The sequence below is a fragment of the Antrostomus carolinensis genome, unplaced genomic scaffold (genome assembly GCF_000700745.2).
Source record: "Antrostomus carolinensis isolate BGI_N321 unplaced genomic scaffold, ASM70074v2 scaffold12394, whole genome shotgun sequence".
NCBI classification, from domain to species: Eukaryota; Metazoa; Chordata; class Aves; order Caprimulgiformes; family Caprimulgidae; genus Antrostomus; species Antrostomus carolinensis.
Genome location: NW_010311477.1, coordinates 1 through 54,390, shown reverse-complemented (window position 1 = coordinate 54,390; position 54,390 = coordinate 1). Strand labels below are relative to the sequence as shown.

The 54,390-nt window shown below is 43.1% G+C and overlaps 2 protein-coding genes across 2 annotated transcripts; one reads left to right on the top strand and one right to left on the bottom strand.

Moving 5' to 3' along the window:
* The first annotated feature begins 13,636 nt into the window (after positions 1-13,636).
* On the top strand, positions 13,637-27,886 carry OSTN (osteocrin). Its single transcript, XM_010166754.1, has 5 exons — positions 13,637-13,642; positions 20,636-20,734; positions 23,554-23,771; positions 27,395-27,491; positions 27,776-27,886. Exons 2-4 carry the CDS (start codon positions 20,636-20,638, stop codon positions 27,477-27,479), a joined length of 402 nt encoding a protein of 133 aa, XP_010165056.1. The 5' UTR covers positions 13,637-13,642; the 3' UTR covers positions 27,480-27,491; positions 27,776-27,886.
* A 4,833-nt stretch (positions 27,887-32,719) lies between these two features.
* Positions 32,720-41,872, bottom strand: UTS2B (urotensin 2B). Its single transcript, XM_010166752.1, has 5 exons — positions 41,677-41,872; positions 39,355-39,456; positions 36,305-36,342; positions 34,918-35,011; positions 32,720-33,173 (listed from the first exon to the last, which is right to left on the bottom strand). Exons 1-5 carry the CDS (start codon positions 41,798-41,800, stop codon positions 33,148-33,150), a joined length of 384 nt encoding a protein of 127 aa, XP_010165054.1. The 5' UTR covers positions 41,801-41,872; the 3' UTR covers positions 32,720-33,147.
* Positions 41,873-54,390: the final 12,518 nt, after the last annotated feature.

Sequence of the window (54,390 nt, the reverse complement as noted above, 5' to 3'; positions counted from 1 at the left end):
GAACATGCCTCCAAAGATGTTTTCTAGGTATATCAGTGGTTAAGCTTTCATCCAGTGAAAGTCAGCATGAGCCAACAAAGTCAGCAGTTTTGGGCCAGTGACAGGGAGATAAGTGTCACGGGCTAAAGCTGCAGTGCGAAAGGGTTTTGCATGGGAGTGAAGGGATGTGTTCGTGACAGACACCAGGTTAGCTTAACCATCTGGACAACATCTCCCACATCTGTGGGTGTTTTATATTCCATTATTTTTGTTGAGCCATTTGCCTCCCTCATCTGGAATATCTCCATTGATTTTAGTGAATTTCTAAGGATTTTCATCAGCACGTTTAGTTCATTGCTCTTAATACTGACATTAGATTGACCTTGCAAAGACTTTGGTAAATGGGCCAAATGCAAAGATGGGGTAGGGAAGAATATCGTCCACTGGAAATTCTGGGGACAGATTTTACAATCCTGACTATCAGTGCAAATCAGACATAATTAGTGTGGCCAGAAAAAGTGTCTAAACAAAACTGGTATAAAGGGGATGTGCAAAATGAATATGAGTCCCATTTCACTGGGGCCGAGGGGAAGTATGGAATGACATGAAAGGAGAAGTATAATGCAGAGTACATGAGTGGGGATAGAGCTGTGTGAAGAACATGGAAAAAAAAAACAAAAACCAAAAAACCCTAACCCCTGCACAGATTTACGTTGTCTGTGGATCTAGCTGCTGGTATTTTGGCAAATTTGTTGTTGCTACTACAGCCATCTGTGGCGTGCTAAAGGGGTGAAGCTTGTGATTTCTAAAAAAGCAATTAGGGAAATTTCTTAGTTCCCAGCTCTTTGGAGGGCAGTACCTAAAGCACGTCTTGTCATTCATTGCAGGAAGGGAAGGAGCAAATGACCTGCACCTTGTCTGCTGGGAGCTCCCATGGGTGTAGGGCTTGCTCTGGTCACATGCTCTGTGCCTACCTGGGTGACAACGTTCAGTGCGTTACAGTGGCTTTTCCCAGTTATGTGTATCTAACCTGCTACTCCGATTTAATGTCCATCTTTCTCCTGTGCTGAGGACTGACTGCACATTGCAGACAAGAAGCTTCCCCCCTCTCCACCTCCCGTAGGTGTGAGCTCTGCTGCTCAGGAGGAAGGGGAAGGGAACGTGTTAATGGCTCAGTAACGAGAAGGGTGATTTTTCCTGGCAGTGCTTTTAGGTTTGCTTCCAGAATGTGTACAGTTATCATTTATGCTCCTTTAAATTCTTTCCTTTTCTCAGAAGAGGTCAGTGCATAGAAAGAGAATTTGGATTATCAGGCTGCTGGCGCTGGCCTGCATTTTCCACTGTGTGCTTGGAATACAGTTTGGTCTGGTGCCTTTCTTGATTTGTTTACCTTTTCCCTTCCTCTCTCCCTCCCCCCCCCCCCCCCCCCAGTAAGTTGTTGGACTTCTTTTTTCATTATAAATATTTTACATTTTTTAAGTGAGCTATTAAATCACTTCTGTGATTTCTCTGAAAACCTTAAAATTGCACATTTGATCTCCTGAAGTATGAAGAGCCCAGTGAAATGACCAAGACATATCAGTCCTCAGAACACTCAGAAGACGCTAAATTTGGGTCTTTGCTACAGGAACAACAGCTTTGAAAATGTCTGATCTAATCCTTAATCCAGAGGTGTCACAGCTGTTGGTGTAAACTGGTCTATTTGCAGGTGGGGAAGTGCTCAGCATATCATGCCATGTCTCACTGTAGCAATATAGGACAGGCAGCACCTCCCTGCTTTGCTGTCATCTCTAGTGTGCTGCAAAATCAGGACCTGACTGTAGGAGGCAACGAGCAGTCATTTCTGTTCAGACTTTCTGTACCCTTCAAAACAGAAAGTGGCTGAACAGAACTGGACAGGGACAGAAAAGCTCTGGATCAATGTGGATTTTAGAGCTTCACACAAAGATGCTTTTCAACCTCTTTGAGTTTAAACACCTGTGGTTTTGACTGCCCCTGATTTAGGTATGCGAGCGAAGTACTGCAATCTCAAGTTGGGCATTGTGGATTCAAGTTTATCCCCAGGCTACTGGGGTTAGAACCTCAGCAGTTGTTGAGTTCCTGGGAAACGAGAACTTGTAGCCTAATCTTTTTGAACCATTGTTAATGTTGTGGAAAAGGCCACCTTGGTCAATGTGATATTAGGCTGTTGAGTTTTGATCATACAAGGTTGTCTGTCGAAAAGCGTGTGATACATTTCTGCTGGCAGTTCCTAGCACACAGGAGAAAAGAAGTTGTTCCCCGCACCCCTACATTGAACCCAGGGCTTGAGACAGAGGAGGCAGTGTATAGACTTGCATATGAAATGGCCAAGGATGCCTATGATCAGGTGATAAAAAGTTGTGGTTCCTAGGAACCAGTCCTGTTTCAGAGCAAGCAATGGGAATAATACTGCTTCTACTGCTGTTTTGCTCTAAAAGGAATATTAATGTAAAAATAGAGTAATTTAGAAATAACTATCTTCCCCCAGCTAGCTGTCATGGCAGTGAAAGCCCTGTAATAGAGCCAGTCCCCAAGCCAAGGTTATTTCTGAACCACTTATAATTCGTGGAAACCAATTTGCAAAATTTTGGATGGTTTGGGAATAAGAAAAGTCACTTTACAAATCATTGTCTGCTTGCAGGAAAGGCAATTGTCATGGACCCAGAGCATAAAAACATGATATGGGGTTTTTCAGTGTATCAAGTCATGTGACAAATTAGAGGGATACCAAATAATATAATTTCAGCACAGTCAAACAGCTTGCGCTGTGCTTGCATAGTGATTATCCTCTCAGTTTACACAGATCTTTGCACTCCTGTGGTGCTTTAATAACATCACTTTAAAACCCTGACATTTGGGTAACATGAGGAGCGGTGAATACTCGCAGCACCTACAGTCATCAGTCACTGTCAGCCCCAGGCTGAGGTTTCTCTGCTTTCTAACCATGTGGCTGCATGCTGAGCTTAAACTCCTCTTTCTGACACTGGGTACTTCCGATAGCCCCAAAAAACAACCTGGAGAGTCTCTGGTGGGTGTACTCAGCTGCCTGAAGCTTCAAGAGCCTGTGTAGACAACAGGCAAAGGTGGAGGTTTAAGTTCAGTGTCAATTGCTATTCATTAACCTTGGCTGCTCCCTGAGAGCGATGCTGGTGGCATTGCGTTATTTACATGGCAGGGGATGCTTGAGACAGAGGGCGGGGGGGGAAATCACTGAATAATAAAAGACAGCCTTTGGTCTGAGGAACTTACAGGACCAGGTGGGAAAACGTGATGGAAGAAGGGCAAGATTGAGGTGCTTTAGGCAGTGGTTGTGTGTGATAAATGCCTTGGAGAAGAGAGGTCTGATTTTTCTCTCTATTTGGTCTATGCAGCTGGGCTTTGGTTTCATTCATACTTGTGTAAATCACAGGTAGCTCCACTGACTTCAGTGCAATGACAGCACGCTCTGCTCTCAGGGCTATTGAGAGCAGTTATTCCACTTATAACCTGGCTGAACAGAAGCCAGTCCTGTATCTGGGATAGGAACACCAGGACTGGCTGGCAGCTGGCTGGTTTTTCCAGTTTGCTCTCTTTTTGATTCAGGGAGAACCAAATTAATCTTCCATTGAAATGGGCAATCCCTGCTCCTGACAGCATTGGAGGTCTCTGAGCATTTTGTAGGAGCAGGACTTACACCAGTGGTACCAATATGTGCCCAGTAATGTCTGTGTAACCATTCCCATACCGCTCAGCAGCCTGGCATCCCCCAGCCCTATGGAACAATGGCATGGCACCGCTGAGGGCAGAGTTTCTCCCTTGTTGGGAGAGCAGAGCTGAGGTATCTGTAGCAGTCTGCAGGGTCAGTTCCTTTTTTAGTGGCAGGCTTAGCAGCCCACCTCTTTTTTTGTGTTCAAAATGCTCCTTGTGTTATTTACCACACACTGTTATTATTTGTGACTTTAATGCAGTATGTCCAAAAAAAGTCAACCACTCCTTCTAGGTTTACCTTAAGCACATCTAATGTGCAAGGCACCAAAAACCTCACAGTGCCATTTTTCCCCAAAGACAACTAGGCTTTGCTATGGCAAGTCTGGGCTGTGCGGAGAATAGATGCTTCAGACCCATGAAGGATCCTCTCGTAACACAATGTCCTAGCTTGTATGACATGATGCAGTTCAGTAACCCAGTTCCAGTTCCTCTCTCTCTGGTCAGTGGAGTTGTGTGCTTGGTGGCAATATGCTTGATGTGCTGCAAGATAGAGCTCAGACTGCTTAGTCAGTATTATCTGCTCTGTTTCATTCCACTGGTTGGTTGGTTTTAAATATATTTTGGATGCCTAATAATTCCAATAAGAAATTTCTAAAAGAACATCAGAAAAGTCATCCACAGTATTTAAATCACTATGTTAATGTGACTGAGCTCATGCGGCTAAGAGATTGCAAATCATTTTCAGATGCTGTCAGCATTTTTTATTTTGAGCTTGTCTATGTCCTCCTGTGACCATTGCTTGGAGAGCCATGTACACACTCGAAGGATTTGCTTCGAGGGGAGGGCTCAAATATCAAAGTGGAAAAAAAGCATTCAAACTTAAAAGCTGACCATAAAGCCCAGCACATTATTTTCAGAAGCTGAACATTATTGTTACTCTGCTGACAAACTTCTTTTGAGGGCAGCAGCACGGTCCAGCACCATTTTAGATTTGTCTTGAAGCCGCATGTAACCAAAATAAATATATGGTTACATAAGAAACTACATTACGTTCTTGCTCCTGGGTTCCAAGTCTAATTGTAAAGTAAGCACAAATCCAGTGTGTCTGCCCTTACAGAGGTAGAGGGCCAGCCTCCTCCCACATGCGATCCAGTTGATTCACACCTGGGATAAATGGGCCAACCAAGTAAAAGGAAGGTACATTTTTTTTGTCTCTTCTTCTGAGGTCCTCATGTGAGATGTGGAGGCCCTCTGCAGAGGTGGACACCAGGGGACAGGTAGGGAGAGGCACTGAACAGGCTCTGGAAAGCAACTGTGTCTCAAAGAGAGCAATATGTGGGTTCTGGACATAGCCCTGCATGGTGCAAGTAACTGAAACATTGCTTACACATACCTATAATGATTTATACAGCTTCATTAATGTGCCAGCAGCAATGCCTATAGTTATAGTGACCTAATGCTGCGCGTGATACAAGCCTGTTTTCTGCTGTGTATGACTAGGGGAAGAGTTATGTAGAGAAGCTGTGACAAACCTGCACTTTTAGAGCTAAACTCTGAAATTTGGCAGGGAATAATTGTACTTCTTTGCCCCTGAAGGTGTTTTGAAAATATATGAATCATTAGTTATTTCAAAAGTGCTTGGACACTGTAACTTCAAGGAAGGATCTGGTCATGTGGCTGGCATGATGCAGGGATGGATGAAGAAACACACGGTAAGAATAAGCAGGCAGTGTTAGGACCTGAAGCTGGCAGTCTCCCAGCTTTAATCAAGCACAAATTGTTCAGTTCCATGCAGAAGGGACTGGATAATGTTCACTGCCCTGTGCACCCTGTGGGAGCAAAATCAAGGATTCCTCCTGGCTTCTTGGCCAGGGCTAGGATACAGCAGCCACAAAGGGAAAAGAAGCTGGTAAATAAGATCAAAGGGTATTTTCAATGTTGTCATGTTCTGAAGAGGACTTTATAGCCCCTGGCTGTAGGATGTTGTACAGTGCCCAGTATTCTGTCTTGGTTTCTAGACCTGTAGTGTAGCAGAATAATGTGTGTGTAAGTCTGTGTGTAAGCCCCTAAAGAAAGGACACTGCAGCAAAGAAGGTAAATTAAATGGGCAGTAGGACAGTGACTGCTATAAAAGCCCACGTGGAAGTGAATGTTGTCAATATGAGAAGCCACACGTTGACAGATGGTTATAAGATAGTCACCTATGAAGGACAAATTAAAATGACACCTACCTCAGACAAACACAGTTTGAAATCTCCTCACAAAGGCAGCCAATAGCACCAACACCGTGGACAGTAAGGCCCAGAGACCTGAATCCAAAGTCACCTAGTCAAGGCAGAAGTGAGGCTGAGATGCACCAATGCAGGCTGAGTGCCTACAAAGTAGCTTTTAGAAAAGACCCTCAGGTCCTCAGGCAGTGGAGTTGACCATGAGCCAGCAGTGCCCTTGCAGCAAAGGAGGGCAACAGCATCCCAGGCTGTGTTAGGGTGCACACACATCTGGAGTGCTGGGCTCCCCAGTGCAAGAGAGGTGTGGAAGGGCCACAAAGGTGATTAAGGGTGTGGAGCATCCAGCATATATGAAGAGAGGGTGTGACAGCTGGGATTGTATAGCAGGGGCAATCTCATCGATGTGTATAAATACCTGGTGGGGGAGTAAAGATGACAGAGCCAGACTGTTTACAGTGGTGCCCAGTAAAAGTACAAAAGGCAATGGGCACAAACCAAACACAGGAAATTCCATTTAAACATCGGAAATATTTTTTCCTTTTTTTTTTTTTTTTTTTTTTTTGAACTGTGGCAGTGGCTGAACAATGAACAGGCTTGACTGGGTATAGCCCTGACAAAGTTGCTTTAGTTGATCTTGCTTTGAGCAGGGGTGTTGAACTATACAATCTCCAGAAGTCCCTTCCAACCTCCACCATGCTGTGATTCTATAACAGGACACAGTTCTCCTGTATCCCAGGGTAATATTTGCAATTAAATGGTTACTGGGATCCTGGACACCTGCTCTTTTTTGGTTAACTGTGGTCAACAGAAATATATGTTCAGATATGGAGCTGCACATGTGCAGACAGTTTGTGTGTATGTGTGGATACCTGGAGAATCCCTCCTTACACAGGCAAGCTAGCGCATCTGGCTAGCCTGCCAGAAGAAATTGTGAAAAATTGCTGAATTCCACCTAGACAGAATTTCCAGCTGGAAAAAAGAGGACATGTCTGGGGAAACCTGGCCATGAGCTATTCCGGCCTCCAGGATCTTGTGCTAAGTCTCTGCACCGAACAGTTTCTCTTAAATAAATACTTACCTATTCAAACGAGGTCTTTGCACACTAGACATAGTATATTCATCACTTGGTTATATGGTGGGTTACTTGTTATTCATCACTCTTTATAAGTTTCCCTTTAAAACTTCTTAGCTATTCCAGTCAAGGGAAAGAAATGAGAATACATAGTTGTGTTTATATGTAAAGGCTTGATCTTTTGTCACACCAACACATTCAGCTGTGTGGGCACAATTAATTTTTATGGTTGTGCCACTGGTTTAGTTTATGCACATTGCCTGAGAAAAACAAACTGTAACAAAAGAGAGTTTAGACTGGGGGATCATTTTTACTGCTTTTTATTATAGCTGTGTCACATAGCTATCTATCTATCTACGTGTTTCACCCCTCTCCACAGTACCATGACTGCAAAATATATGAATGCATAATACTGCAAGTTGGGTGATCTCCCAGGCAAGAGAGGGTAGGAATAATCGAGAAGCTGGAAACCTCCTCAGTAATTTCTTCCTGTAATGGTGCATGGATCTACTGTAATCAGCAAATCCCTTCCCTCTGCTGCATACAGAGCTGCTGGGTCTGTCAGGTAGCTCGTTTGCAGCAAACTCCACTCAGCAATACCGGGTATGTGGCCCCTCTAGAGGGCGGTGATGGACTGATGAATGCCTGTGCTGTGATCGAAGGTGATGGCGGGTTTATCCTGGATTAATCCAGCTGTGATGCTGCAGCTGTTTAGCTGTCCTGCAGAAAGGTGCAGAGCCTGACAAGGAAAGGTCCAGTTGAAGTGACAGAGAAAACGTGGCCAAGTAATGTAGCAGAATTTGGCCCGAGCATTAGGATGAATTTACAAACTGTCATAAGATCTTCAGTTCTTAGAAATACCAGAGACCTTCATTTCTAGAAGGAGCATTCATTTATGCTGTATCTTGCAGGAATCAATCCATAAGTACATTTAAACTAGAGAAAAACAGGGAAGGAAATCAAATCAGTCAGTATCAATTGCTGTAAGCTCCTAGGTTTACACTATCAGCTTGCTCTGGTTGGCTTCCAGCACAGAGTGGTCCTACTGTGCAAGCCACCATCCCAGGGATGGGCTTACCAGGAGTGAGGGTACAGTACCTGCCTTATTGACATCATTTGGTCCAGGAATTTCTTCCAGGGAGAAACAACTGCCCAGCTCCACATTTCACATGACTTCACCTTCCCCTGCCTGCAGGTCAGGTAAGAAACTAGTGACATTTCCTGCAGCATCCTGTGATGATGGGACTGGTCCACGTGTGGGCCTGTCCAGCTCCCACACCACTGGTTTCTGTCTGAAGAATATCACTCACCTTTCCCTTTTTCCCCAGACCATTGCAATCATTTTGCTGCTTAACTGCTTTCTTTAAACCTTTCTCCTGCTGCCAATGAACCAAACTCTACTTTACTTCTCAGCTTTGCACAGAAAATGGTGATCAGTTGTGTGAAAACAAGTGTGAGATCAGGTAAGAGTTTCAGGACAGATTTATTTATTTTTATTTTAAATGAACATGTCTTTGAATGTAAGCTGCTGCTGTGCATTCAGTACTGTGCTACATTGCCACATTCCATAATTAGCTCTGGAGCTGAGGTATGTATGAACACTTTGCCACTCAGTGTTTTTGGTACCATGCCACAAGGATTCATGGGTCAAAAAGTTTATTTTGGTGGCAGGTGATATCAGCACACATGTTTTTGACAAGGGAGGCAATGTGAAAACATCAGCACTGCTCTTTCTCGTCCCTCTTTCTTAGCTCAGAAAGGTGAGGGTGGTTCTCAGGTTGTCATCTTTATATTTAGCATTGACTCCAAGTAGTGTAGCTAGAGGGGATGGAAACACAGCCTACTCACTTTCATTTCTGTGTTGCCAGTTGAATTAGAACCAGGCTGATATTGGCCCAGAATAACTATTTGCTTTGTACTTTGAGACCTCTTTGTATGGTTTTGTTGCCTCTCATCCATTAGGCTGTGGACCACTGTGTCCAAGGTACAAAAAGCCCTGTCACTCTCCTTGGCCATCTTCACTCTTCATGGCCATCTTGGGCTGGGAGTCAGTGGCACGGGCACAAAGGTAAACTGTCTTTTTTATTTCCAAACACATCCTTCTGCACCACTGTTACAGAAAAAAACTTGCATTTCAATAAACTGCCCGTTTGGGATTTTTGCTTTTTTTGAGTGCTTTTTATGGATTCGTAGATGTCATAACCCAGCTCCTAACACAAGCACTTAATTCTAGCACAAAGGACTTTTTAAAAGTACATATGGAGAAACTGCTAGTAGGAAGCCTAACATTCCTGAGAATGTTACTGTCTTCAGTTTTATATGCTACCTTCATTTTGTGGGTTTTGCTTCTCAAAATCTATCTAGATTCAAGGAGTCATCTTAAATGGAAGTGACACAGCTAAAGCTACTTTGATAGCTTACAGATTTAAAAATAGATGTCTTGACATAATTTTTCCTTCCAAGGTAGAATGTACCTTTAACTGGAAAACATGCATACACATTGTTAATGCAAGGTCTCTTTTCCATAGTTCTGTCTTGCAGTGAGTCATCTGCTCTCTGTCTCTTTAAATCTGACTGAAATAGATGAGAATCAGCTTGATTTCTAAAATTCCCTCTTATATATTGACTGAAAATCTGTGGTGGTTATTTTAAAATGTTTCTTCTTCTCTAGACAAGATATGAATGTAAGCGCAACAAAAGTAATATTGGATGTTCTTCCTGGGCCAGTGATGTAGCTATAAAATGCTGGTGTTTGGTTAATCTGATTAAATACTAATTCACTTTCAGACTGGTCAGAATAGAGCCAATTTTATCAGAAGAGTTTATTATCTAAAGGAATAAAAATAGATCGAAGGCACCATAATTTGGAATATCTCAGTTGTTTATCTCAGAGCCATGTGAATCAGTACCGCTAAGCACCTGACTTGTGATCAGCTCTTCATTTAAAAAAGAGAAAAAAAAGTTTCATTTGAAAAGAAAATAGTTCTTGGATTATTTCTTAGAATTTTGGGGCAAGTCTTCAAAAACTGGAAAAAAGTTTCCACTTTTTCTAACTTCAATGTTGTCCTTGTTTCCTAGATTAAACCCAGAACTAGATTATTTCTAACTACAAACTCACTGTTTAGTGAAACTGCGAATAATCCTAGCAATCAGATTGTATCAAGTCACATGCTTTTACTCCATGCCAGCTCAATCAAAAACTCTTGAGGACAGGTCTGCTGCTTTGGTCATAGTGCTTTCTGGACCCTGCACTATTCATGTTGATTTATAAATTACAAATGTGTGACCTTGTGTGAGGAATCAGTGGTCGATGGAAAGGGTGACATAATCTGAAGAGGCTGGAAGTTAGTGTTCCCATGAGGGAACTTAATGATGGAAAGAGGAGACCAGTGACTTAGACCACAGTGATCTAACAGTACTGCTGCATGTTTTAGTGGGAGAAGAAAAAGATTAAAAGTATGATACAGCAAAACTAGCAAGCACGTGTCAGTGTATTCATGTGTCATTCCTAAGATTCTAAAGATGATGTCTGACAAACCCAAATGTAGTTTCCACAGGCAAGGCTGATGAAGAACAGGATTTCTCAACACGTAACACAAGTGAACCTTTACTAACTCCTGCTCTCTGAGTAAGAACTTGTCTGTTATAGGAATTAAGGAAAACATTGAGCTAGCTCAATTGATTTGTAACTGAGTGTTGAAAGAATTACAGATAATACTTGGCAAGAGCATGAGGGCAGAGGGAGGCAAGTTTGTCTTTCTCTTGGATGGTAACAAAAAGAGCTTCATGTCTTGTGTCCTTACCTCTTCCAATTTTTTTTTTTGTCTTCATAGTTGATAAAATCACATGACATATGCTTATTCATTTATAGTTAAGACAATGAAGATTCTTTCCAAACTCTTGTTGCCCTAACTTAATTATACTGTAAGTATAATTAAACCACAGCAGTGTTGAGTACGTCTGTTCTTTGGGCACTCTGCCAGATAAGTAACCACCGTTTACCTTTTTCATTATCTGGGAAGTTTCCTTATCAGCCTTCTCTACATGGTGTCAAAAAGGTATCTGTAGCTTGTTGCTAAATCTAAGTAAATTCAGAGCAGGAAATGAAATGTTACCACTGTTCTTATCTCTCTCCACATTCAACCCTCCCGCACCCCCCCCCCTTTTTTTTTTCCAGAAAAAAACACTATTTGCTGGTAACGTATGTCCTATTCCAAGGTCAGTATCAGCCCATGAAGATGGCTAATTACTCAGATCCGACTCTTTCACACCTCCCAGTCAGAGATGATGAGAGTTGTGTGTATCAGCATCCATTTCTGAAATCTTTCAGATTTCATGCTTTTGTAGGAAAAGCATGGTGATAAATTGATTTTGAAACAGGAAAAAATGCAAATTACTTCCCTAAAAGCGAGAGCCACAACCTCCCAGTAGGTCCAGGTGGTACAAAAGAGGCTGGAGCTTGGTTATAGACTCACCCATCAGTGAAGACAGATTTTAGTACCAGGTCTTAGAGATCCTCTTGGAGTCAATGGAGATGACAATATGGATGCATTTCTCCTCCTGGTTTTACCCCAGCCCACCACCCCACTCAGTCTTGTGAGGTGCTAAACCTCAGCCAGCTGAGTCTCAGCCATCGTCCAGGCTTCACCCCCTGTTAAGAAATCCTGAAATGCCTGTGTTACCAGCATTCAGTTGTCTGGCGTCAGCTTACTCACAGTGGCACAGCCCATGTCTCCTTCCAGGCTCATCAACACCAAACATGGTGACAGAGTGGAGCCCTACAGAGATCCTGCTTAAAGAGCTTGAGATAGGGCCTATAAAAACTCATAAGAGGAATAAATGCCTGTGAGTGCTGCCTTGTGTCTTTCCAACAGAAAAAAAGAGAAAGAAACTGAGTGCCTAGGACTTCAGTAGCTGGTCAGCAACACCTCATGGCTCTATGTAGTGAAGGTACCAAATAAATCTAATAATATCTTGTGTTTAGATCATGGTTATCTTTCTTCCTGAGATCCTGCTCACATGTTTATGCACATCAGTCAAGTCCAGCTCTGTCCTTGGACTTCCAGTAACAAGATACCATCTAAATGCAGGTAACACTCTAAAACAGAGCATAGTCCAGTTCTCTTCCAGTAGCAGCATTTTTAGCTGTGTTTCAGCAGTCTGGCATTGTTTCACTCTGCCCTTCTGATTCTGCTGCTGCTCTGGTACCCACAGAGCCCGTTTGGACCTCTGGAGCTGCCATCACTCTTCCACTATGCACTGCAGAGGAAAACAGTCCCAACCTGTCTGCTCCAGCCTGATGTCAGCGTGGGTGCTCATGTGGGTAATTCATATTTTTGCAGCACTACACTAGGCCATGCTCTCATACCTGCCTATACTGAAAGATGCTGTAGAAATATTTGCTTTGCCTCTCCTTTTTTTTCTAGGGCTGTAGATTTGTGTTGTGCTCATGATCAAAACCAGCCTCTCATTTTCCATTTACTTTTTTTCCCCCTTATACCTCAGTCAGGGAGTGCGGCAAAAACATGCTTTGCAATGAACTGTCCTGATTTGGCACTTTATGTCAGCTTCTCAAAGTTCTGTGGCCATCTTCATCTGGGAAATGAGCTGTGTTGCAATAAGATTAAACTCTAGTCTTTTTCTCTAATCACCCTTATCAAGATAGATGATGAAATCAAAGCTTTTGTTCCCTGATTGGCAAATTTTTTTCCACCTATTGCAAAGCTACATTTGAAGTTTCCTTTTACTCTCTGTTGCTTGTAGGAAGGGCTTTTGGAAAGTCAGAGTAAAAACTATTCTGAAAGTGCCATGCCTGTCTGTTTAGAAAACAAAGTCACTATGAATTAACTGTTAAGGAGTCTGCACAGGTTGGAATTTTAGACACAATAATGGGTCTACAATTGCTATGTGAATCATTTAAGAAATGAGATAAAGAAAAAGGAGCAAAATCCCAATATAGACACATTCTAATGTACAGGCAAACAGAAAGAAATAGGTCCTCTGGTACTGCATAGTGAAGATATTTTCACAGATCACCCTTTACAATCGTTTCAATAACTGAAATAAAGTGAAAGACTTAAGTTCTTGTGACTTTACAAAACACACTCATTTTCTAATTATCTTACAATAGCGTTGGTCTACTAAAAATGCTGTAATTAATTTCTTCCTTAAGTAAATACAGTCCTTCTAAAGTTACTCCTGTTGCCCCCTAGAAACAGAGTTTTAAAAATAATTCAGGACATCAGGTTTCTCTACTGCAGTTTGCAGAAGCGAGAGGTTAGAGGAATGGTGGTGCTGCTGAAAATCTTTCCACTCCCACGGCTGGCTGCGTGATACTCTGAAAGAAAGAAAAAACACAACCAACAACAAAAACCCTAGACCTTTAATTATAACCTAATAATCTTGATCAGAACAATAAATATAACACATGTGAGGCAAGTATGTGTGTGAGAGTGCAAGACAGAGAAAGGTTTAGGGCAAGGATCAGTGGAAAATCTTTAGAAATGATGTAAGAGAAAGCAAAGGCAGGGATTGGAGTTTGTAGCCTACAGCAGAGACTATAAAAACTCTGAAAGAAAGCTGAACATTAGGAATAAGTTAGGGGGAAGAACATAGCAGGACCATTAAGGTTGGAATTGCTTATATCCACTGCAAGGTAAGATGAGTGAGGACAGAGATGGGTTGGGGATGTTTTGTGTCTTCTGCTCTTTTCACAGAAGCTTTCTTCCCTTTTGTGCTTTCTTCCTTTTAATTTTTTTCAAATTTTTTGTATTAACAGACATGCACAAGGTATACACATGCCCATCTCTGATGGGAAAAGCACAGCTTCTTTTTCCAGTTTGAGATTAAAATAAGATGTTTATCACTTAGTTGTTCTGGCACTAAAACAGAACTAATAACATTCAGTGGAAACTTATTTCCTTCAGTTAATCAGACAATATTTAAACAAGATGTGTCAGTGTATTTTACAACAGTGACTAGTTACTTTCATGTTTTTACAGTGCTTTGCAGTAAACTGCTGTCTGCTTATATTGTTATGGATTTTCCTCTGTATATGTTATTGTCAAATGCATATTACTTCTTAAAATAAGCTGAGGAGCTATGACAGAATGGTTCCTTTGCATTACTAAATACTATATGTGGTAAGACAAGTTTGCTGCATGTAATATATTGTAAAACACAAGATAAACCATTTAGGGAAATTATTTTTCTTTAATTTTATGGATCCACAGAAAGGTTTTATTATATCCCATATTAGATAAATGTTGATCCAGATTCTGCCGTGTTCCTGCAATAACAAGAATAACCCTGCAAAAACATTCCTACACTAACAGGGTAATTATCATTATCCAGTGATCTGATTACTTCAGCTTTGTACCACTGGGAATGAAGGCAGATTAATTCAGTGATGGTCATTGTAATTTCTCCATTCTTTTTGCCTCCCAGACTGAAGCCATATGAGTAAATACATGTGAATAACCTTTGGTTTAGATGTCCAGAGGCTACAGCAAAGTTCAGAATCCACTAATTTTTGAAGCACAAGCATACAGTGCCTTTAGCTTTCCTTACTTGGCTTTTCAGTTTGGAATGACCATCCTCTCACAGGAAGTACAGAGCTGAAAGCTGAGGAGCTGCAGGGACGTTTTGTGCCCCTGCCCACTGGTTCCCTCAGGAAGCCTGGGGCAAATCATTACATTTATCTCTCTCTGTTCACCTGTATTCAAAATGCAGCTCAACCTACTTTTCTTCAAAAATACTTCAAATATCATGAGGAACAATAGGCAAAGAAAAAAACCCAATGCCAAACCAAGCAAACTTGGGGTGTAAATGCTGGGAAGACTGTAAAAATACATCTGTTTGGACCAGGTGTTCTTCAGGATTCCTAAAAACCTGCCACGCTGATTTCAGCAGATTAGGGTTTCATTTTCACTCTTTGAATGAATGACAACTGTACCTCCCTGGGCTTCTTACATGGCAAATTAAAAACTTGAACCATACAACAGTTGTAAGAACTCTCTTGATTGACCCTGAAAAAACATTGCAAGTGATTGCAGCTTTCCTTTTCACCCAGAGGAACAGGTTACTCTCTAATTTCCATTTGCAATACATCTTCACCAAGCAATTGACTTTACTTCTTTAGTTCATATCCTTGATCTGAACATTTAAAAGTGTTTATCCAGTAAATCAGCATCAGTGTTCGATGCTCTTGTTAAGAAATTCCAATGCCAATCTTGTCTCTTAAGAGCTTATCCTGAAGGATATTTTTACTGAGCTTTGAATGGCCTATGTCTTTGTATTGATAACATATTCTGATAATATATTCTTTATATCAGCTCTGAAGAGCTTTCACTTATCACTCCAGTGTTGTTAGGACAGGAGATGATTTTTCTGCATGTAGGAAAACACAATATATTTCTTGTTGTTTTGGGGTTTTTTTTAATTGATAGAAAGGTTTCTTATTTTTACTTCAAATGCTGAAGATGACACTCTAACAATGAACAGTTTTTAGTTCTCATGATAAAGATGAAGGAAGAAAGCTAAATGCAAAGTTGTTAGAAATGTTAACAAAAGTTGATATATTCAATCAGTACATACACAAATAGTGTAGAGTTGAGAGTTTGGCAATGAAGAATAGTCTAACAATGTTTTGTTTTCCATTGTACATACCAAAAATACTGTAGCTTGCTCAATTATCTCACTTAGGAAAGGTGGAAGTAGGTTCTTTCCATTAAGAGATATTTCCTTACACTTTATAGTATGCCTTCTTATTTAATAGTCTCTAGGCTTCTAGATGGGTTTTATGACTTCTGTTTGTGTCTCCTGCTTCATGTCTCCTACTTTTATGGTATTGAAGTGAGTTTGGGGTTTGAAGTTTCTAAAATCTTTTGCTAAAAATTGATTTATTACATGTCAGTTTTGCAAATGTCCAGCTTGTCTCCATCTTGCCTATTCTAAGGAACAGTGTCCTCATTTGTTCTGTGTGGCCATTTGGTTTCATGCTCTTTATTCAAACGAAGAGACATCTTTCACAAGTATTTGTCCACCTGTGTCAGTTAATTTTTTCCTGATTCATGCTTGTGTCTGTTAAGCAAATGTACCCCAGCAGGGCTGTGTTCATTTGGACAGTTTCCATACACTGCATGGGAACAAGGGTGCCACATTTTCAGCCTTTCTTCACGTGAACCATGTGATTCCTGTGCTGCTCCCACAAATGCTGCACCTTCCATGGGCAGGATTGGTGCCGAGTCTAGTCAAACCCTGAAGGGACTAAGCCATCATTTAATTTGCTTTATCTGAGTACAGATAGTAGGAACAGTTGTATACTTGAGCATCTTCTGACCATATGTGTGTCTATCAAAAGCACAACTATCAATAGCTGAGTCAGCATTTATAATAGTTACTTTGGTGAAATACAGGCAAAGATGCTGTCATGATGATATGAAAAGACATTGGGACCAAACACTGGAAATCATATTGTTACACTGAATGCAATCACTGAAGTTAAGACTTTGAAAAGCAATGACTAATCTGAACTGCCTTCTTGAAAAACCTTTAAGGGACTTCATTTTCAGAAAGTGAAACATCCTTGGCCTTGAAACTGTCAGATGAAATGTTTCACTTGGGACACAAAAATAACTAGATATTTTCTCAAAATCACTAGTCTTAAGTTTATTGTTGGTATTGTTTAAAAATCTACACCTACTCCAGGAAACACATTATGAATAACATAAAGTGCCTTACACTGCTTACATTTCATTTTGCCACAAAGTCCCATGCTTCAATGTCTTGTTTCAGTATCTTTTGAGAAAGCAGCATGTAAGAAGTGCTCCAAATATCATCTGTGGGATAAGAGCAAAACCACCACTCTAACCTATTTTTGGACTCTTCTTTTTTCTTCCAAAGGTGGGATTTGTTTTGATTTTTCTCCCCTTTCTTTGATATTTACACGACTGAAAAATTACACAAGATATACATGGTCCCTTAGGAGTTTCTGACATCACTAGGACTGCTGGTATGGGCATATTTTTGGCTTTGTGGCAATGAATACGCTCAGAGTATTCATCCTACAACTTTTAAAATAGGGAAATTTGTTTCAGCAAGAGCCGACTTATTATCAGAGCTTCACACAAGCTATTTATAAGTTCTTCTTTTGGCAAGATACTAATCTATTGTAAATTTTTTTGGCCAAGATAGATTCCCATCAGGTGTCCAATCCAAGGCTAGTGAGGTAAATTTTATGAGTCAATGGTGCATTTGATTAAGATAGGTAGCAGCAGTTAATTTTCTATTTTGTGGCACAGGAGCAGCAACAAAATACATCAGTAACTGGCTTGCAGGCACAGTCTTGATTTCCCTTTTGCTGCTTGGAATCTGCATGGCATGAGAGATCCTCATGGCTAAGAGGTGGTGGAGGCTCACCAGTACCACTCTAGTGCTCATATAGCAGACGGACTGGAGTCCCAGTGGGCACTGCCTGGAGCTTCCCGGTGCCTACAGGACAGTCATGCCTTGACTCTGTGTCAGGTCAGCCTGGGAGCATACAGCACAAGAACCCCAGGGGTTTCTGGGCTCAGCCACAATGTCCTCATTGCAAGAGCAAGGTCCTTGTTCACAGCTGAGCTTGGGCATGTCCCATGTTGGTGTTACAAGAAGAAGCAGAGCGTAGTCATCAATATATAGCGGCAGCTGAAGTGAAAGATTACAGTGCAAGTCATGATGTCTTGCCTCAGTTCTCTTGCTAACAGGCCAGCAAGAAAAATAAAGCTCTTGTGATTTATACTTGCAGAGTAATCTCCACAGTAATGTGAAATATGATAGTTCAAATGGGTAAGAACAATGACAGCTGTTACCATTTTTGACAGGCAATGGGTTTGGAGCTTGGTGATGAATTGCATGCTGTCTGGGGTTTGTTCAGCCCACTTATCTTCAGGATGTCATTTTGTTTTTTGTTTTATTTTTTTTTCTTTAAAAGAAAAATATCTTTTAAGTCCTTTGGTTTGATGTTGGAGACTTAACAGTTTCTGTTTGGTAAAGAATTTTGCTTTCTTGTGATCTTTTCTTGGAAAACGGCTCTGCACAGATTCCTAAGAAAAAGTTTTGAATGTTTATCCTGCTTTGATAAGGTAGAATAATGTTCTCTCTTTTATCTTTAATTTTATTTTAATTGGACATGCAACAAAGATACCTAATTTTAGTTTTGACACATTTCAAGCCAAAATATAACTAAAACATATAAATAAGCCTGAATTTCAGACTTGCAATTACATTTAGTGAAGGGCAAACCATATTTTAAGTTAGATAATATCAGACCAGAGCCTGAGATACAAAAGACCTGGAATTATACCTCAATCCCTTGACCTATCTCTGTGAAACTGGTGGTGAAGAGTTTTTCAAAAGAAAGCTGGAAATTCAAGGTTTTTCAGAAGAAGGATGTTTTTCAGAGCTTTGGTTGTTCTCCTTCAGTAACAAGTACTGTTAAGCCTCACTGTAGGTCTCTCTTGGAGTGGACCAAGGTAAAACATGGATGAGGTGAAGCAATAAATGGTGTATTGCTTGGTAGGAGGGCTCTGCTTACCCAGTTGCAAAAGGTGAGATCAACAGGTGAGAAAGCAGCAACTGCTTTCAACAACTAAGAACCTATAACCTGGCTGAAGGTGGAAAGCTAAGTCCCAAACAAGCAGAAGATAGTGGGATTTTAATTATGTTTACATATTCCTCATTAGACCCGTAGTTTTGCAAATGCTTTTCTAAAGCGAAACTTCTCCACTAGACCAAACCTGCTTCTTTCTCCCGCTTTGGTCACAACACTGCCTGAAAATCAGCACAACAGGATCTTGCTGGACTTAAGTTTTGCTCCCATTTAAACCAGTAACATTGCTTCTTAGCTACTCCTTTCCATGGGAACTAGAGCCAAGCTTTAAGTCCCTACAATTTCCTCCGCTTCCGTTGAGTTCTGACCAGTTAATCAAATGTCTTTTGTGTTGCAGGTGCCTTAATGTTTATTTTGATTAGCGTACCACTTGCTATTTTTAGCCCTTTGGTCTTTGGGTTGAATGAATACCAACACATATCTTAAACCATAATAAACATGTGTTTTTAACCTTGCCATTTATTTTTATATCTCTGTATCCAAATAATCAGGATGTGGTTACCTGTGAAGGTAGTAGACTACTACTTCAAATTTCAAGGCACACCCACATACAAAAATATACATTGTAGAGAGTTACAGCTTTAAAAACACCCAGGCAGACCCTTGTCTGACTTTCATGGCTGTTGCCGTCGGACTTAGAGACAGTGGTACCACCTGGCTTACTGCTGTGACTTTGTCCTTTGATTCCACTGAACTTAGTCTGCTTCACCCCTACAGAGTAACCAGCAGCTTCTTCCTCATTGCTGATCCCTTATGGTCAATATTAAAAAAAAAATATACATGTAATGGGTTAACCAAATAACAGAAACACAAGTAAAATGCATTGAAAAAGCCAAACAAGAAACAGAGTTTCAAGAAACAACACTACAAATGTTATATCTTGTCTTTTTAAAACTGGACTCCAAACACTTTTGTGGCTTTTCTTCTTTGTAGTGTGGGCAAAAAATATAAAGCCAGATGTTTTTTACCATGTGTTTTCTGCCTGATCTAATGGGAAATTTTCTGCACAAAGGATAAAACAACTATCATACATTATAGAAATGTATTTATACATCCTTTCTATTTCTGCTTTTGCCAAGCAGAGCAAAGAACGGCACAGTCAGGCTTGAATTATACACTGGGGCAGGACCTGGAGACCTGTAAGCAGCAAATTAGTAGATACCTTTGGCACTAGAGGCCCCAGCCTAGTTCTTATTAACATCAGCTGAAATATTCACATCTGGGTGAGTTGGAGGCACATTGGGTTTTAAGAGCTAGATCCAAATGAGGGCTTAAACAATGTAGCCTAAACCCGTGGCCAAAGAAACCCCTGCAGCGAGCATCTTCCTGATCCCAGGTCTCCAAAAACTTGACTCTCCCTGCATTAGTTAAAGGCTCTGTATGTATCTGCAGTTCTGCAGCTGTGACAGAACACCAGCAGTCTGAGCGATGGATTCCCGTGTAAGCTTTTCCCAGGTGTGGGACCTGCATAACTTCACTGCAGGATCCCAAGAAGATCCTGGAAGCTGTGGTTACCATTAACTCCTGTTAGGGACTGGTGAAAGGCAGCCTTGCTTTCAAAATGCTGCCGGGGAGGTATGTGATTTCTGTAACAGCTTTAGGCACCTATCCAGCATGTGGGCAGGTCAGAGTCAACCTGTATGGCTGTGAGCCAAAGTCTCCCTTCTTACAAGTGAGTGTCTACTTCATCTGGTTTTAGCACAATTTGCATTCATTGCACCTGCCACTGCAAGGACTGGGACATCTTGCAGAAAGGAATTGCAAGATTTGCAGGACTGTAAAGGAGCAAAAAGAGAGCTGATTCTGCACCTAAAGGTGGAGAGCATTCAGCTGGTGTTATCTGGTCACTGGGTTTTATGCAGTGACTCTATGAGATATAGCATATTAACAGACATGAGAACAGAATCTCCCTTTGCTTTCATTTCCTAAAGACCTTTGGAGTGAGGTTTCTCTGGGAATGCAGCTCTGAAACCATTCACAGATTGTTCTCCTTTACAGATGCTGCAGTTCCAGCTTGTTGTGGTGCATTTGGCTCTTGTGATCTCCCTTCTGCAGTGGCACTCTAGCTCAGTGCTCCTCACGGAGGCAGCTCCAGAGGTAGGTAAATATTTCTGGTGGTTGTCACATAACCCTGCTCTTCCTTGGGTTGTTCTTGGCCACAGGTTGTGGGAGACACCACAGTCTCCAAACAGTGTTGGAAGGTGAACAGTCGGTATTGACTCTGTAAGGGCAAAGCAGGAGTGGGACAGCTTCCCCAAAGAAAGGAGTAATGCAGATTGCATGGTTCTGGGAGGACAGACAGAATGAAGTCTCACTTAGATTCACACAACCTCTCCTGAAACACCATGAGATTTCTATGAGTTAAAAAGCTGTCCAGTGACTTCCTGAAGAGGGGAAGGAGGTGATGGGAGTGGGGAAGCAAACTCCTCTAACAGTGAAGGGAAGGTTTCTTTCTTCTTCTTAAGGCAAATAATAGCATGAGAAGTCTGAAGCTTTCAGAAGCCATAAGGAGATCTCCAAGGGAAGACCACCTGCACAAAATTTACAAATTAAATGAGACAGAAGAGACTCAGAGAGGGAAGGAGCAAAGTAACTTGCCTAAGCTTGTGAAGGAAAACAGCACATGAAATGGAAGGACTGTCTTATATTTTATCCAGTACGATATGCAGGGGTTGCACCTGAAAACACTTCTACTGCATTCTCTTTTTGATGTCATCTTGATATAAAACAGATTTGGCAGGAAAGGTATTTATGTAATGGTTTCATGCCATAAGAAAATCAAGGATCTAAAAGTTTAATCAAAGTAGCACTGTTTGGCTGTAGGGTCTTTACATAGGTTTTTAAGATCAGCTTAGAAGTTAGATACATGCTGAAGAATGCTGATGGATCCCTCTGCCTTGTTCTCTGTCTTCAAATGAATATGTGCTGATTAAACAAAATAATATTTGTTATAGAAAATAGGGCTTGAGGGAACCACTCTCCACATCAGTGCTGCAGCAGCTCCTGTTCTTATGCCACAGAGACCTGGTATTCTGTTTCTATCAATGATAGAGTTTTGTGAAAAGAATATAAGAAAAGAACATCTTCAGAGAGTTCCTGATCCAGAGACTTGCACTGGATCAGGTCATGTTTTAGCTGCTGATAGGTCTGAATTTGTCTTGGAAACAGTTTAAAAACTTGGTACCCATGGTGTCCTTTGGCAATGCATTTCACTTCATCTGTGTGCTATGTTTAAAAAGTAGCTCCTTACAGTTATTTTAAATCCACCATCTGGTGACTTCACTGGGTGGACTAAGAAGCTCTCTTTCTTGAGGAAAAAATTACTAGTCTTTATGTACTTCTTTGCTGTTTGTAAGTTTATAAACCCTCCACTGTACCCCCTGTACCCCACACTTATCTCTGCTTCTCTGTGAAATTGTACTTTGTTCAGTGGCTCACCATAGGAAAACTGTTGTCTACTTCTGATTATCATTTTAGATGTCTCTCTACTTTTTACAATTCTATTATATCCTTTTTAAGACAAAGTGGGACTACACAAAGTACTCGAGAGCTGAAGCTATTTTTTACCTTCTAGTTTCAAGTGTTGTTGTAATTTATCCCAACTAATCAGAAGGAGAGTTGAGTCTTTTTTAAAGGCATAATTTTGTTGCAAACCTCTACTGAAATTCTAAAACCCTGAATGGGAACAGAAAGGATTGTTCAGAGCCCTTGACCCTCATAGAAAAGTAAAGTTGGAGGACAATATTAGATGCTTTACAAAAGTGTTAACAGTGATGCATCATTTGTGTGATCATTGTGGTCATGTGCTCCTTCTTATACAAAGATCAGGGTTTTATACACTCCATCACTGGTTCTGCCACCCACCAGTAGTGGGAAATGACAACATCACAACAATGGTGTGGCCACAGTAGGTACAAGTATATGACATCATCCATGTGATGGCTTCCTTTATGTTTGTACTAAACTCACTGGGAATGAATAAGATCGTAGTGTGCTTCTAAAGATAGAGGAAAACCTGCTTCAAGACATATAATAAAAGTTTTGGTTTGAAAATTTTATCTAATTCTGTGAAGATCAAGCAGAGCAAGAAGGAAACACTTCATCTGAAGAGAAAATTATTTGAGCTTGACACCTGCTTTTGTAGACTAGCTGATGCCCTATATTTTTCTGTTATTTACAAAGCAAATATTTCACTTTTATTTGTTTCATTTGCCTCTTGATAGACAACAATATTCTCAGCTATTCCATATAGGGAAGTAGAGTTTGGTTTTGAAAAGCTGTTAAGCCTAATGTCGTAACTAAGGTTCAAAATTCTATGTCAAGTCAACATACTGTTCTTTCTTTTCCTCCTCCCCACATAGTGTTCCTGCATACATTCTTTAAACATCACTGCTGAGCAAGTTTATCTTGGGATATTTTTTGCATAAAAATTAATTAATTTGTCAGATTTGTAGGGGAAGTTTTGTATAAGTTTTCATTACTATTATTAACATTCATTTAAAAAATGAAAATCGGTTTTCTGAAAAATATCAAGATGGATATTGGAGTCTGGTAATGGTGATTGCATTTTTAAAAAGGATTACATTACTCAGCTCATGCTATAAGTGCTACTAATCACAGTGCTGAGATAGGAATAGTGGGCTGGCCTACAAAAACAGGCTTTGTGAAGTAATAAATTTTGATAATTCTCGCAATAATAATGAAGGCGAGTTCAATTCTGTCAAAAAAATATCCCAGCCTTTTATGGCAAACTTCTGTGGGTGGAAAATAGCCACGTTTCACAGAAGGAACTTTGTTTTAAAGCATCAGCCCAGGGTTAGTATCCTAGTGATTATGTATTTATAGGACTGCTGCTGTGACACTGGTTCAATGGTTTTTCTAGAACTGCAAGCAAACATCCCCCCTTTCTTTTGCAGCCTCTGAAGCCTTCTGCTGCTCTGGGCATGAGAGTACAACCCATTGCCAATGAAGAGAAGTCAGCCACTGACCTGTCAGCCAAACTGTTCCTTCTTGATGAGCTGGTGTCTCTGGAGAATGAGGTGACCGAGACCAAGAAGAAAAGAAGCTTCCCAGGATTTGGCTCCCCGATTGACAGGATTTCTTCAACCTCTGTGGATGCTAAAGGCAAACAGAGGTAAATTCTTAGGTGCTTCTACCAGTGATAAAGCTGGAAGAAGGCTGTTGGCAGGTGTCTTAAATACAGATGGGTTAGCTCTACCACCAGAGGGTTTACTGTTGTTGTGAGGTGCCTCTGATCAGGGTACCAGAATCTCTACAGAAACCATTCTGGTTGCGTGGTGTGCAATCCTTCAGCTGTGATGAATAATACGTGCACTAGTTCATTTATCCCACAGTGCTGTACAGCTAACAAAGAACATTCAAGCGTATGCATTTTTTATCACATTTCTTTCCACTGATGTGAACTAACATTCAGTTTAAAACTGCCTTTTTGATCATGATATTATTTCAAGCAAAAAATATGCCTGAAGTTCAAAAGCAGAGCGGAAGGGCTAGGTGTTCCTTAGACTGGGGTGAAGAGAAGTTGTGGTGTGCACATCTTGAATAGCAAGATGAAGAATGCATCATGAAAATGGGCAGACAGTTAATTGAACAGGCTTCAGGACCTCAATCAACTTATGATAAGCCAGGGTTTAATCAATACAGGAGTACAGCAATACCTTCAGAGAGCACGTTTGAAGATAAGCCTATAACAGGGCTAAGCAATGATGCTTGATATGGCTGGGGAGAGCCAGTGAGTTTGGGGTAAATCTCAAGGGGCTGTTCGCTATATCTGAAAGAGCTTAACTGTCTTGTTCCTTTCTGGTAACTGTCTTCATTTGGATGGAATCCCCAATGCCACAAAGTATTTAATAACATGCTTAAAGCTTAATCTGGAAGTGGAAAGTATTCACAAGAGCCAGTCAACATTATGAGTATTTTTTTCAAACAGAGTTTTGCAATATTTTCTTGTTGTTTTTCCATTTATCCACCCAGTCTGCTACTAGGACTTTTTGACTAGAGCCAAAAGTGATAAATACAAAATTCTTAAAACCTTGAGTAGAACTATTCTGTTCTGTATATCTCTTTGAGAGATCAGAATCAGCTCATTCTTTGTTTGCTTTTAGCATGTTTTCCCTTTCCAGGGGAAGAAATATAAGGTAAGTTTTGAAGCTGTAGTGCCTTTTTTTTGCAAAAGTACATGGTATTCCTGATTTGTCTCATGCTTTTTGGGTGGACTTCTTGTTTCATTCTACATGAAGTACAAGGAAAAAAAAAAAAAAAAAAAAAACACGAAAAAGGGAAATTGTGGTGAAAATTGTCCAAGTTTTCTAACGGCTTGTGTCTGAATAATGAGCTCCTGCAAATAAGTGACACTGCAAAAAATTCCTCCTTTCCCAGCATCATCGGCACAGTTTGCAGTTTTGCATTGAGATTATCACTTTGGGGGAGCTGATTAGCTTTTGAGTTTGGGATTAACTCATTTATTAGAACCATCTGAGCTGCCTTGATCACTACAATGATAGGTAGATACTACCATTAGCATGAACCACAGAGCAGACGAGCGCTACAAAGCAGTAGTAAGGCTGTGCCTTTAGGTGGAAACAGGAGAGGCTGCTGCACTTGGAGAAGTAAAACAGAGGACTGAGCACCCCGTCACTGTTGTGTACACAGCAGATACCAGCCCATTGCTGTTCCAGCTGAGGTGGTTACCTTTAGAGATCAGATAATAACTCTGGAAGTGTGAAAGCTGTTAAATAGATTCCTCCCCTTGAATTAACACAGTATGTGTAGTGCCTGGCAACACAACAGAAACTTTTGGAAATTAACAGATTATTGTGGCACCCACCAGTTACAGGAGGGCCCAGATCCTAATCTTGGCCATTAATATCAATGTAAAAAGCTTTGAAAGCACGGGAAAAGGATGCAAGACATGAGTCTTCAGAGGATCTAGAAAAATCCATAGACAGAGAGAGAGAGACTCCGGGAATCTTAGAAAATGCGGTTTTGTCCCCAGTAAATACTGAAATAGGCACAGTCTGGTTTGGGAGATGGAAGCGGTGGGGAAGGCTGAGGAGGGAGCGGTGACTGTCCTGCTGTGGCTCGGGATGGCCACAAGAGGGGAAGCTCCGCTGCACTGCCTGCTCAGCCCTTCCCGTCCAGGGGAAAGGCTCGTGTAACCCCATGAGTTCACAATTTTCTTCTCTGCTTAACTACAAAGGATGGCGATGTTACAACTAATGACGCAGAACCACCCCACCCTCCTCCAATCCAATCTGGGAAATTAATTCCCTTTTTTATGGAGCCCAGCTCAGTATGACTCCAGCAGCCATAGTCTCCCACCTGCCCCCTCCCCAGCATGTGCAAACACCTGGGGGGAAAACGGTGCTGCCTTAGGGGCTGAGCCCTTTGCTTTCTTCCCTTTGCCTTCCCTATGGCTTCGTGCAACAGTGCTGGGTACATGGGTGTTTGAGGAAGGGACAGTGGGGGCTGCACAAACAGCTCCCCTTCATCTGCGATGTTCTGTAGCTGCTCTGGTGTGACCCATGTAAGTGCTCCCTACATATGGGGTATATTGTCTATTCCTGTTTCTTCACCTCATCTGAAAAGCAGCTAGAAAAAAGGCAGCATGAAATGGGCTGCTGGTGCTGAATGATGCCTCTGGGTTTCAGCCCATGCCCGAGTAGTGTCAGGAAAGGAATCTGCTCAGAGGAGACCATGGACTAGACAGCTAGTCCTGGGCAGGGTGTGGAGAGCCCCCAAAGCCACAGGTGGAGTGAGCATGGGAGGGCTAGCAATTAAAGTTGGACTCAAGTGCACCATAGCATGTCCTCCGGGTAGTTACTTTGCATTTGCAAACTTAAAAGGACAAAATTTCTTGCTTCTTTCCTTGAAAAGGACTGATAGAGTAAAGAAGTAATTTTCCAGGTTTCTCTTGGACCTGCATTTTGGGGCCAAGCATTTCCAAGGGCAGAAGTTGAGGTTATTCTCAGCTGCAGAAAATCTTACCATTTTCACCATTCATTAAAATAAAACTTCTTCTGGTGGAAAAAATGCTCACAAATGCGGAATTAAGATGGGAAAACTTCTTTTTTTTCTATTTAAAAAATCATAATAAAATATTCCTTTGTAGAACTTTTTTGACAATTTCCTCATGCCCTCATTCATTAAATCATCAGGAAAAAACAAAAGCAAGAAAACCTGTCATCTTCAATCTCGTCAAAATGTTGCTTCTGTACACTTTTGAGAACAGAGCATTGCAGGAGATCCCACAGGAAAATCATGCTAAGGCTCCTTCCTCTGTCTTTGTCCCCTCTGTTACTGTGCAACATTTTCTACCTCCTTGCTTACCTTAGCCCCAGTTGGCCTTGGAGATTTCAAAGATCCAGGCTAATGGGTCACCTGAAGTAAATGATGCTATGCATGAAACAATTCCTCTTTAGACATGCAGTGTATCTCCTTTCTGTTATGAATAGCACTTAACCTGAGAATTATCTGCTTGCTGCCAAATAAAAACAGGGATAGTGGATCAACAGTCAGACAGTCTGTGAAACAGGTGCAACTCCTGCCTATTCTTTTGTAAGCATCTTATTTTTAAATACTCACATTTCTGGCTGCTTCTGCACAGCTGTTCAGCCTCGACAATAAAGTCATTAGTGGGATGAATGGAGAAATCATGGATGTAGTAACATTTTTAATATTCCTATGAAGTCTTTCCCCAATTCTTTCCTTCCTCCTTTGCTTTTTTGCCCTGTGCAGGAAAGTGGTTGAGCTGCCTAAGAGACGTTTTGGAGTTCCTCTCGACCGGATTGGAGTGAGCCATCTCGGCAACACCAAGGGTTAGCAGTTTCTGCAAGTAAGCCAAAGTATTCTGGGTGTGGGCAGGCTCAGAGAACCCTCTCTGTTCTCAGGTACATGGAGGCTTGGAAAGGGTGACTTGGCGAATTATTACTTCTTATAACATGGATTGTGAACGTCAACTTAGCTTGACTGTCCTAAATTAGAACTTAGTGCCCCCCTACAAAAAAACAAGTATTTCTTACATTTTCCATTTCCTGTAGATCACCTTAGAGTGTGTTTGTCCAAGCCTTGCGTTTCTGACATGGGAAAATGTAATGTTTACTGCTTTTCTGCCTACAGGTGCTTCTATTCTGAATGATTGATGCTGTATTGAAAACAGTACAGAAATACAGAAGATGCATCACGGCACATCTTGTCATTGACTAATGATTCAACACTCAAGGAATTGACCTCCTGCAAAATCTGTTTCACATTGTATTTTACAAATGTTGCATTTACAAATAATAACAAAATCAATTCATCAGGTCAGAATGCTCTCACAGTTGTCAAGCACAGTGACGCTGATAGGAGGGAACAGAAAATATGCATATAGTTTAATTGCATGGCATTTATTTCTTAAACTTGCAGAAGTTCATTATCCTAGCAAGGAATGTTAGATTTTTTGGATTTAAAATAAAACTTCCAGAGATGCCAACAGCAGTCCGTGAAAAGCAGACAGTTTGCTTGGGACATTTCTTTCAAGAGGGTGTTTGTTCGCTACATGAAGGGAGGATTTAACAGTTATGGGACACAACTAGAATTTATTTGAACTGCTGTTTGGGAGAAGATGTCTACTGACCTCACTAGGAGTTTGAGTAAGAACTCTGACAATACCTTAGCATTTGCCCTGATGTTTTTAGTAGTCTTTCCCTTATCTCTGCACCATATTTAGACATGTTTTCATTGTATGGCAGATCCTAAAATGTGGGGAGACTTCTAGTTTCGTCCTCTGAGCTGATGAATACATTTCACTCCTCCCTATGCATAACATAGGATAGCATCCAAATATGAAGTCATCTGCTTCCTAGTCCATCTGCATCATATGCCTTATTTTAGACTCTTGATGAGTGCATGGGGCATAATCAGACATCCAGCTCTAAAAGTTCAAGAATTTCTCATTCTTGTAAAATGTAAACATGTCTTCTCCACTTCATTTCAGAGTAAAACATGTTATCTTAAATTCTGTTTCATGCTTTTCACTTCTTTCCAGATTATAAAATATAGCTGAAAAGAGCTGTTTGCTGACATCTCAGTGCTCACTTTCCTAGCTGGTGTTTTCTAAACCTCAAGCTCCTTCTTGGACTTTGGCCCATGTCAGCTAAATTTCCTGGATTGCTATTGTTGGGTGTAAATCATCCATTGCAAAAGGAGATCTGTTGAAAAAGGGATTATGCAGCACTAGGAAAAAAATGCTTCTTCCCAAATACCCTGTGTTAGGCAGAAATTTGCAGTAAGGCTAGAGATAGAAATTAAGTGTTAATTTTCTGATTTTATGTGAGGCACAAAGCACCTGGTCATTTGCTAGCAAAATGTGACAAAATACAGTCACCTTTTCAGTCAACTACAGAAAAAGCTTTGGGAAGTCAATGAGTCTTTTGGAGGACTGGGATTCTGGGGCAATTGTCCCAGTTCAGGCCATGGTGGGAGATGAGGCTCCACTCAGAAGGGCAGACAGCATCCGATTCATGTGTGAGTGAGGGCAGTGCTCAGCTGTAGCAGAGGCCTTTCCCGCTTCCCTTCTTGCTGACAGCCCTGCCCTGAGACCAGGGCTGGCTCAGCCACAGAAAGTTTGCAAGAAACTTTGCTTTTTTTTTGACATCTCCAATATAGGCCAATACTGCTGAGAGCAGCTGCACAAATCACAGAATCACACAGAATGTCAGGGATTGGAAGGGCCCTCGAAAGATCATCCAGTCCAATCCCCCTGCCAGAGCAGGAACCTAAATGAGATCACACAGGAAGGCATCCAGGCAGGTCTTGAATGTCTCCAGAGAAGGAGACACCACAACGTCCCTGGGCAGCCTGTTCCGGTGCTCTGTCACCCTCACTGTAAAGAAGTTTCTTCTGAAGTTTAAGCAGAACCTCCTGTGTTCCAGCTCACACCCATTGCCCCTTGTCCTACCATTGGGCATCAATCCTGTCAAGAGGTGGCTCCATCTTTCCCATCAAGCAGAGCACTCTCTACTGGAGTTACATGATCCTTCTTCCTTTGATGGGTGAGTTGTCAGTGGTTGTGTATGAGGTGAAGCACTGCAGATGCTTTCCAAACCAAGATCTTGAAAAACAAGGTGGGGGGGTGGGGGGGTGGGGAAAGGCTGTAAATCATATGTAGTCATCTTGGGTTTTTGCTCCCTGGTTTTCCCTTGGTCCTGCTGCTAATTTTCTGCCTTTAAGCTTCCAGGTGAAGGCTCTGGGAGCTGGATTGAGTGGATGCATGTAGACTGGCTGACTCAAGACAAGAGTTTGTGTCCATGCTAGAAGCAAATTTGCGAACGCAGACAAGCCCAGACCCTGTCCTCTGCAAGGCACTGCCATCACCTATCCCGTGCATGCCCTGTGGTTTGGTAAACAATTACCTTATTGCACTGAGCTCATCCAGACAGTCTGCAGATAACCTGCTTATAAGGCAGCCATATGTATGGGGCATGGGCAGATAATGAAAGTGATGACCTGGCCGCTCATACAGGTGTCTACTAAAAGCAGCGTGGACACAGTCATTGTGTGACATATTTTTGGAGACTGAGATCAGAGGAATCCAATGCTAAGACAGCAGCTTTGCAAAGACACTGCTGGATCATAAAAGTATTGTAACAATTAGCAGGTATTAGCCTGGGCTTCTAAACAAAGAGGTGTATTAAAGCCTATAAGTTGTGTGCAGAAATGCCCTCCGTCTGAAGGGGAATGTGAAACCAAAGCAGGACAGAGTTGTCTGTGGTGGTGTTGCTTGGAACTGGGAGCTGGAAGCCTCAGTCCTGCTCTTGGGTCCCACCTCACTGTGTGGAATACTTGGGAGAAAGCAACAGCTTTTCTATTCCTCTGCCCCACCCACCACAGAGCACCCTGAGACCTCCTGTGGCTCTAAAATCGCTCTTTAAAACCCATAAATTGGATTGGTGCTGTTTAAAATATGATGGTGTCTGAAAGGCTGAACACCACAATTTGTTTTCATAGACTATTAGATAGCTTCAGTCACTGTGCATAGCGTCGAGGTCAACAAATGTGAAATGAGGATATACTGCATCATCTGTTGCACACTAGATTTGCCCTGTGCTGCCTGTTTGCAAATCCATTCAGATGCCTGTGAGGATTTTCTGCTAATAAATCAACATAGTCTACTAGAATGTTTAAGGGAAATCCCTTTAATTATTGCCTGTGGGTCATCAACTTTAGCAAGAGTGACTGCCCAAGCATGAGTAAGGTGAGCAGCCTTGATGTGGAGGTGGCACCTGAGGAAGATAAGAGTTTCTGTTCTGTGTATTTAGTGGAAAGGACAGGACTGCCACAGTGACATGTTGAGGGTGAGCTTAGGGTGAACATCATTGCCTTTGCTCTGAATTGGTAAATGAATTGCATTCAACACTTATTCATCACTCCAGCAGAAGCAGCTAACACAGCAGCATGTAGTGCCCGTGAGGAAATAGTGAGGTAGTTTGGGTATCACAAGCACCTAAACAACTGCACTGATAGAATATAGCACACCACGTGGCCTAAAAACCACTGCTAAGCAGCATGGTGCATTGCATTCCAGGGAATTCCTGTGCCTAGGATGACAGCAAGCTTTTAAATAGCCACAGGCCCTGTATGCCTTTTCCTGACTCGGTGACGAGTTGTCACACCGGGTCGGGCAGGCACGGCTACATCTAGCAGGTAACAGATGGAGCCTGCTGCTCCAGCCTGTTGTCGCACCGGGATTTCCTGCAGCCTGAAAGCATCTGAGCTGGACACCAGCTTGGGGCACTCAGTGCTGCTCTTGTAATACACCTTCCTTTCAGCTAGAGCACCAAACTCTGAAAGAGAGACCCATCTCTTGGCAATAGGCTATAATGTTTCCTGGATTTGATGCTATTGTGAGGGGTATGTGAAATTATGCTCCCACATACATTTTCACTTGTACAAAAACAGAAAATGGGAAATGTGTTCTGAATCACTACCAAGGAAATAACAAAGAATTAACGTTAACAGCAAAGTGTATTTTGCATGTCATTAGACCTAACTGATATAATGAAGCTGGTTTTATTCCATAGATGTCAGCTTTGGCCTGTAATAGGATGAATAGATCTCCTGTTAATGAAGTACTACAAGGTACTGCTGTGGTAAGTGTGCACATCTTACCAGAGCCCAGAGCAATGAATGTAGCATGGTAATTACAGCTTTGGGACAGGTAAAGTTTTGAGGAATACGCAGTATGCAAGCTACAGTTACATAGCATGGCTCAATGGGGCTGGAGAGACTGTTCAATTCTAGTCAAAATCAGTCCACATGTTCACAGTGGCTACCACATCTGCTCTCATTTACACCAGTGGAAACCCCAAAGTTAACATCAGTGGCCTTAAGATTTATTCTGAATTTATACCTTTGGGAACATAGTCCATTGTTTTTGCAAATAAATGTAGATATCATTACCTAAATATATGTAGGAACCACTGATGGATTGTGATCTCTTTCTTTTGGACAGGTGCAGACATAATTCTGCAGTAGAAAAAGCAGTTAGCATCTGCACTGAGCAGCCAAAAATCTATTTTCAAAACATCTCTTTGGAGTGACTAGGTAGAAATCAGTGGGCCTGGTCCAGTCCTGTGATGACAGCAGCCCACATATATCCATGAGGAAGACCCAACTCTCATTCCCAGTTTTGATCAAAAGGAAGGGCCTCTTCCCCAGGCACATAAAACCAGACCTGTGTTGCTATAGCTAGGTGTTTAATGGGAGCCTTTTTTCCTTTGTAAACTTTGCATGAACCATTAAAGTAACAAGTGCCTACATCAAGGGAAATGTGCTGCCCCTTGGGCCTCTGCAACAGGTGAGAAAGAAAACAGCACATGCTTCTGTGCAACAGAAAATCTTTATTGGAATTACATCCAAAGGATCAAGACTTCCATGCCTGTCCTCCCCCAAACCTACGCTGTATGTACACTGATGGGACATGACGAGGAACAGCTCTGGCTCAGCAAGCCAAGGCAGGCAGCCCTGAGCCCTTCACATTACACCCCATCTGCCTTCTTGTCCCAACAGTGGGTGTTAGGCCATCATAGACCTGCTCATAGGAGGCAAAGGGAAACCCAGACACCACCATGAACAACATCTGCAGATGCGGGCAGAAGCTCAAGCTCAGGGGAACTGGCTTAGTGTTTGGTGCCTTGGGAGACCTGGTGAGAAGGGGAAGAGTGTACAGTGGCAGCAGAACAAATGGCACATACAGGACAGCAAGGGAAGTTGGGAAGCATCTTCCAAGTAGAAGATCATGGTAGGTTAAACCTGGAAGGAACTGGAGAGTGATAGTGGGCTACCAGCTCCTGACATGGTTCCTGTTAGACCTGGCTGTGGTGCAGTCATGGAGGATGGCACCCAAGTTAGCAGCACGATGCGAGAACAGAACAAATTCTTAACACATTAATACCCAGCAAGGCAGTTTGGGGAAGGGCTCAACTTCATCCTCCAGTCCTGGCAAGCCTTCAGATGCAGTATTTCCAAAAGCAGGCTGGGAAGGAATACAAGAGGAGGATGTTAGGATCCAAGGGATTTTTTCCAACTTCCCACTCTAGCCCCCCTCTGGGTTTCAGAGGCCCCATGTCTTGAGAGAGCTGAGGTGTGAAGCCAGCATTTTTGTTTCTGGACACATCTCAATAACCAGCTTTGACTTCATATAAAACTTTTAGAAGATGTTTCTTTTAGCTGCTTGAAGTGTAAAGAAAACATCTAAAAGTTGTTTCCATGTTGCTTTTTTTATGGGTTTGGTTTTTACTTTTGCTCTACTCAGTAATATCAGGAATCAGCTTTTTCTTTCCTGTCTAGTGTCCAGCAGCTTTGCTGCCTCAGAGATGGCCCAAGGTTTATCATCAGTGGCTGGCTGGAAGAGCAGGATACTGGCTTGGACAGACCTGATCTGGTCCCTAATACTGTTTTTTAAAACCCAGGCACTCTACCACTCTGCTACCAAATGATCTCCAAACAACATTGATCTCTGTGGCATCTTCTGAGAAGAATAGATTAGGGAAGGGTGCACAATTTGGTGTTGGAAAAAATAGCTGTATCACCAGCATGCCCTGTTCTTTGAACCCTGTATGGGTCTCCTATTGTCAAGTCTGTGGTGGGGAGGTGGGGGCAGGGTTCTACATGATTTTTGAAAGCAGAATCTTGGGAGAAAGCTTCTACTGAATCAGCAGCACTCATGCTGAGACAATCTCCTTCCTAAACTGAAAGGACTTTAGATGAAGGCAAAGTTTCTCTGCTTCGATTTCTGGTAGAATCTGACTTAAACCTGGCAAGAGGAAGTAGTTTTTTCTACATTTGAACCTTCCAGACTGGTGAGGGCATGAATTAGATTAAACAAATTAATGACAGCCTCTAGGGTTGCTTAGAAATTGCAGATTGTCTGTCACCCAAACACATAAGCAAGCCTTGCACAAAGGGATTTTCTCTTGGCTGTCTGGCAGGTTGTCAGCTTGCACATGCACAGAGCATGTGGGGTAAGGGCAGAATTATCTCTTTTGCTTTTAGGCCAGATCTGTTATCAGTGACTTCTGTTTTACAGCTGTCACTGCTTTGTGGTGGAATCCACTGAAAGCCAGCATGGACAGCATTGTCCATGTGCTTGTCAGGGGCAGCCTTGAAGGAGCACTGGTGCAATATGCTCCTGAGTCACTGGACAAAGCTTGTGGACCAACTGGGGGACCTACCAGATCTCAGTTCCCTGCATTCTTGGTTGATTTCCACATCCTTTTTAGCTGCTTTTCAGCAGCACAAACAAGTGCTCCTTTTTTCTCTGTAGAGAGGCAGTGACCTTGGCAGAGGGGAATGCATGCAGTCCACATGCCTCATTATGCCTTCAGCACTAGCTTTGTGCCCAGAGCAAAGCAACGGGTGCACTGTGGGGACGTGTTCACACAGAACTCACCTCCTCCAGGACAGGCACTTATTGCTCATATAACCCCATGTTCCTCTGTGAAAAGAGGGATGAAACCCTGACTGCCTCCAGTGAGGTCCCGGGTGTGCAGACCCAGGGTATCTGCCCCAACAGCAGACAGGGCTGGATAAACAGTCCTTCTCACCAGCTGCTAAACCAGTCAGCCATTAACAAAAGAGGGCCGGGAGTGCTAGAAAAGCTGCCAACCTGTTTTTCAGCATATCTGAGGTATGTTTACTGTCGCTGACTTTGTTGCAGAAAGGAAGCCCTGAAAATGAGGGTTGGACAGGATGGCTTCAGGGCTCTCACCCAAACCTACCGCGTTTTTTGGGCTGGGATGCTGAGAGACTTTCCAAGGCATAGGCCACCTCTGACCCTTCCTCAGTTGAGAGCTGATCCTTCAACTTCTCCAGCTGTTCAAAAACAAACACAGCAGTAAACCAATGCCCCATCATGAGGAGCTCTGCAGCGTGCTGGCAGAAGGTTCAGAGGCAGGAGATACAGGCACTGGCATCATTAATGGCATCACTAGGGAGGACAAAGTCTTCTCTGGAGCAGGACTGTTCCAGTAGGATCTGTCTTTGGAGCACTCACACCTCCTCATGTTCACCTCCATTAAGCTGCTTGTTTGGTGGCAGCAGGGTAGGCACTCTCTGCTCTTCCCCCACACCCCAGGGTGCAAATCCCCATGGAGAGGAGAAGGATATTGCACCACTAAAAGCCATATCAGTGCTGGGGCAGGTGGTCTCCATTGCTTCTCTGTAGCCCTGGGCTGTCCCTCCCCTCCCTTCCCCCCATCTCTTTCTAACTTCCTTTGGTTATAATGTGGAAAGTCCACGGTATTCTCCATCTGGAGGTACAGGAACATCTATGGCCATGATCTAGACTTCTGCTCTGGCTGTGTTGCTCCCAGGAAGCTAGAGCTTACTGTCCCTCAGCACTGGAGTGAGGGGTTCGGGTAGGAGCTGGCAGCCTCCCGTCTTGCATGTCACACTGTGATTTTTCCGTTTGAAGTGAAAAGTGCCAAGTGGAACCCAGCAGGATCAAGGATCCATGCCAACAGCTGGACCTGACCTGAGAAAGGGTAAGAAGGGCTTCCACTGCTTGCGGGGTTTGGGGCACAGTCAAGCTTGCTGCACACCTTTCCCTCTTCCTGGAAATTCAGTGTAGGATGGGGCTTCCTGTGTGTGTGTGTGTGCACCCTGCACAGCACAGCAGGGCTCTGACCTGGGCAGGGCCTCCCTTACTGGTAAAGAGCCCAAACAAAAATCAATCTGGATTAGGTGTGCAGGGCTATCCCTCTCACTTCAACCTGTTATTGGATGCAGCCAGCTGATGCAATGCCTGGGAAACCAGCATGACCTCCTCTTCTCCCTCCCTTCCATGGAGATTTCCTTTGGTGTCTATTTTTTTCCTGGCTTGTCCTTTGCTGGCCTTTCACTGATGGCAGAGGCAAGAGCTGTCTCAGCCTTTATTGCACTAGTCTATAGCCTTGCTCTCTTTTCATCTTTTCCAGTTTGTGCAGCTATTTAGCCCAGGTTCTGCTTTTCCCTTTGCATGAGACATGCTTACATTATAGCAGCAGAATATTGTGTAGCAGGATGCAAAGACAGAAGAATAGCACATAAAGAAATACAGTATGCACAGTTGTATAGCTATTCATGCAACACTACGCATAGATGTGTCTATGCATTTGCTCCTCTCACCTGTTCAAGTTCTTCAAATTTCTTTGCCAGCTCCCAGTCTGCAAGAAGGGAGAGTAACATCAGCATCTGCATTGCTTTCCAAAGCTCAAATCCCAAACAGTTTATTCATTTAACCTCTTCAAGGGTTGACAATAAAAGACCTAGTTATCATTTAATTCCTGTTAGTGATCTCCAAATCTATGGTAGCAGAAACAGTGACAGAAAAATATGCTTTCTCTGCTGAATTCTGTGGGACTTCACCCTAATTCTCCATTAAGAGGAAAGACTTTTTATCGTTCACCAGGCTCTAGGGGTGTTGACACAACAGGGTCACATCCTGTGTGATACCAGCTCAGGTGAACATCTTTGCTGCTTTTAATTTTTATGCTGATGACAGCAAATCTCTAATGCTGGCTTTTCTGTCTCTGTCCTTTTATAGGAACTCCCATTGCTTCCTTTAAGACTTCTTTATCCTCACATCACCCAGGCAGGTAGAAGTCAGAAGACATAGATTTAGCCTAGCATGGCATGTTGCTTGTAAGTCAGCAAACATCAGGGTTGGCAAAGGGGAGGAACAGGGTCAGTACCATAGCAGTGAGTGAAGGGGTTTCACTCTTCTAAATGTTAGGGGAGCACAGGGGTCTGGGAACCAGCTTTGTAGATCAGATTTAGAGATCTCAAGGCTGTACTAGTGATCTCAGTACTGTACTAGACTGTCAAAAAACTATGCAGATGGATGAATGAGCTGCCCTGAGATATCCCATCCAGGACAAGAGGAGAGTTAGATGCCTGTGAACGGGATCTAAAACCTCCAGCAGGATTGGGCAGGGCCTGAACTAGCAATAGGTTACGCTGCAGGAAGACATGTGGGATTTCAATCTCACTCCTCTTGAGGACTGAGGTACCTTATTCCAGACTCAAATTTATGTAAAAAAACCAGTTGTTTTGGGTTCTTTTGTTTAATATGATAGCTGAAACAATGGAAATCATATGGACAAAATGAGCTCAGTCAAAGCTGAGTGACCAGACTACAGTCCAGTCCCAGCAGTCCTCCTGGGAGGGGAACGCAAAGCAATCAGCTGGTTTTTAACTGCCACTTTGGGAAAAAAAATGCACTAAAATAAGCAGAAGAGCCAAGAAAGAGCTAAAGAATGTCTCTGCTGGGGCCCACAAGAAAGCCAAAAACCAGCCCTGGAGCTGCCTCCTTTGTCTGCTCCTAACCTGGCAGCAGGCATTGGTCTGCATCTCCAAGGGGATTTAGGACATAATTCCCCCTGATTTCAGATAAGACTTCAGCACACAGACACATTGCCAGACTTGGGCTTTTTTTTTTTTTTTTCACATTTGAAACTGAGCAGGAGAGTGCCAAGAAGGAGCTGACTGCCTTCTCAGTTTCTCCTTCAAGAAGGAAACAATTCAGTTGAAAAATTCTGAATATTTTCTGACAGATATTCATCCAACAGAAAAAAGCAGCAGTTCCTAAACAAACTCATTACATCAGGGCTTGGTTGGAGAGACAGAGTGGGAATGGGCATGGGTTGGGAGTCAGGAGGTGGAGGCTTCGTTCCTGGCACTGCCAGCAATGACATCAGGCAGATTCCTCTTAAGCATGTCTTGACATATCTGTAAGGTAGAAGCAGCCAAGCCTGCATATCTACAAGGCAAAAGTGTTACTTATGAGATTATTATTATTATTACTATTACTATTATTTACAATTTTACCTCTTTCAGAGTTTCAAATGCCTATTTTGGCTCAACTTTCTGCAAACTGTAAGCTTAGACAATGACTGCTATGAATAGAAAATGAACAGTGGTTGAAATTTGGAACAGATTATCTCAGGCAGGGGGAAGGAAGTTAATTTATGGATGAAGCCTTGAGATACCGCCTGCTGTAAATCCTCTGTCTGTGCTCTGCTCAGAGATTCATTATATTCAATTGTCTGGCATAAAATGCAGCCTTTCCTCTAGGAGTAATAAGTGCAATAATCCATAAACCAATCATAAAAAATGTTATTTCTTGAATGCATCCCCTTTGCAAGACGAATGCCTTTGTTAGTATAAGGACTTGATTTATTTGTGTTTATTTATTTGTCCCAGTATTGTTTAACCACTGCATCACTGCATTAACAAGGGGCTTGGGAAGAGCACTGAGTGATTTTGATGAATGGATTTTCATAACAAAATTTTTGCTGGGCCCTGTTCTCAGCTGTTTTCACAAGGAAGGGCAGCTTCCTGCTCTGAGACCACCACATATGGCCCAACCCCTCCCCTGGCTGCGGTGGCCGTGGGAATAGCTGACCCCTGTAATCCATATGACACTTGTAATCGCTGTGCATAGTGTCATGGAAAGCCCGTTTCTCTTCAGCTGGTCTGAGTTTAGAGGCTGTTACAACATGTGGGTGGTTTTAAATTTGTTGTCTGTTCACAGAGGACAGACAGGAAAAGCCTCCACGTGGCCTGTCTTTGGCCTCTCTGTTGTGTGGGAAAAGCCCATTGTCTCAACTTCTTCCAGCTGTAGCAGGGGCTCAGGCTCAGACAGGAGCTCCTGCTGCCATTGTCCCAGCCTAAACCTGACCCCAAGGGTTCTCAGTTTTATGCTCTCTGCAAAACCTTCCTGCTGCCCTGTGTGCTCACGCTGCTGGGTTTAGCATGCCAGCAAGACATTGAGCTGTATCTCAGAGGCACATGGGGCTGTGTGGGGTGTGGGTGGAGAGGTGACTCCCAAGGCTGCCCATGCCCCAGGCGTAGCACATAACATCTCAGGGATAGCAGGGGCACAGGGACTCATCACCATCTCTTCTTGTTTTTAGTTATGTACACACATATGGTCCCCTGGCAGCTCAGTGTTGAATGTCTGAGGATCTAGGGTGTATGTTTTTGGGCAGCTTTACATCGCATTGTTAAAGCAGGTCCAGGAGCCCCATGGTGGAGAACACCTGACATTAATCGCATGTACTGGGTGCTTCCACTTTCTTAGCAGATGGTATTTCTGAGGAACCTGAGGACCAGATTTCTTACATTCATGCAAACAGAGATGCAAGAAGCTGACATCTCCCATCCCCTTCGCTTACCAATATTTTCTGGTCTCCGCCATGCGAGTTTCTTGTTAAGAAGCAGAGTCAGCAGTGCGTCCTCATGATTTGTGTCTTCTCTCTCTGGAAGCACTCGGTTCTCTGCAGCACATAAAACACACATTTCTTGATCTCTAATAACAAAAAGGATGGACCCTCCAGCCATCAACTTTAAAACAAATATTAAGAGGGTTAAGAAGCAGGAGGAAAATGTGTCCTGTCAGCACTTTGCCAGAGTGGAAGGAACTCAGGGGAAGAGGGAAGATGTGTGAGCACAGAAAAAAATGTCCAGGCAGTGAGGGTACAGGATGTGTGAGCTCTCCCTGCCAGCTCCAGGCTGCTGGCCAGTCTCACTGCAGCCTCAGCAGCATGGCTGGCTGCAGAGAGCCGGAGACACCACCTTGATTTGGACAGTCTCAGCCTCTTCAGCAAGGTGATACCTTTGCAAAGTCAGACAGCAACCCACAAGATCCTCTCTTCTCAAAACTGCAGGTGCTCCCCTCCTCACCCTATCCACCTTCCCAGGGCTGATAGAGGTGGGAACTCACTCCTCATGAGGGCTGAGGTGTGGGCACCACATCCAAAAAGCCCTGCAGCCCTGAAGTCTATTCTTGCACTCACACAGCCTTGAGGCTGCTCTCTCTGATTGCCGGTGGTATTAAGGAATTCTTCCTGAACAGAGCCAAAGCCTCTTTATTGCCAAGGAAGCCTCTTACAGTAGCTGTAGGCCACGCAGAATTTTTCTATTTTCCAGTAAAAACCACCCCAAGCTGCTGTCCTAAAGTAATTTAGGCCCCTTTAGGGAGCTTTCTCAGTGGTTTTGCTTTAGTGGTTGTGGCTATGCCCTCAAATGAATGGTTGTGAAGGTCAGGGGTTCAGCAGAACCCAACAGACACAGGGGATAGGACTAATTGAGCTCTGAAGGCTCTGAGACCCTCCCAGCTCTGTTGAACAGATTTCCAGGATCATCTGAAACTTGAATGATGCATTTATTTTTGCAAATGACAGAATGCGAGCCAGACTTTACAGGGAGAATGGCCATTCCCCAAAATCTTTGGTCTGGACACCACTGCCCCAAACCCAGACCCTACAAAGCCCTAGAAGATGCCTACAGAATCCATGGAAAATATTAAAAAAATGACACAGAAAGGCTTATTTTCTCTTCTTCTAGGATCATTAGGACTTCCACTCACTCCCTTCAAGGAGGTGAGAAAGGAGAAAATGGTCTCGTATATCCATCAGCCCGACATAGCTGTGATGGGATGAATGCAATAATTTTTAATATATGAGACAAAACACTATACCAGATGAGTCCCAGGGATGCTCAAGAGTATGTGGGAATCAGCTCCACTAGTTAAAGTTGCATAAATCTGCAGAAGCAGAGGGGCCCTGGCCAAAGTGACTCTCCAAGTATTTGGCCAGACTCAACCCTGCCTCATGCTGCGGCTGAAGCCGCTGGTCCTGGTTGTGATCTCTAGAAATAAACCCGAGGGAGTTAGAGAGCTACACGCTGTGTAAAACTTGCAGTTAGCGTGGAGTGCTGTAAGCCTCGTTCCTAAGTCTTGAAAGACAGTTATGATTTTAAAATAGCTACTTTTAGTCATTTGGGGGATTTGCTACAGAAAAAAAAATATCTATAAACACTCTAGTAAAAACTAAACAGAAGCAGTACTTAAATAGAGTGGCCTCAGGAATGTTTTGGTTGTTATTACAAAAATAAATAGGTGATATAAGAGGAAAAATAATTCGAAAAGCAATGTTATTTTCAAGCCTATATTTAGCCGCTCTCTTTTTTTTTTTCTACTGCCAAGTCTCTTTAAGAAAGAAGATTAATGATTGACATTTCTCTGCAGAATAAGTTCAAGCTAAGATTAATTTAAATTATGGGAGAAGAACATATAAAAATAAGTTTTGCGAATAAAAAAAAGTTCAGCAGCACCCTACTATTGACATTTATGAGCTGTCAAGTCTCATATGGTGCATACTCAAATTGCTACTCTCTGATATTTTAATGTTTTTCCTTGGAAATTTTCTTTTGGGAGAGAAAGAGCTATACTTACCAGATTTCACCAGCTCTGATATTCTTACTGATTAGCAGAATGTGCCATATGACCAGCTGCAGACCAGAAGGACAGCTTTAGCTCATGCTAATATGAACAAGTCCCTGGGTAGCACCATGTTAATTAATTGTTTAATATAGCTCAAGGTGCATTTTTTTTTTTCTTTCATGGATAAGCAAGTGTTGTATGGCCATGACAAGCAGCAAAGCAAAGGAAAAAGATAACCACCTACCTGTGTCGTCTGGTCTGTATTCCAGCTTACCTTGTAGTAAAAAAGGCTCTCCATGTGCAGGTGGGATGTACACAGTCATGGCCAAGATGGTTAGCACTCCAAGGGACAGCTGGACAGACCACATCTTCTCCATGTTCCCACCACCCAAAAGCATTCTTCCTTCAGGCACAGTGGAGGACTTCAATGCAACCCAGTGCCAGATGAGCTCACTTTTAAGAGGCAGTGGATGTGCTGTGATTGCAAATGGCCTTTGGAGGAGGGGAGAAAAATATTTCTTGAGATATAATTCAACCTGTCAATATGATTCACTCCTTTGGGAGTGGACAGAACAACCCAGTAACAGACGTCAGATGGAACCTGTTCAATATATCTCATATCAGACTGATTTAATGAATTCTGATGTTCCCATAGGCATGCACCATCCATGCACATCAATATACATTCCATACATACATATATAAAATATATTTTTTTGAGGCTGCTGCTTTAATGGAGATCAGACATGAGGACTCCCAGATGAGCAAGGAAGATTTGTCTAACGTACAAGTTGCCGTATGTCACCAGTTTGGACAGAATCAGGTTAATGGGGTTTTGTAATTTATCATCTCACTCCATAGTGCCTATATTAATTAATGTGAGATATAATGAGTGCTGAAGTGGTGGGAAACAGAGGGGGAGAGCTCTTTTCATTTAACTGATTGGAGTATGTTGAGTGTGTCTTGCTCACCGTGACTTATGGCTTTGTCAACGGGAAAGGCATCACACCCTATTTTGGGATTGTGTCTGCCTGGAGGAGTGCAGATTTGGCAGCAGATATGGAATACATCAAGGATGGGCAACTGTCTTCAGTTTTTTTCTGGGGGAAAAAAAGAAGTGGAAGGTCAGATGCTGGTTCTGGCTGCACAGCCATATTTTATTAGTTTAGAGAAAAGTATTGAGTCATGTTGCACAAATTCCATGTCTTCTCAGGCCACGACTACATCTTGGTTTGGCTTCTATTTGTTGCCTGTCCACCACTATTGATCAGGGACCTGCTACTAGCTTTCTGTTACAACCTTACCAAGAAAAATATTGTAATAGTAACAGCGTTAAACTTTGTTCTTCACTGCAGAACTGAATCATCTGTACTACACTTTGGCCAGGCTCTGACTTGTACATACACTCCTAATGACTCACCTCGTGTGCTTTTTTGACACCACATCATGCCAGATTACCCAACATAGCTTCATCTGGTGGTACCTGCAGTTCATCTTAACTAAAAGGCAGTATCATTTCCATGTTTGGGCTTTTGGCTTCTGGTTCCCTGTTCTCCCCACAACTCACTGTGCACCTTGGGTAGCTATAGGATGACTAGCCTTTTCCTATCCCTTTAATATTTACTTTTTACTAAAAAATGGAGGAGAAAGGATCAGATTTTTTTCAAGAAGTGCCTATGAAAATGAATGTGATGCTTCTATTAAGGAATACTTCTTTACTAAGGAAATACTAAAAAAAAAATCCCTTCAGATATAATATGTACACATAAACCAAACTTGTATTTTCTCTCAGTCTTCTAAGCCAGTGATCAACCAGCTGAAGTAGTCTCCTTTCCTTCTTCACAAAATTCTATTTGGACTGAAGGACACCTGTGTCCTACTGGGAACACTTTTCCAGTCAGCTCTGTCTCCCTAAGCTGCCCATTTCAAAGTGGTCACTAGTGAGCAGCCCCCATGTAGTGAAGGCCAAAGCTTGGTAAGCACGACTTTGCACAGGAGTCCATGATGGACAATGGTAGCTCTAACTCAAAACCATATTCTTAAGGGAAGGTCAGGTCCATTTTCACTTGGTATTACATGGCTTTCCAGGTCCCTACTAGTCTGCCTGGAGATCTGCTGTGAAATTGGCTTTGCCTTGGTATAGCAGGTGGGTTTCCCCATCTCATCTAATTTTATACAGAATCCACAGATCTCTGGTTTTCCCTACCCTTGGCTGTGAGGCATCATGGGCTACTGGCAAGCTCTTTCAGGAAGATGAGCTATTCCCTGGGATTTCCTCTTTCACGGTGGAGAAACTTCAGTTCTGGGTCATGGCAACTGTTCAGCCTTGGAAGCAACTCATGTATATAGCGTGCATGTCCTTTCAAGTGAGGGCCCAGCTGAAGGTGAGGGACTGCCATTTTACATTTACATCCTGGAAGGGAGTTTACTGGATGCTGTGAGTGGGTGGATGCTCTCAGCGGGTGGGGGGAGAGATGCCTGCCAGCCACTGCCAGACACTAGCGGATGTTTTGCATTTGCTGCAGTTATGAGATGGTTGATTTGCAGTGTTGGGCTTCTGTAAAACTCCCACCTGGAAAATTCCTTTGCTTTTAGTCCATTTGTCCAGGTGCTGGAAATACTATTCAATTTTATTGTTCTTACATATTTTTTTTATCAGCAGAAAAACAACAGTCTCCATATTCTCCCTGTTACTTCACTGAGTGATAATGTCTTCTACATCATCCACTGACCACTTGTGTCTAGAGCTCAAAGATAGTGAGAAGATGAAGATGGGAGCTCCATCTCTATCTCCTATGGTCCTAGACTGTCTAAGCCTCTTTATGTAGAAGTTTCTCTTTTCACAAAGCTATGCAGACTTCAGGTAATCAAACACAATCAAATCAGAACATGGACAAGGGTGGAAAAAACCAACCAGCCCAAAAGGCAAGAATAGAGAAGACTTGACCCAAGCAGATGCTACTAAACTCAGCTGTGCCAGCTCTGAGTGTGAGAGAGATGAGTACACATGTCAGGCCCTAAGATTTTTAATGGTCCTGAGCATCCTCAGCTGGGGCTTCCACCCACCCTCTCTGTCCATAGGCTGAGGAGCCCCATTTAAGCTCAGCCCTGGAGCTCTTCTGTTTCTGTCTGAGCTATGTTGGAGGAATGCTGCTCTGCAGCTCAGCTATGCCTTTGCCTGGCAATGGCCCCTACTGATCTAGACCCAGACCTGCAGCTTGACTTCCTGGCTTGACCTCAGATATGTTCCATCACTGTAGACCTGTCTGATGTTCACTGGGCTGTGTTTGATCCTGGTTGCTATCATCAGGCCTGATTCTGACCAGTGGATTGACGTCCAGCTTGACCATGGGCCTGCCTCATCATCATGGGTTTCCCTGATTGTTGGGACTCTTGACTTGACCTCTCTGCTGTCTCTGGGCCTGCTCTGCTTGCACCCCTTAGGATGGGTCCCTGTCCTGCTGGCAGCAACACTGCACTTGGCTTCCTGTTCCCTAGGGGGCAGCTGGCCCTTGCTGCTCTCAGACATCATCTTCCTCAAAATCTTCATCTGCCCCCTGTGCACTGATTCCCTCTTTTCTGCAACATGGACTAGTAGCTCTTGGAGGCTTTCAGGTATGTTATATAAAATCCCAATTTCTCTGAAGTCACTTTTGGCTTTGCTGTTAGCTCTAATGAAGCTAGGACTGCCTCTGGAAGAGATGTAGTCCCCAAATAACCTAACCTTAGTTTAATCCCAACAGTACCCCTTACTGTTTCAGAGTAAGCCTCAGACAAGGGGAATTCAGTGTGAGTTTGGGGCAACTTGTAAGGAGCAGGAGGCAGTGTTGAGCTGCTGAAAGCAGGAGAATATGGAAGGGCTACTTTCCAGAGCCAGCCTGGAGTGGTAGGTTTCCAAAGCATTTTGTAAGCTGGAGAGAGGGAGAAAAAGCAGGAGTCATCTTGGTCCTTATCCTGGGCAGGGACTTTCAGTGTACCCCTCTGTCCCACCATGTGCCTCTATTCACATGCCAAACAAACTGTTTCCACCTTCTGGAGCCAAGGCCCTTCTCTTTTCCATAACGTCTGCATTTCTTGCCTGTATCACCATTGTAGACCTGACATCATTTGTCTCTTCTGTCTGTGTTCCTCTTGCACCTCTCTGTCTCTCCAACTGTGTTTCACTTGGTTTGAATCAGAGTAGAAGGTACTGAAAACCACCCTGTCCTCTTCAGCCTTCATCCCTTATACATTTTATATGTAATTTCTCCTCTGCTTTTGTCACTCCTGTCCTAGGGCAAACTTGTGAGAACAAAACCCATTCCAGTCCCATTATTTAAAGCACCACTGGAAGGCGCTCAGATACCCTGCTGATGTGTAATGCAAAGTCCCTGACAGAGCAGCTTGGCTGCAGAAAGGAATTAAAATAATGTGTGCATAAGCCAGGAGAGCAACCCCCCTTGCAGCTCCCCGAGAGGAGGGAGTGCATAATGGGGAGGGAGATGCAGTTATAAAATGAGATTCTCTGTTCCTTAGGGGACTGTTAAAACCAGTCAATATTTATGAAGCTTTTAGCCTGACTCATGCAATTTGTTCCCCCTTCTATGCGCTTGTCTTTGGAACTCGGCTGTTGCTTGGCCTGTTACTGCCATAAAATCAGATGCTATGGTTTAACTGTATCCTTGCTTAGAGACAGAAAAGGGAAAGGTCCAAGGCATAGTGTAAAGCATCTCAAGTTGTCATCTCACTGCAAGTGACCAAGAGAGCACACAAAGGGAAGCCCAGCTCCCATCATACAGGCATCACGTTAAAGAGAAGCAGTTCCTTGTGGTTAAGGCAGTGGAGGGTAAGAAGTGCAGCTGGGCTGCCTGCCTGGCTTTTGCATCCACCCTGGGGGCTGTCAGAAAACCGTTCAACTTCTCAGAGAGCAAGCCAGCTCCAAAGTATTTTCCTGGAGTGAGAGCCTGAAAGAGTAATGCAGGAATGTGAAATGACAGGCTGTGGGAGGATGTAGCCCATGGAGAGAAAGCAGGGACCAGAGGCAGTTGCGGAATCAATTTCACCTCTGTCTCTTAAACCTGAGCAGGAGCAGCTCCTCCAGACCAGATCTCAGTTTTGCATCTCTGCTGACCAGAGGTCAACCAAGAAACTTGGTTGGGGTTCCTGGCAAGAAGATGAGGGCAATGTAGAAAACCTGTCTGCTTGGAAATCTGCTGTGACCTGCTGGTCTCAAATAAAGTAATTTCCAGTGATGGTCCTGAATGGCAAATATTGGTGTGGCTGTGTAGGGACTAATCTGACCCCTGTGCCAGGACAGTGTCCTGAAGAGGCATGATGTGGAAAGACCTGGTTCATACCATCAGATTTACCCTGAGCTTGATCCCTCTCTGTTCTGACTCATCTTTCTGCAGGCTCTGAGTCCATACTGAATGATGAGTGTCAGCAGCGCCCATTAACTTGTCAGGGACACTGAGTGCCAAGTGAGTGATGCTATGGAGTGTCTTTGCAAGAATAGCATCACCCTACTGAAGCTAGTCTTCCTAGGTCCCCAGTAAAGGCAGCGGAAGTAGGAAAGCTGAGAGTGATTTGAATCAGAAGCCTGCCTGGTTTTCTGGAGAATCTCTTCCCTCTCCATCATTTATAGGATGTTAGAGAACAACCACTTGTAGAAATGGTAACTGAGGTAACAAAGCAGTACATGGTCAACAAGATGTGATTCCTAGAGCTGGGACTTGCCCTCCACAAATGCGCTTACAAGCTCATCACCCTGCCAATAGTGTCAGAGCTTGACTTGTTTATTCTTTCTAGAGAATGGATATCAGTGGTTATCATTACTTATCCTGTGAGCACACAAAGCCAGGAGGATGCCAAGTTGTAACCTGGCATGCTCTGCAGAGCTAGCACATCTCCACAGAGCACTGCCTGCCTGCATGGAGTTATATCTGCAGAAAGGCCTAGTCCCCCAGCTCTTCCAAGGCTGCTGTTGGTGAAGCACTCTGTCCTCTAGACCACACTGCAGCCACCAGCTGGTAAAACTCACTGGCTGCTGTACAGACTGACATGGACTTGGCAGTTCTCAGTGTGACCACAGAGGAATGAGCTGCCTCTTGGTTTTTCTCATTGCAGATGTCAATGCTACCTGCATCACAGACCTCTGCAAGGATCCTTTGGTGTGCTCAGCAGTCATCATATGGGAATGACTGTATGCATCCATCTGTCTCTGAATGTTCACCCTGAATCTTGCATACTTCCTTCTACTTCAGTCGGCCACTCTCACTAAGTCTAAACTGAATGTAGGTTGTACACGTACTACTTTGAGTAACAGACATATAGACAGGGCTGGGTGATTTCGTGCAAAAAATGCTGGTTGGGGCACTTTCAAGGTTGTGGAGGTCAACTCTGTCTGCTAACAGTGCCAACTTTGACACTCTTGTTCCCTTTTCTTCTCTCAGTTCTCATCATCTGGCCTCTTGCTTTATCGAGAAATGTTACCCTTTTTTGAAAACTCTCACTACAGTTCACCCAAGGGAGAGCTTAGAGGGCACGTAGATCTGTTTTGATTTGAGGAAATTTGCACAGCACCATAATTCCTGCATTTCTGAGAGCCTTTCTTACCTAGCTTTTCATTTGCACACAGGGCTGCTGAGACTGATAGCTTCTGCACATGCAAAATAGCATTTTGGTGAGTGAATGCCAATGCTTTGTGAACTTGCATATACAAAATCATAACTTGAAATGAGGGATCCAACTGAGACTGTAGGACATATCCATCCCTCACCTTTTGGCCTGCTTGTCACCCTGCAGCTTGGGAAAGAAGTCTGGCAGAGTGATAACACAAGATTTATTTATTTTTTTTTTAACCAGAAAAGAATGGAGAGAAGGAAATCAAAAGAGGTGATTTTTAGGTAGATCTAGAAATTTTTAGAGTGGAATATAGCAAACTCACTGCTAGGTGAGAACTAGTCGGACTTCACCCCCCACCAAACTTCCTCTAAAAGCATCAGTGTTTTGAAGTTTCATCCAGGCACTAGTGACTGTGAATAGCTGAGAACCAGCCAAGGTGCTTCACCACTATCTGGCACTTTTCTTAGGTTTCCTGTGCCTCTGTTTTGTGGGCTTGCAGGCAGCTCCCTGCAGAGCCCTAAGTGAATAATAAATATCTGTTCTGTAGGTTTCTGTTCTTCTAACTTGTAAAAGTAAAGGAAGGATGCACAGTGGATGAAAGAAGAGGAAAGTGGCAAAGGTACCACTTTTTAGTATTACTTCTCACTTTCAGTGGTAAAGAAGATTTTTGGAAGGCATTTGGTCTTTTTTGTTGATGTGAAACTTAACACTGTTTCACTTGGCGGGAAGAAAAAAACCACCAAAACTATGACCCTTGCAAATGTATATGTAAAACTGTGGGCAGAGATGCAAAATTTGCACCTTGCAGTTTCCGAGGGAGCCCATAGAAACATCTGATCTGTGCATGTAACTAAGCTGTGAGCAGCATCATACCTGACTTCAGATTCCATGGGTTCTCTCTCCAACGTGAAAGTCAACAAAAGTCCTTGTTCTGTAAATGCACAGCTCATTATTTTCCTAGTGCTCCTCATTATGTTACACGTAAGCACAAGTTTAGTTTCCTCTTTGTTTATTCTTTGCAATTACCCCATTCATTACCCTCAGCATGCTTTATAATACCTTAATCCTTGCAGGCTCCTGCTCTCCTTGTCCTCCAGAGAGTCTGAATTCCCACAGGCATGATTCAGCTACCTATGGAAATTGCACACCTGCTTCTTGGTGCTCCTTGCCAATGCTGTAATGTTTGCTTCCTCTCATGGGGCCCTTCTGGCACAGGACTTCAAATGTCTCTTAAAGTGCATCTTAGCTTAGAAATGCAGGGAAGTTAATGAGTGAAGTGAGTTAAAGAGGAGAAAAACAAAAGCATGTGCCCCCTGCTCAGGTGAGAAGGAAGGTCAGTCCCCTGGCATCAGTCACCACTGGTTTTGGACATGGGTTTGTTCAGCAGCTGATATTATGAGACACCTAGAACCATTTTTTCCCATCCCTTTGCATTGACCATTAACTGATGCACACATTGCCTGCATGATCATTATCCTCTGTTTATTCCCACAACAGCCTCATCAGTTGGAAGTTAGCCTTGCCATCATTAAGGAAACTTTAACAAAGACTGTTCTGTTGAAAGTGAACATCTTGATGAGGACTAATTTATTTCACAGTTGTTGTTATCCTGTTGACCTAAAATGACAGCAGGACACTTGGAGAAGTGCCTAGTTTATTTAGGAAGCAAGCACAAAATTGTCTGTCTCTGTCTGCAGAAAGAGCTTAGCAGCATAAGGCATTCCTTGCTCCTAGTCCCAGTGCTCTGCTTGGGTGCCCCTGCCCCTAAAAAGCTTACTGTGTCTTTTCTGAGGGCCAGTCCAGATTGTGTTGGTCTTACCTGTTTTTAACAGTGCTGGACTCTGCTTTGCACACCCCCTCAGGAGTGTTTTCAGCACTGTGAGAGCTGGGAAAGTGTTGCACCAGGGTGCCATGTTTGGAGGCAGGATCAGATGCTTGAGTGCAGGTAGAGAAAGTGCCCGGTCCTGAGGCTCCCTGGAGTTTAAGATATGTCTGGTGGCACAGTACCAGCTGCAGTGCCATCTCTGAGCATCTGTCCACAGATGTCTGCTGGATCACGCGCCTCACTGACCATGGTGTGCCTGGTACACAGGGTCTGCCATGGAGAGTGGCTGCTGGAAAGCAGAGCCAAACAAGGTGACAGTGCAAGGACAAGGGGCCAGGGTCACAGGCTGCAGCAAGGGGAAGGCTACCCAAACATAAGGAGGAGAATCATAATGAACAAAGATTGGAACAGGAGCTCAAAGAGGTGATGTGATCTCCTGGAAATTTTTAAAACTCACCTGGGTTTTAAAAACACCCTGAGCAACCTCATCAGATTTTTAAGCCAGTCCTGCTTGGAGCAGGGGGTTGGACTAGAGCCCTGCAAACTCCTTTTTGAGTGAATTTACTCTATGAGGGAAGGGTTAAAGTTGTGTACCATGCACTTCAGATCAAATTCTGCAACAGTTTCCCAGTTGTTTTTGTCCTGAGAAATGGGATGGGTTTGTCTTCCAATAGAAGTTCCTGTGATATTAAATACCTTTTATAAAAGATTTAAGTGTCTTATTATTTTAAATAACAGGAAGTGGTCAGTCTTCCCAGCTTTATTGGGATTAATCTGCCCACTGCAACACATCCCATTTGTCAAGCTAGATGCTGTACAATTTGCACAGGTGTGATAGTTTAATGTAGCTGGCAGCCAAAGACACAGCCACTCGCAGCACCCCCCTGCCCCACTCCCTCCCACCCAGGGAATTGGGGAGAGAATTGGAGGGGTAAAGGTCAGGAGACTTGTAGGTTGAGACAAGAACAATCTAATAAAGTTAAAATAATAATAAAAAAATAATAATGATAACTATGTATATGTGAGTGATGGTGAATTTACTCTATGAGGGAAGGGTTAAAGTTGTGTACCATGCACTTCAGATCAAATTCTGCAACAGTTTCCCAGTTGTTTTTGTCCTGAGAAATGGGATGGGTTTGTCTTCCAATAGAAGTTCCTGTGATATTAAATACCTTTTATAAAAGATTTAAGTGTCTTATTATTTTAAATAACAGGAAGTGGTCAGTCTTCCCAGCTTTATTGGGATTAATCTGCCCACTGCAACACATCCCATTTGTCAAGCTAGATGCTGTACAATTTGCACAGGTGTGATAGTTTAATGTAGCTGGCAGCCAAAGACACAGCCACTCGCAGCACCCCCCTGCCCCACTCCCTCCCACCCAGGGAATTGGGGAGAGAATTGGAGGGGTAAAGGTCAGGAGACTTGTAGGTTGAGACAAGAACAATCTAATAAAGTTAAAATAATAATAAAAAAATAATAATGATAACTATGTATATGTGAGTGATGCACAGTACAATTACTCACCACCCGCTGATAACAATCCAGGAGGAGCAAAAAGGCATCCTGAAACCGAAATCACAATCCCGGAAAAGCGAGCCTGAGCTATTCCTGAGAGAATCCCCCCCTTTCCGGTTAGCCCCGGTTAATATACTAAACATGATGTAATATTATATGGAATGTCTTATTGGGATAGCCAACTGTTAATTCTGGGTTTTACTAACTACTACACTTTTCTTCTTCCCGTCCCCCCTGCCCAGTCCTCTGCTCTTGCAAACTACCCAAGCATGATGTCCTTGTATGTTATCAACATTCTTATCATAACAATCCTCACTGAAACCAAAACATAGTGCTTTCTACCTACTAAGAAGAAAATTAACCCTATCCTAGAAAAAAAAGGACAACAAGAAAGGCTGATGTCAGTCTAGCAGAACAGACAAACACTTTCCATGCTTTTTGCCTGGAAGCAGCAGCTTTTAGACACAAGTGAGGGTCAGGGAGGTGATCTGAGATCCACCATGATGAGGAGCCCTTTGGGAGCATAAGATGTGGTGCTGCTGCAGTACTAGCATTACATCAGCAACTCAATCCATGATCCTGTTTAATTCTCTCTCATCCTCAGTCCACTTGTGGTCATTTTTGGTTTTTGTAGCTGTCTTTAAACTTGTAATATTCAAGTGATTCATGCCATCTTCCAGTCTCAGAGTTTTGATCTAAATACATCTCTCGAAAATCAAGCTAATATGAGAGGGAAGTCCAATGTCAGGAATGCAAAGAAAATATATTGGTGTGTAGAAGCCTGCCTTAGGGAACAGCATTGACAAATCCTGTTCACTGGTTTTGCCTGTGTTACCCCTTCCAGGAACCTACTCCAGCCTTTCTGGCACCTAGAGATTTTTCCCTCGTTTCCAGCACCAAGAAAATAATATCACTTATGTTGTCTTCCTGTAGTTTCCTTGGGTCCTAGTAGAGCTCACCATCCAACTGCTATTACTGAGCTTCAGCAGATCTTGCAAGAACAAATAAATTTGCATAATTAAGGGAGCCACGGGAAAGTGTAAGGAGTCACATAATTTGTGTAGTAGGAACCGGAACATGGGAACCTCGGGAACTGCTCTGCTGTGACTCTGAGCATCAGGTATCAGATTTTGCTCTAGTGAAGCTATGCATAGCCAGGTTCTCTCTTAACAGCAGCCAAAGTCACATCAGTCCAACATGGTATCTCTTGAGTGCAGTGCAAATTATGACTAATTTATGTTGCTGGTTTTGGCCCTAGCCAGACAACTTAATATGACACAAATTCATTGCTGAAGACTGGAGCAAAAAGCCATGTGCATTGGAGTAAAATGCAAGATCACTGGGAGGGACAGATTAAAAGTTGTGTCATAAAAGCATTAAAGTTGCTGTGTAAATGTGAATGCTTCAGGCTTTCAGTTTCTGCCACCTTGTATTGAATACTTTATACTGAGAGAAGTGCAGAAGAAAACCATATTCTGGTTTTGGAAAGTCAGATTGGTACATTCTGTGCCACTTCTTCTGTATCTTCCTGGTTGGTTGGTTGGCCTCTTCTTTTGTCCTCACTTTTGTCCAATAATAAGTGCTTATTCAGTGATCAAAAAGCTTGCTTTGTGAAGGGTGAAGGATGACCAGGGGAATATACTGATTTCAAAAAACCTCAGATTTAGGAGAAACTAGAAATGGACTTTTAGACCTTTCATTAGCATGGAGAGGTCAGTAACCACGGGAATTACTTGTGAGCAGTCCAGTTGTATTGCTTGTGTGAATGGCAGGGGGATTAGAGGGAGGAGCTGGGCAGAGCTGGGACTGTGAGAGGAGATAATCTGTGAGAGCTGCCCCTTGGAGGGACAAGACCCTGTGACTAATCTCCATCTGTATGATCATATGGAGTACCCGTGTAGTGGGGGTCATCCTGTGCACTCAGCAAATGGGTACAACAGCCTTCTGGGCAGAAGGCTCATCAGCTCTCAGCATGTGTCAGCACGCAGGAGGGGTGTGTTAGATGTGTGTAACTGAGAAGGGATCATAAATATAGACAATTCAGTGACTTTTTTTTCTGTGAAGGCTGAGTGGCTGAAGGAATGGTAAAGGCAATCCTGGTATATAAAAACTGAAGACAAAATCCATGAATACCTGCTTTGGGGGTGACAAAGTGTCATTTGAAAGAGGCAGAATTAAGGACAGTTCCCGAGTTTCAGAAAACAGGACTGGAAAAATCTGGAATAGCACGTGGCTAACCCACTGAAAATTGATTTGTTTTCATAGTCAGTTTCTTTAATGTTTTTATATTTTAATAACATTGAGATATTATTCCCTCTGCTGATTTTTTTCTGCGATCTCACATCCCACTGTATCCCTCTGAGCTCCTGTCTTGGTTGACCAGGGCACAGAGCTCCCCAGGGCCTGTGGGAGAGGGGCAGCAGGAGATGGGCTCAGCCCCCTCTCGCCCCTGCATCCCCGTACCACCAGTGGCACAGGGGCCATGGGATGTTAGAAGAGAAGCTGGAGGCCACTCCTTTTAAATGGGGCAATATGATTTCATCTTCTTCTTGCATTCTCCTGAAACACACACTTATTTGTGATCAAAACACTAAACGGTCTACATGAGTGACTGGCTGTGCTGAGCACAGACCGGAGGAGCTCAGACATCCTTAAATCCAAAATCCTCTTCCTCTTATCTCCTCCCTTTTGCCCAGAGGACATTGTCTCATGCTGTTTCTTTGCTGCAGGAAAACAAAACCGGAGGGAAGCTGAGTCCTCCCTGTCACTGCGGAAGGCTAGCTCTAACCCTACCTGGCAGAGTGCTACTGGGCTTCCAAGGACTCCCGGGGAGCTCCTTGACCAGAAATCCCTGTCCGCGCTGTCCTCCTCGAGGTGTGCCCATCCCGACAAACTCATCACACCCTTCCCCCCCCGAAGGACGAGGCGCACCATGCAGCCAGCAGTGACTGGTTTGCGGCTCGACCTGGGCACGTTTTCATAAGGGACACACGGGAGCACTGGGGGAGGATGGATCGGGACGGGGGTGCGGGACAGAGGCACCC

Bases quoted from the DNA above. Each gene is read 5' to 3' on its own strand.
- OSTN (XM_010166754.1), top strand. From the start codon at position 20,636: ATGCTGCAGTTCCAGCTTGTTGTGGTGCATTTGGCTCTTGTGATCTCC. The intron at 20,735-23,553 runs GTAGGTAAATAT...TTTCTTTTGCAG, and splicing joins TCACGGAGGCAGCTCCAGAG to CCTCTGAAGCCTTCTGCTGC. The intron at 23,772-27,394 runs GTAAATTCTTAG...TGCCCTGTGCAG, and splicing joins GATGCTAAAGGCAAACAGAG to GAAAGTGGTTGAGCTGCCTA.
- UTS2B (XM_010166752.1), bottom strand. From the start codon at position 41,800: ATGCTTTTGGGTGGTGGGAACATGGAGAAGATGTGGTCTGTCCAGCTG. The intron at 39,457-41,676 runs GTAAGCTGGAAT...TATGTGCTGCAG, and splicing joins AGAGCCTTTTTTACTACAAG to AGAACCGAGTGCTTCCAGAG. The intron at 35,012-36,304 runs GTGAGAGGAGCA...GTTTTTGAACAG, and splicing joins AATTTGAAGAACTTGAACAG to CTGGAGAAGTTGAAGGATCA.